This window comes from Anomalospiza imberbis, chromosome 2, assembly GCF_031753505.1.
Source record: "Anomalospiza imberbis isolate Cuckoo-Finch-1a 21T00152 chromosome 2, ASM3175350v1, whole genome shotgun sequence".
In the NCBI taxonomy this organism is placed as follows: domain Eukaryota; kingdom Metazoa; phylum Chordata; class Aves; order Passeriformes; family Viduidae; genus Anomalospiza; species Anomalospiza imberbis.
The window spans coordinates 73,685,967-73,758,055 of record NC_089682.1 but is presented as its reverse complement, the minus strand read 5'-3'; the positions used below and the strand labels follow the sequence as shown (position 1 = coordinate 73,758,055).

The following is a 72,089-nucleotide window of genomic DNA, read 5'->3' as shown; positions in this document are numbered from 1 at the left end:
TTCACTCTTAAAGCAGAGACTCCTAAGAAGAGATCATCTCCCTCTACACTATGCAAGATTCATGTTTTACAATACATTTACACTGTGCTGTTGCTGGTATCAGCAAACAGTCCAGTGGCAACTCCTAGGACAAGTCCAGGAGAAATCCCTCTAAGATGTGCCAGGTCTCACATGAGAATGAGGAAAACAAAGACAGACAAAAGGACAGTTAGAAGGATGCTTCTCAGTTGAAATGTACTCATATCTCCAGGTACTCCATCGTTCTCTTTATGCGTCCTTCCAAACAGGCATCACTCCTCCCCTTTTACCTCTGCATATTTTCCCTGGTCTCTGTCCTCAGGTTCATCTCCATCTTCTCAAGTAATTGTATTCAATTTAACACAAGCTCCCTCCTTACCACTCAGCCACCTTCCAGGTTCTCCATGACCCTCTGTCCCATAATTTCATCCTTCATGGTTTCATCTGTGGTATCCAATTACCAGTCTGCTGCCACAGCTGGGACAAGGCAATTAGAAGCCATAAAATTATTATAACTCCCAAGATCTGGCTGAATCTGCAGTGCCTCAGACCACATCAAACACTGATACATTTGAATTCACAAGCATGTGATCCCAAGAGAGACAATATCCCAGTAACTGGGCCCAACAACCACCTAAAGGGCAAACAACACCAAAACAAATGACAGATGCAGAAGCCAAAAAAAAACAGTTCAGTCCTTGGCAGGACTTAGCAAGAGGCTTCACAGTCCTTGCATCTAGATTTGAAGCACAATTCTCTTAAAATTCAGAGATTGTCTGCAATTCCAGCCCATCTTTATTAGGCAAAGTTAAATGGATAGAAAAGGGAAACAGCAAACTTGCATCCATTCGCTGGAAAAGCCATGGGAGCAAAGAGCAAGCAGGTAAACATGCATTAGTAGGATGGCCAAATTTAGGAGTCCTTAACAAGTGAGGCATGAAAGCAGTAACATATGTTTTTCTGCTCCATAAACCCCAGGGACTTCAGGTTTTTCTATGGCAAACAGAGACTTTGCTTGCAGATAAGAGTTCCTATAATCACAGGCAGTCAGACATGGCTGCTGCTTTCCCACTGCTTGGCAGAGAGTGAGGAAAAGCATGGGAAATAGCCTGGGGGGATGAGAGAGGAAAGAGAAGGAGAGAAAAATCAGGAAACATATTCAGCCACACAGCCTGAATGCTGAAAGCACTGTAAAGAGGAACCTGCTTGAGAGGCCAGTGCTTATGCGAGAATTAAAATCTTGTGTCTTTTTGGGTGCTGGGGCTGGAGCATTCATCTTCCAAGGGGCAAAGGTATAGCAGCCAAATCTGGCATTGCCCTATAGCTTTTTCCCTTGGGGCCTCTTTGAGCATTTCTTTCCTTTCCCCTACACCGAGCTATCTCCCACACCATACCTAACAACGCAGGGGGTTGTAAGGCACTGTCGGCGAGGCGGCAGGAGCGGCGGCCGAGGTACGGCCGGGGGCGAGGTGGGGATGCTCAGGTCAGGCTGTCCAAGGGGGAACACCCGAGCAACAGCAGCAGGAGCGCAGAGCCCCCGTAGCACCGGGAAGCTCACGGCGGCGGAGCGGGCCAGGAGCGGGCGGAGCCGGGAGAACCGCGGCGGTTTCAAACCGGCCCGGGCAGCGCCAGCGGCGGGGCCGGCGAGCGGGGAGCGGCGCGGGGCTGGCCCGGAGCCGGCCCGGGGCTGGCGCGGGGCGTCTCTCGTGGGCAGCGGCCGTCCCACGACCGTCCCTGCGGCTGTCCCACGGCCGTCCCACGACCGTCCCTGCGGCTGTCCCACGGCCGTCCCACGACCGTCCCTGCGGCTGTCCCACGGCCGTCCCTGCGGCTGTCCCAGCGGCCGTCCCATGGCCGTCCCACGGCCTTCCCAGCGGCTGTCCCACGGCAGTCCCACGGCTGTCACAGCGGCTGTCCCTCGGCCGTCCCAGCGGCTGTCCCAGAGGCTGTCCCACGGCCTTCCCACGTCTGTCCCAGCGGCCGGCGCAGGGAAGGCGCTGAGGCTCTCCAGCACCGGCAGCAGGTCCGTTGCCACAGATGCCTCGAGATGAGACGACCAAGAGGGGACCTGACCTCTAAGTGCCTGCGGGAAGGGTGACAAGAGGATGGAGCCAGGCTCCTCTCAAGAAACTGGTGCACACGAAGCTCCACCTGCGCAGGAGAAAGAACATTTTTACTGTGCAGGTGACCAAGCACTGGAACAGGTTGCCCAGAGAGGTTGCGGGCAACCCACATTGGAGATACTCCACATCCCATTGGAGATACTCAAGAACCACCCGGTCCTGTGCAATGTGCTCTAGGGTGATGCTGTTTGAGCTGTGAGGTTGGACCAGATGACCCACTGAGGTCCCTTCCAGCCTGGTGTGTTTGATTCCATGATTCTGTGGTTGCAGGCTCTTTCCAGATCTTACAAATAGATTTTCCAGTTCGCTGCAGGAAGACAGTTGGGGGAAAAATTACATGGGCAGCAGGAGTCACATGAGGAACAAGGAGATGGTCATTTCTCACCCCCTGAGCATGGCCAGCTTCTCCTAGGAATCTTGCTGGTGTAGAAAGACAGCAGAAAGGACTGATGCCCACTCTGCCCATTCCACTGTTTCCAAAGGGTTTGGAGAGAAAGTGAACCCCATGCCAGGACTGGGAGATTCTTTGAACCTGAGCTGAGCCTATCCAGTATCTGCAGCTACTTAGCCTGGAAATTCCTGCCACCACTCTTTAGGGCATCACTTCCTGGCCTTTCCTCTGGGATTCTTTCACAACATCACACCAACAGAATCAACGGAATAAAACCTCCTGGCAAGCTGCTGGTTCATCACTGTCACCATAAGCTGCACACAGACCTTGCCACTAGCCAGAAAAGGCCAACAAAGAGCATCCCTTAAACCTGCATTTCTACCCTACTCTCTGCCCAAGGCTCTTGATCACAGACTAGGATCCATTTTATTTGACTATCTGGGAATCTTCTGTTTCTTTTCAGGAAATTAATGAGGCGTAACCCAGGAAAGGAAAAAAACATCAAATAAAATAAAGATAGTCATAACCTCCCTGTGATAAAGAATATAATCTATATCCTCTCCCTGACAGATGATAATTATAATTTGTCAGTACAACGTTCTGCAGTTTCTTGGTAAACCCTGGTCTGGGCTCTCAGGGAGTGATACAGCCGGGGACAAACACGTGCAAGGCATGTCTCATGCATTGCTTATCTGTTGGCTTCTGAGGTGGAAGAGCACAGCCATTAGCAGAAAGAAACAACAGGGCTTAACATGGGAAACAACCAACAGATGTGGATGTGGAAGGGGTTAACAAGGAGTTACAGCTCCGGCGACTGCAGGGACAAGGTTTCTCCATTCCATTTGTTGTGTATACCTAACAGGCAGTGGCTGTGGCTTCCAAAGACATGGAGAGATTTCCACCAAGGTTCATGACCTACCTTTTGGAACATCCCACCACATTTTGAACAGACAAAAATAAACAAGCCCATTTCAAATAAATACTGCCAAAATCCTGTATCTATTACACAGGGTCTTACCCCATCACAGAGGACATCCAGCAGGAGCTGTGCTGGGAATGGGCGGTGTGCCCTGCTCAGCCATAAGTGCCTCAGCTGTGGGTACATGGTTTAAGGCAAGATCTTCTCAGGCAACCAGTCAGTCTTCTAAGGTCAATTTGAGAAGCCCTTGAGGAACGTCCATGGCTAAGAATGAGTGATACGGGTTTGGAAACACTGCTGCATCCCCAAATTTCTAATCATACCCGTACATGGTGAAGCAAGCCTCACTCCAAGGTGAGATCTATTCACCTTGAAACAAAACCTGACATGAGCCATGAGAATTTAGCATACAAAAGGCATCTTAATCCCTGGTTTTATTCCAGAGTGATCACCGTAGGAAGTAAAGCTGTAAAGTTGAAATACATTTTTGCACAAGGCCCGTTTTTCCTCTCCCAAAACCCTCCCCCCAGGACTGTTAGAGTCTCTATTTCTTCAAGGTGCCTCTCTCAAGAGTCTCACAAGATCAGAGGACTGCAGCACCTCTCCTGTGAAGACAAGCTGAGAGACTTGGGACAGTTACTGACTAAACTGAAAAAGGGTATGTTTAGATTAGGTATTAGGAAGAAATTCTTCACTGTGAGGGTGGTGAGGCATTGGTACATGTTTCTCAGAGAAGCTGTGGCTGCTCCATCCCTGGAAGTGTCCAAGGCCAGGCTGGATGGGGCCCTGAGCGACCTGATGTGGTGGAAGGTGTCTCTGCCCATGGCAGAGAGTTTGGAATGAGATGAACTTAAGTTTCCTTTCAACCCAAACCATTTTATGAGTCTATGTTTGGAGCATGTTTGTCCCCAATGTCCAGTCTCCAGAGATGGCTCATTATTCACAACCACTTGCAGAATCCTTGTTTAACCATACTTATCATGATTAGAAATTACAGCTTCTTTTCTTCATTTTCAAAGCACTTTGCAGGCTACATTAACAAATGTGTGCCAGGAAATTATTGGCCAAGCCTTAGAGCATTTACAATGGGTTTTATACAAATGCTTTCAGCTTCACATGGAAACAGGCAAGGGGAAATCATCATGCTTGTAAAAGTGTCTCAAAGTGCTACAATAGATTTTCCCTCTCGCCTGTTAGGAGCAAAATGAATGTTTTGAATAAAGCTGAATAGTTACTTAAAAAAAAAAAAAACAAAGAAAGAAAAAGAAGACGTGGAGAAAGGTTTTTTACAAATGCCATGTCATTGGCTGGACTCAGGCATAATCTGATCCAAGTGTTCTTGGGTACATGGGCACTTTTCCAGCATTGCAGAAATGAGCATGACGGACAGGTATCTTTGGCTCTGTTGATGCCAGACACCTCAGCAGAGTCTTTCCTCTGTTTTTGACCCTAATCAGCCTTCATATACCTCATATATAACACATTATCTTGGGTTATACAGCAGCTCTTATCTCAGTCTTGGGCTCCCACCCCAAAAGGACAGAGCCCTTTGGGGAAGCTGGCACCCTGCCCCTTGGCAATACAGGTAAGCAGAGGCAGAAAATAGCCCCAAAAGGGACTGGGAACAGCTACCTTCCATCTGCGATCACACAGAGACCTTCCATCCCCCAGCCAGATGCTGGTCCCAGATGGCAGCAGGGAGATGTCCACATCTGGGTGTCACTTTGCTCACCCAAAGAGGGAATCAGGAGCGTTGCTGAGGTTATACCTCCCCAAGTCAAGCCTGAAAACAGAGACTCAACATGACCAGTTTGGGGTGAGATGCTGCTCCCCACACTTCAGCGTGGTCAACAGCAGAAGGGAAGAGTTTTGTTCTCACTGTGCCTGTGGTCACACAGTGTCACCAGCAGCAATGTGTGCAGTTGTTCTCAGCTAGCCCCGTGCAGCACGTGGGCACAGCCCCGGGCCCTGCCCCTGGGTGGCCCACAGCTTTCTAAGAAGTCACTCTCCCACCATTGAAAAGCCACTGTGGGGAGGCAAAAAGTGCTTCCATGCCTCAAAGCCTGCCTGGGTGGGAGGAGGAGGAGGAATAAATCCCTTGGGAAAAAAAATTAAAAAGAGCTCAGAAAGGAGGGAAATATTTCTTTGAAGATATAAATCCTACTTTGTGCATTTCAGCATGCCCTGGCTTGGGTCCCTCTCTGCTCCTGGGAATTCCTAAGCAGCTCTTTGTGCCCTGCTGTTAAGGGGAGACAAGGAGATTGGGACACAGCGTGGGGGACCCTCTCCAGCCCCACAGCCCCAGCGAGGGCTGTGCATTGCCCCAAGCACCATCTCCGGGGAAAGACCTCATCCCTGAGCCAAGAGGGGAGAAGAAAAGAGGTTTCTAGATTGCGTACCTCTGGTCAGCAGCTCTGCAGAGCTATTCAGCCTGGACAAAGGACAGGGGCCCTGGACAGCCACTGTGCTGAAGACTCCAGCGCTGGCCCTCCCCCAGGCTGTGGGTGTTGAAGTTCAAGTCTTGGAGCAAAACACCCTGCAAGAAGGGGAGGAAAAGGGAGGAAAGAATGCTTTCCATGTCACCAGAGTCTATCCATTTAGTGATTGACAGTATCCAAATGCATGAAAGCTAGCCAGCTTTTGCATTATAAGAATGTGGTGCTGCTGTTCTCAGAGAAAAATCCTTTTCAGCTAATTAAACATTACCACTATTCTGCATAAGCTAACTCAGAAAATCCTGAACTCATTTCAGAGCAACAGGATATTCTGATACACAAATCCCCTGACCTAACCTCCAACTACGGATCCAGCTGAGTCATCACTCAGAGCCTCAGTTTCCCAGTTCAGGGTTGTGCCAACAGTACCACAAGATCAGCAGGTGAGGATTGTATGGCTCATTTGAGTTTCATCCATCTGCTGGTGTGAGACATGGAGTTTGCATAGCAAAACAAGAAGATTAGTACAGACAACCCATCGGCAGAGCCTTGATGGACCTCCTCAGGGCCAAGGATGCACAGAACAGTCAGATCTGCTGGATCAGCACTCAGCACTCACATCCCAGCGTCCTGGAGGAAATAAATTATTTCTTTAGCTGAGAGCTTGGGGAGGGTATTTCATTCTTCCCTTGGTCTTCCTGGACAACTGGTTAGAATCACAGAATCATTAGGATTGAAAAGTCCCCTAACATCAACTCCAACCATTAACCCAACACTGTCAAGCCTACCAAGTAAATCATGTCCTCAAATGCTACATATACACATTTTTCCAGGTGACTCCACCACTTTCTTGGCCAATCTGTTCCAATGCTTGAGCACCCCTTCAGTGAAGAATTTTTTCCTTTAATCTAAACCTCCCATGGTGCAACTTGAGGCCATTTTCTCTCATCTTGTTACCTAGGAGAAGAGACAGATGCCCACCTGGCACAGCCTCCTTTCAGCTGGTTGTAGAGAGTATTAAGGTGCCCCCTCAGTCTCCTGTTCTTGAGGCTGAACATTCCTAGCTCCCTCTGCTGCTCCTCATCAGACTTGTGCTCCATCTCCTCTGTGTTTGAGCAGTCACCCTGATCGCCCAGAACAGCCAGCAAAAAGAAATGGGCACAATTCAGCTCATGCAAGGGCGCATGTCTAAATAGGCCAGATGAATGGCCTCACACACATCCAGAGTGCCAGGGCATGAGCCCAGCCCAAAACGAGAGGGCATTCATCGCTTAAACCCAGCAAGCCCTGCCAGTCCACCTTCAAGGAACTTCTGCTTCCTGGCATGGAGAGGACAAGGTCACAGCTGCCAGAGGGTTGTCATCCTGTTGCCATACAAAGGGACAGCTACACAAATTCTCTGTGTGAGGTGACATGAAGCAGTCACAGGGACCACAGGTGGGCCCATGGGTAGGACCACATGTAAGGCACCAACAGACTGATTGAGGGCAGTAGTACTTAACCCTACAGTGCCTCATTCTCACAGAAGGGCAAAAAACTCACTCCCCCATCTCCCCAAACAGCATTCACCATGAATTGCAAAGGAATATAGAACAAGTCCAGCCTGGTAACAGGTTGCCAACTGGCAGCAGGGAGGGAAGGAAGAGGTCACAGCAGCAAAGCACTAAGATGAAGGCTGGAAAATCTGAGGGATGGGGAAGATAAAAGGGTTGGTGTCATTCAACTGTATTTCTTGCAAGGATTGGGTTGTGCTCAATGAAAAATTTCTTAAAAGCTTTGCAGGGAAAGAGAGCACTCAGGACAGAGGCACCATGACCCCACAGAACCTTTCTGACGGCTTTGAGGCATGAATCAATTAAAGCAATCACAGAGCAAAGGTTAATCAGTAGCAAGTACATCTTAAGAAATAAGTAGTCCTTTAAAAAGCAACTGCTTTTGGCAATTTCCCCCTCCCCGTTTTCTAAAGTGTCTTTTATTTCTCCAGCTCTGGACACCTTCCAAAGTAAGGTCAGTGCTTAAGAGCAGCTGCCGAAAGGACCAGACTGAGTCAGTGGCGGCAGCCAGGGCTGCCGGAGCAGAGGAGACCGGACCCCTAATTGTCACAGAGGCTCAGTGCTGTAGAAGTGTCTCAGGGGTTGAAAACCTTCCAGGGCCTTCCAGCCTAACTGGAGCAGATGGAAGCTGGAGAAACAAGGAATTGCTCACAGTTGCATTGGAGAACAGAGGAAAAGAAGCAGGAGAGCAAGGCAGGGACTGACTCTAAAGCATTTCTGCACAAGCAGTGAGACTCCAGCCTGAGACTGCAGCAGGCCTACAGCAATGCTTCAAGCTGCTCCTGGCCCATGCCCTGCTTGCAGATACGTGCTTCTTTCTTCTTGCACCTAAAACTGGAGCTGACGTCAAAACAGCCCCCCCAGACAGCAGCCACAGCCTCATTCACACATGTACTCATCCCCCCAGCCCTGCCCTCTTTCCCTGCCTGGTGCTATTCTTGTGCTCCCTGCTGCTATTATAGCACACCACCACCACAGCTAACCTCTTACCCTGCCACCTTTCCTTGCAAGTGTTGATGAAAGAAAAGAGCTGGCACACTGTGGTGGCCCCAAGAGCTTCCTTTGGCACCAGACCAGCAGAGGATGAGTCCCAGGACAGGTTTTCTCAGCTCTCTCTTGCTACAGCATCATGTGCACTCACATAGGCTACAACTGCTCAGCCACCAGAAAGGACCTGGGCCATGAGCATGGAGAGTCCATCCTGACCCTGACAGCAGGTTTGCATCGTGCTTTACACAACATCTTCCCTGTAGACACCACGAAGACTGGCAAGGCAAACAATGACAGGAGAAAAGGATCAACATGAGACCAGTACACAGGCATGTTCATAAAATCAATGCATCACAGAATGGCTTGGGTTGAAAGGGCCGTCGAGATCAGCTGGTTCTAACCCTCTGCCATGGGCAGGGACATCTGACTGTTGAAGCCTCTGAAATATCACTGTTTCTACTTCCCTCCTCTTTTCCTGGAGAGAGAAAAAATGCAGCAAATGCCAATGTCCTGCTGGTGGGGAGAATAACAAGGAACATGACCAAAGATACCCTCTGTTTATTGGGATTTTATAAAATGCCAAGCCCTGAGCCACCAAAAAGCAGCCAGCTGTGACTCCTGCCTGAATGCTGCTGGGAGAGCAGTGTCCAGCACATGAAGAACAGGATGAGGACAAGATGTTAAAGAGAGGAGCACCTGCAGGCTGGTTGCTCAGCTCCTTCACACCATGTGTCTGTAGCTGGAGCAGAGAGTGCAGTGTGGAGCCAAGCCTGTGCACCCTCAGGACTCGTCCTGCTATGAAGGCACGGCCCAGGGTGCATCACAGGTCATGTCTCCAAGCTGCTTTACCCACACCAGCTCTTTTATTTCCTTTCAGTAAGACCTGTAACACAAAGGATCTTCTTCCAACTATTTATGCTGTCTGCTCACCCAAAACACAGCCCATGACCCTTGTTTGCTGCACACCACAGATGTCTCTCGGGCAGTTCTACAGGCCCACACATAGTAGGTCACTCCAGGATGAAACCTCTTCCTAGAAGATGTCCTGAGACATGGAGTCAGGTTTGGACCAAAGCCAGGCTGCTGCTGCACATGTGCATGGTGTTGCAGGAATGACCACTGCAGAGCTCCCTGCAGCCTGTCCCCCATGAAAAGCCACCAAGCTGGGGCTTTGCCAATGGGCAGGATGTGCTCCACACTGGAGCACGTGGGTCTCAGCTGGTAAGTGGTAACTTCTTAAAGTGTCTGCACACAACCAGAAAGGTTTGTCTGAAGTAGGGCCTCTGGGTTTGCAAAGAAAAGAAGGTCATATTGTCAAAGGGCCACAAACTTCTAGAAAAAAAAAAAAAACAAACAAACAAACAAAAAAAACCCAAACAAAAAACCAACTTTCTCTTTTATTTTAGCTGATACTTTATCACACTAAGCAGAGCTGTATGGTAACAACTTGCTCAGAAGTACATTGTGAGCTGCAGGCATTCTCACAAAAAAGCTGACACAACTAAATTTAAAGAACTGTGTTTCCATCACCAGAAATTATACATAAAGACACTGTTTGCTCACCTCCTTGGTCCAATGTCATGGCGTAAGGAAGTCCCAGGACTGGTCATGAGAACAAGCTTTGTGTTTGTAGTCTCTGCAAGGATTTCAAATTGCCCTGAAAATCTTGCACAACTTTTAGACATTTCAATAGTAAAGCTATAAAGGAAGTGACAGCTTTGTCTCCTTTCACATTCAGAACAATTTTTAATTAAAATCCAGCTGGTCTCATGATATATTATGCATTTTCTTGTTGTTAAATGCAGCTTAAAGTCTTTAAGGAAGAATCTGTAGGAAATTATTTCTGTTCTCTCTTGTCCTTCCACCTGGTATCATCTCTCAGAACTTACCAGGAGAGCTGCTGCATTGTGAGGTCAGGATTCCAAGAGAAAGTGTAGAAGTGAAGAGAAGGTGGTATACACTATGGGCTGGACTTCTAGCTAACCAAAGTTTGCACTTTGCAACTTAAAGTTGTCCCAGTGCCAGCTCCCAGGTTCACATCTGCTGAGCGACTGATACTGAATTAAAATTCACTCTTTCTTAGAAGTGAAAATTCCTCTGTTTCATTGCTAATTGTGGTTATGCCTACAAACAATGGGGAAGCATTCGGACAACAACAGCAGCCTAAAGCCAGGGTCAAATCCTGTTTCAGCTGCAAACCGAGCTGCTCTCCAAACAGTTGCCCATCAGAGCCCCCAGGGTGACTGCAGCATCAGGGCAGATGGCGGATTGTAGCGTTGCTTCCAGCCTGTCTAACCAAGTCGTGATTATTTACAGCTGTTCCCAGATGTTACCCTTTCACGGGTTATTTGTTCCTAAGTCAAGCTCCCCGTTCACACGCTAGGCAAGCTCAGGGGAAGAAAGAGAGAGGCTCCTTTCTCCCTTTTACTATGGAAACAGCCCTTTATCCCAAGGATTGCAAATGCTCCGCCGCCGTTTCCCTCCCGCCACTGCCCCAGCTACAGCGACCCCAGGAGCCACCCGCCGCTCACGTCTCATCCCGGCTCCCGTTTATCCGCTCAACAGGTCACAGCCAACTCATCCAGCACGGACCCCGGGTGAAGCAGGACTGCTGAGCACCTTCTCCTCCCCAGCAAAGCCCCCTGCTCACAGATCACCCCTTTGCCTCCCTTTTTGTTATCGTTTCTCCCTGTTCTCCGGCTCTCTGGGCTTCGTTTCTCTCTTCAGCCCAGGCGGGAGCCGGGTCAATCGCCCGCTGTCGCATCCCAACCAACACACTCAAACATCCGCAGATAACAAACGAAAAGTGAAAAACATCTCGCCACCTCGGTGCTAACTTTCAAGGCAAGCAGGGGAGAGGAGGCAGGGGTGAAGTCCAGCAGGCAGGAGCATCTTCGAGAGTTAGGAGGGAGGAGGTAACTCACCGCGCCGTGACGCAAATGGAGGGGCTATTTTTGCTTTCCGCTGCACTTGGGTTGCCGTGTCCCCTGCTTGTGACACTCCGGGACGCGAATGGTGGCACCGCTGTGTGACACCCGGTACTAGAGGCTGCTGGAGCCGTCCCTCCCACGGGAGGAGGGGCCAGGAGAGGCTTAATAAATTCAGTCCCCAAGGCTAGAGAAATTAAAGTATCACCACGGGGCGCAGACAGCTGCTCATGGCATGGCTCTGGGAGACACCCGGGACTTGGGGACAAACCTGGGATTGATTCATTTATCCCTTGCCCACCCAGAATAAGAGAGGTTGGTGTTCACATCCCACCTTGGCAGAATTAAGTGTCAAAAGGATGGGGTTTGAGGAAATATCCCAAAGGAGATCTGTGAAAGATGTATCATCGTTGACTCTCAGAATTAAAACTCCCAAACTTCCTCCATGAAAATATTTTCCACGACTGCAAGCCCCAGGCAGGAATTCAGTGCACCAGATTTCTGAGCAACCCTGGGTGCAAAACTGATTATTTTACTTCAGTTTTTGCATGGTTTTGGGCTTTAATATCTAAATCCTATTAGAGTTATAACTTCCTTTGAAGGGGGAGAGGGGACAGGTCTGTACAACAAAAGCAGGTTGGATTTTGTAACCTCCAATGCAAACTGGGCTTTCAGAGAGGCAAAATCCCATAATAAAGTTTCTCAGGATAGGAAGCTGCACAACCTCATGCAACTCCTCCTGCTCCATCAAAGCTCTTCACTGCAATAGAAGCTAAACAAACATCCCCTCCAGCCCTGGAGGGTTCTCTGAAACACCACTGCGGTTTTTCCATCCCTGTAGTTTCCCACATTGGGATTTTTCTTGTTAGATGTAAAGACAGAACAGGGGGTCCCTCAAAAGCAAAATCAGCAAACTACCCTTGGAAACAGAGAGGGCAAGAATGAGCAGAAAGGATGGTGCAGCACTTTTTGTGCCGTCCACTTTACAAAGAGAAACTTTTCATTAGAAGATGAGCTATAGAGATGACAGACTGGTTCACTCCAAAACTTAACGATGAGCAGAAGGCATAGAAGAGTTCCACTTTAAAACAGCCTTGCTAATCCTTCCTTAGCACTTGGTCCTAAAATAACATCACTCTTCCTGTGGAATTGGGAGAATTGGAATTAAATAAATGCAGGAACCACAAGACATGAAGGTAGAAGCAGGTGGTTCTGTTGCTGGTGGTTCTCCAGCTAACACTTAGCTGTCTGGAGTAAAAATGTATGGGACTGTGTGTGAGCCTCCAGAAAAATTAGTTGCTTTATGGTCTAATTCCTGGAAATCTGATAAATAGGGCAGGAAAGGGTGAGATTAGGAAGACTGGTGGCACTAATGAGATTTAGGAAGTAGCAGCTTTTCCAGGTACCCTGCAATTTTAATCTCCTGAGTTGATCCACTGGATTTTTCTCCTTATGTATTTGGGTCGTGTTGAGCACAGCTTTGTCACGGGGCCACACTAAAGTCCTGAAGGTCCAAGAAAAGAGGAAGCATGGCATGGGGGTAGCCTGGAAGACTTAAGGAGTAGTGGAAAGCACAGAGAGCCAGAGCATTTTGCTCTGCCTTTGAAGACAGTAATAAGGTAGGCAATTCCCCAGAAATAAGTTCTGAAGGGCCTTCACCATCATCCCTATTCAGGCTGCCATTCTTCCAGCTCCACAGTGTGGATGAACCCCAAGGGTTACATGAAGATAAAGGGACAGGGCTGAGCAACATCATCAGCCCAAAAAAACCTCCTTCAGTGGAGGTAAGAACCTGAAAAATAAAAAAGCTTATTAAAAGCACTACCATAGTCTTACCTCCTAACAAGCAAAAAACTCCCAAATATCTCTATTCTCTGCCCTAAAATATTCCTGTGGTTTTGCTTTCTTCCAGGTATAAAGAGGCAAAGCATTCAGCATCAGTTTGTTCTCCAAGCACCTGGCAAAGGACTGATCAGCTGGGCAGACACTGCTCTGGCTTCTGTATCTTCAGCTCAGAGTTCACCACCTTATCTGAAGCACAAAATCCTCACCCAGTGTTCCATTCATTGTCCTAGACTTGCCAGAAACTGGGAATAAAGGCAAGCAAGGGTCTGCTGGAGCCGTGCCACCAGCAAGTCCAGCCTTGGAGATGATGAGTCCATAAAGGAAATATCTGCAAGGGACTGGTGCTGTACAAACCCTCTCCAAGGGGAGAACAGGGCAGGTCAGCCTTGAACCCAGTGAGTTTTGCCTCTGTGTCAAGAGGAGACAAACGCAGGGCAAAAATGGCACAAACAGGAAGTGGGGATGGTGCTCCTGCCCAGCTGACAGCCACATCATGAAGGATTTTGCTGGGAAATGAACAAATGTTCATTTGTTCTACCCTACCCTCCTACCCTAAGTCCTCCCCACCTTGGGACATTCGTCCTCTCACAACACACTGCCTTGGCAGCATGAGGGGCCAGTGTGTGTCCCCATCATGTCCCCCATCCCACACAGCACGTTTGCCCAAGGAACAGCTCAACTTTCAGAGCAGGGACTCATGCAGGTAACGATGTCCCCACAAGATTTATGATAGAAATTGCACAGTTTATGGCAGTTCCAGGAAAGATGAGGAAGGTGAGGGGAAAAGGAAGTGGTCTGAATTGATCCAAGCTTCAGACCCACAGCTGGGAGAGAGCAGCATCTGCTTTTTTCAAGTAGTATCCCAGCAAAAAGCAGAATGTCAGTCCCTGGAGGCACACAGGATGGGCTGAGGGGGAGGAAAGGGATCCTGGCCAGCTTCAAGCCCCATCACAAGAGAGCAGAGGCTCCTCCAGCCCCTCAATGTACAGTATGTCCAAGAATAAAGATGTTCACAGTCAGCTTCACATCAAGCCCAAGAGGATGAGGCTGAGGGGGAAGGGGTGGGCTGGGAGGTCCTCTTGCCATCTCCCAGCCTGAACCCTTTGACACACATACCAACACAAAACAAACAAGGAGAGCATCAGCTCCCCCAAAGTGTTGGTGTGGGGAGACTCAGGGTAAAGTAGAGGCACAGTGAAAATGGGGAGCAGCAGGTTTTGCAGGATGCTGACAAGCCTCTGTGGAAACCTGGGCCTGGCCCTGCTCCTGCATCCTGGGACATGTACTTCACTAACACATCTCAGGGTGCTTGGGTTGATCAGGGTTGTTTCCAAATGCACTTGCTCCCAAGAAATGCTGCTGTCCCTTCCCAAGGTCGCCAGTGGCTGTGGATAATGGTGCAAAGTCCAACCAGTTGAGTCCAAGATGTGGCAGTTTCTTCTGGAGTATGCAACCCACCAAATACAAAACATACACCAAGAGCCAAAATATAAACTCAAGAAATCACCTCATGCATGCCAAATTTCCAGGCAAGTCCTCCCAAATCCTGGGGCTCAACAAGAGGCTCTGAGCACCGTTTCTGGGAAAGCCACATCCCTCAGGTGGGCAGGAAGGGAACCAGGCAGATACACCAAGAGCCTGACTGTGAGGAACCAGCTCCCCAGCAGAAATACAGGCTGTGTTGAGTGGATGGAGGGAGCTTTTACATCGTCATCAAAGCAGCTGGTGGGGACAAACTCTGCCTCTCACAACTGTTGCTGCAGCAGCTCTGCTGCCCGCTCTCCCACGCCAGGGCTGGCGGCTGCTGGAGCTGGTGCAGCCTTGTCTAAAGGGAGAAAGGGACAGTCCTCACTCTTCTTCCATAGTTTGTGGCTGTCCTTTAAGAGACAGCATCATTTTGTCCAGAAATCAGGGGATTGTGGCACACCCAGGAGGATACAGCTTGAGGTACCCTGAGAGGCCAAGGGACTTCCAGAGGGGAAAATCACGCAAAGATCAGTGAAGAAGAGAAGGGTGTCATAAAACATCCCTTGGCCAAAATTTTCTGTGCCTAAGAAATGTAATGTGGCAAATGGTGAGAGAGGATCATGACAGAACTCAGGAGTGAAGCACTTCAGAGTTCTGTTTTTGAGCACACAGGCAGCTGTTCTGTGTTGCCTCTTCCTCCTCTTTGGTTGGTGAACCTGGAGGTCTGTGTTAGACCCTGCCCTGATGGTTCCTCTCTCAAGTGATGGGGACACTCTTCTTCTCCTCAGTGGGGATGTTGCAGCAACATCCCCCACTATCCCAGGGTAGTAAACCACTCTCCAGGGAATTGAGCAGTCGAAGAGTTTTGTGGGGACTCAGAGTTTCTGTCCCATTTTGGGCTAGCAAAGATGGTTCCCACCACTCAGGCTCTTAAAACTGTGGCACTTGTCATCACCAGGATAAGTCCAGAGAACTCAATGGGTGCTTCTTACCCTTCACATGGTGGATGGCATGGGCAAGGAGACACAGACTGGCCAGTGGGACCCACCATCTATGAGACCTCCCTTTTCCAGCACACAAGCACCAGTGGTGGCATTGCCTAAAGCTCCTGCAGCCCTTGGGAGCACCCAGACCACTGTCTCTGTGCAAGGGGACCTGAACTGGCTGGTGCCTGCTCTGGGGACACTGCCATCTTTCTGTGCCCCAGCATTACCATTGATCTCATGCTGGTCCTTCCTGAGTTGGGACCTACCTGGTGGATTCTTAGTGGTGCAAAAGAGATGGGACAATTTCCAACTACCCTGGGTTGGGCTGTTCCCAAAGTCTGGGGGGCTTCAGAGTGACTGCAAAACACAAAGTCCTTGAGTGAGAAGTGGGGTTAGAGGCTGATGTGGTTAGAAAATGTGAGGAATAGAAAAAAAGCAGTGGATGCTTTCTAACTATTCTTCCTGTTAATGCAGCCATGAGGCTGGGGAATGAAGAGGAGTGGGACTGAGGGAACAGTTTTCCCTCCAGTTCACTGCCCCCTATGCCAGTTGTGACTCACTCCCCTCTCCACCTCTGAGCATTTCAACTCTCCACTGGTGAGAAGAGAGAGAACTCTTACCTGCCCGCTGCCCTCCAGGGCATGATACTGGCACACCTGAGCCCTGGACAACATTACAGCTGCACACATGGACAGCACGACCCTGACCTTGACTGCCAGAAGAGCTGTTAACCCCAAATTTACACAGGTTAGTGGTTTTAGGGTGCAAGGTGTGGGATGAGGGATGAGCCAGGCGTCACTTCACCCCGACCGCATCCACAGGGGAGGAGCCTCTGCCCAGCAGCCTCTCTCAACCCTGCCAGCCTTTGTGGCATAGAGCCCCTTCTCCTTTACCAGGCTTGACCAGTCTGTCAGAGCAGGTCTGGCCCAGCAGAAAGTCCCACCAGACCTAGAGGAGGCACAAGGGAGTCGGTGAGCATTAGGGACCCGTGCTGGGATGGGAGCAGAGGGCTAACACACAACCCATGGGGGAAGACATTTGCCTGACAAGGCTGCCGCAACCTAAAAATGTGAGAGGAACAAAGCCGGACGTGGGGTGATCACAAGGGAACAGATAGAGCAGGACACCAGATTCCACGTCAGTATGATCTCCTTATCCATGCCTGTGTGCCCCGGCTGCCTTCAGCGTATCTCCTCCAAAAGAAACACAAAAAGTTCCTTTTTGCGTTGCTCTACAAAACGAACACGAAAGGAAAGCAGCTGCCGGGAGAGGGCATCACAGCCCCAGGAATGAGAAAGGATCAGGCAAGCCCAGCCAGCTCCCTGCTTACCGTGTTCAAGTTACAGATCCTTCTCAAAGATGAGCTTGAGAACCAAAACTTGAAAGTCTTCCGGATGCTGCTAGAAAATGAGGGGACCCAGTCAAAGCATCCTCTGCTCGAGGAGCTGCAGTGTCCCTGCAGCATGTGATAAAGAACACCTCTTCTCTATTGCACCTGCCAGTGTATTGCTTCTCCTACCACTTATTCCCCCATTTCACTCCTAAATAAACTAATATCATGCAGTTGCACAGAGAATAACTGCTCCCGCTAGGATTTAGCTGCCAGTTTGCTGTGTCTGGCTTAGACTTGAAGTTGTGTTTTCCCCAAAGCTTTTTGCTGTCTTTCCTCCCCTGCTCCCCCTTCCAAAGATCAGCTGATGTAACACAAGGTATCATCAGCTTGCGTCCATCTCCAGAATTATTTGACTCCCCAGCTATTAAGCTATGAAATAAGCCTTCAATAATTATTTGCTTTTAAATTTGATTATGAATTTACCTTTAAGAAAAGCTGCCTTAAGCTCTGAAGAGTCTTCAGACAAGCTATACTTCACTAAGATCAACATCAACCATTTCTTAAAACCTTGCCATCATTCATTGTCCAACACTTCCCATGCCCCATCCACTGCTGGGCAACTCCAACAAGTTTGTCTCAAGAGAAGAAGCCTCCAAGAAAGAAAGTAAGTTTTCCCCAGAAATCATGGATAATGGTAGCTAGTTAGAATACACTATGCCCCCATCCACGGGGTAGGGGGTAGAGCCACCAGACACCAATCCAGTAGTATTTTTTAAGGGCACTCTGGGGGGACATACATTACCTTGAGCAAAGTTTTCCTGGTACCCTGCTTTGTGAAGCATTGGAGGAAGGGTGGTTATTCAGCCTGGAGAAGAAAAGACTGTGGAGACCATAGAGCACCTTCTGGTACCTAAAAGGCCTAGAAGAGAGCTGGAGAGGGCCTTTGGTCAAAGGCATGGAACGACAGGGCAATGGGAAATGGCTTCAAAATAAAATAGTTTTAGATTGGATATTAGGAAGAAATTTTTCACTGTGAGTGTGGTGAGACACTGGCACAGATTGTCCAGTGAAGCTGTGGATGCCCCATCCCTGGAAGCATTCTAGGCTAGGTTGGATGGGGCTTTGAGTAACCTGGATCTACTGGAAGGTGCCCCTGCCCATGGCAGGAGGGTTGGAACTAAAGGATCTTTTAGGTCATTCCAACCCCAGCCATTCTATGATTCTATGAAGGAGAGGTGGTGTTGGCCCAGTCAGATTTCTTTTCTCTAATGGGACAAGAACATCCAACATGGGATGTTACCACAGCATGGCAAGGAGAATCACCCCAAATCCCTGCCAGTGGAGCTGCAACATTCCTCTTGCTCAAACAATGGGGCCCCCATCTTTGTAAAACACAACTTGATGAGTATCTCCTCTGGCTTTCCTGAAAAAGACCTGGAGAAGCAATGGATGGAAAGCACTATTCAGCTCCAGCATCTGTTCTAGGCAGAGGGGATTTTATGGAGTCACACTGATTTCCTTATTCTAGTTGGTCAAGTCCCCCATTCAAGGTGTTCCCTTGTCTCTCAGTGACTTCTCTAAAACCTGGCTCAGCCCCTAGCTGACTCATGGGAGCATGTCAGAGCTTCTCACTGCTCCCCACCCCCACATTCCACAGAAACCTCTCAGCACCAAGCTGGGCTTCTCAGACTTCAGAGTAAAACACCCAGGTCAGATGATACCCAGGCAGTATGATGAACTCCTGTTCTTCTCATCAGCCTTATCGTACCAACCCCTAAAAGAAAAAGTGATGTTGGGAAGATAAGTGCACATACCCATCTCAAACTCACCCCCAATTTCCTCCTCCACACCAGGAGTCTCAGACACCAAACTTCACCTGCAGGGAAAACAAGCATCTAAGCTTCCTTCTCTTCTTCATTGAGCTGTGCTCTAGATCCTGCTCCCAGTCTGCTTTCCAGAATATTAACTATGTCCAAACAAGTTAAAATAAGTGGTGAAAGTCACACTTGCTGCAAGTTTTTACTGTAGTCACTTTGCTCAATCAAATAAGATCTGATTAATCTAAAATCAGTCAGAGAAACACAACCCCTCCTTCAAGCACCCCCGTTCATTTCTACTATCACTGCAAGGATCATTGAAACAGCAAGTCAAGCAGAACCAAATAATTAATCAAGGTTTTATATAAGGTTTCAACTTTTATTTTTAAAATGGCTGAGCTGACCTGGCACATTAAACAAACCCAGCAGTACAGTACAGGAGTTATGCCAAGGCAGCATGGGGAGAAGTACATTACTCAGCAGATTTTAGAACTGCAACAGCCTCCATATTTCCAGGTGGGACACGACACAAAGACATCTACCAACAGCAGAGAGCTGCAGTCAGAAATCAGTAAGTGCAGAGCAAAAAGCCTTCTTTATAAACACGAGACCGAAGCTGGGTGGCTGCTGACATGATCCCAAAGCAGAGCTGATCTCAAAAAGACAAGACACTGATGCTACAAGGCAGGAGGGAACGAACTACTTGTCATCCACAGAAGCCTGTGTTAAATTAGTTTCTTCTGTTTCACACATTCAGGAAATCTGGCCTCTCTTCAGTTCCTTGGCACATCAAGGCCATCTCCTCCGTTCTAGCTCCACTTTTCCTTTTCAGCTGAATTTTGTCATTTTTTGTGAACCTCCTGGATTAGCTCCAGCTCTTAAGCACAAGCTGTGACTCAGAGCCATATTGCTGCTCCACTCTCCACTTTCAGCACCTTTTCCCTTCTCAGGCTCCTTTCTGCTCTCCTCTTTCAGAGACATTGCTGCCTTGAGATGCAGCAGGCTGCTGTGGCACTCCCTGAATTTCCTCAGCAACTGTGCAATTGAAGTTTTAACCTTTGCTTCATCCTACCCTTTGGACCAACTCTGTCTCTCTCCCACCACTCGCTGTAGGCTCCATTCTGGCAGCAAGTTTCTGTCCAGCTCCCATCTGCATTGCAGTTTTGTTGCTGTTGGCCATTCCCTGTCAAAGCTAGCAGCTGCTTCTCTAAGGTCCCACCTTTGCCACCGTGAGTTGTCATTAGCAAAAAACTGAGATCCTACAGCATTCATTGTACATATGCTCCATCCACTTGGCTTATGACCCCAAAATACATTTACAGGCTCTCTATTACAGCTAAAATAAGAAGCCATTATAAAGTCTTAATGTTTTATGGGGGAAAGATGAGCAGATAATCAGTTCACCTTTAACAATTTTAACATTGAAGATGTTGTCATTCACCAGACAAATGGACTATGCTCTTAATTAGAAGTTTGAAACTATGCTTCAAACAACTGTTATTCTTGGACACTGGTCAGAACCAATTTTGCTGTCAGCCAAGAAGGGTGGGTTTTAAGAAAGCAAGCACCTACTACAGACCATTACAATCCTTTCTTGCACAGTATTCTGCTGCAAACATGCCCTACTTCCACCAACCTGTGGCGTTTTGAGATAGATGGATCAGGATACTTACAGACATCTCAGCTAAACTAAGCTGAGTCAGATTTTTATACACCTCACAATCCTGACCAGGCACTTCTCATTCTCAGCACTTTTTCAAAACCAACCCCCTGAAAAGGGGCATCAAACTGGCAACAAAACACTGCAGCAACTCCAGCTGCTTTGCAAAACAGTGGTGTCGATGTGGTGTCTACCCACCAAACCTCTTCTCAAGCCTTAGCCAGATTGTTTAAGTCAAGTAAGTGTCTCCATGGAAACTTCCCTTCTCAAGGAGCCTCCTTTGCTGGAGAAATCCCTGCACCCCTTTTGTTTAAAAGAGGAAGGCAGTTTGGTAGGAGCATAATGCCTGCCTAGAGAAGTGCCAGTAGCAACAATTCAGTCAGATTTATGCTCCTTAAAAACACATCCATTCAATGAAGACATTTCAGGGATGGCTAAAGGTGTGCTACTGCTGCTGTAACCAGCTAGTTCTGCTGTGCCCTCCATCCCTGTCCTGGCTCTTCACTCTCAGCCTCACAGAATATCCTGAGTTAGAAGGGATCCACAAGGATCATTGAGTCCAACTCCTGGCCCTGAGCAGAACAACTCCAAGAATCACACCATGTGCCTGAGAGTGTTGTCCAAATAACCTGCCTTCTTCCAACGTGGTCTCCATACCTCTTTCACACACAAACTCTTTGACAGAAGTCAAATTGTTTATAAAACCTTTAAACCCTAAAAAACCCTAATAGCTAAGGTAATACAAAGAATCAATGCCCATTCTTGAAACACAGGAAAAGTCTTATTGAAGATACCAATTGATACTCAAATAAGACAACTCTCTGTGTTTAAGAAAAGAAGATGAGTTCTATCCTCTCCCTCCACCAAGCCCTTTGTAAACTGTAGGATACAAAATTATTTCTGATATAAGATTGCTTGAGATCCCCCAAAAAGGAAATCAGCTTTCTGAAAGGACAGTCAAAACAACTGAATATTTAATGTTCTAATATGGAAGAGAGAACTTTAATATTAGCAGGCAAATTAATAATTAAGGGCTGTGATTAAAAATGGTTTCAACTCAGGCATAAGAAAAAGTTAGGGAGAAAAAAAGGCACCAAAGAAGCCATCAAGTTGTAGTCACTTTCAAGTAACAGCAGGGACAAGATGTTCTTGGAAAACAACCGCTGGAGATTAAAATTTAAGTCAGAAAGTCACTATTTAAGAGCCCTCTCTAGACAGGAGTGTGCCGTAGACAGGAAGGGGCTCTTCAAAAGCTAACGGAGGTGCTGGTGCCGGGTGACTCACACACAAAAGGAGAGGAGAGGAAAGGATGCATTTCAGAACAACTAGAACAAAATAAGCCCATTCTCTTAAGATTAGGCTAATTACAATTTTTAGAAAATATCTTTAAAGATTTTCTGAGAACATAAAAACACAATGTATCTGGTAACTAAAAACTGGGTCTAGGCACACTGTAGCAATCATCTCCTTTTCCCACCCACCCATCACAGTGGGTGAAAACAGCCTGGGACAAGATGACACACAAGCATGGGCACAGTCTTGCAACTTTTCCCAGCAGAAAGAAAGACTTTTGGCAACATCCCTCTCCAGCAGCCAACAGAAACCAGGCATGACTGAGTCCATGTGGAAGTCAATGAGACAGAAGCACATTGTAAGATGAGGGATAAACAGTCACTGTTGATCCATTTTCATTATGCAATAGGGGATCCAGAAGAGCAACTTAAAACACATTATAATAACCTTTTCTGTCTTGTTTGGGGAAGTTTAGCAGAAATCTTGCTGCAGGAAAATAAAATCCTGTGCATGCTTACAGATAGGGCATATCTGCATTAAGGTTCTCATCTCAATGAGACGCAGAGAAGGGAGTGGGGAAGGGAATCAAAGAAAAGTCAGAGACATTAAACACATTGTGGATCAAATTGAACCCTGCACTGTCTGAAAAGTAGTCAACTGTCAAATCAGCCAGTCAAATGAGATTTCAGATCAAGAGAGATCTAGCCACTAATTGTATTCCTCCCACATATGCCATCCTGAGTCTTCCAGAGGGAATACAAAGTCCTTTTCAAAGGGAATTATTCAAACATAGTGGCCTTCCATTCCAGAATCTTCATATAAGCTCCAAGCAGACAAGCTCATCAACAGATCATATCCCTTTCCAGGCTGGCAGCTCTACTGTTTTGCCCAAGGAATTCATCCTTGGTTTCAAGCTTTGTGAGAGGAAACTTAACAATACTGGGAGAAGAAGTACACATACACAGAGGGCGAGAGGCTGCAAACCAGGGGAATAGACTTCACCCCTCAGCCTTTTGTCAAACAGTGACTGCCCTGGAGCACAAAGGATAGGAGAAGGCCCCTGAGAAGCAAAAGAACTCACAAAGTACCTACACCCAGTAAAGCTACTGTAATAGCTGTCATGGACCGTGGGGCCACATCAGAAAAATATGTTTAATTAAAGCCCAGGTCCAGGGAGGAAAGGGCTGAGCCAGCAGCAGGTCTCAGCATGAAGTAATGAATTTCTGTCCAACATAAAGATGAGAGGTTACTCCAGAACAGGTTTAAACTCACCCCTTTGTGACCAAAGCAGTACAGAGAAAGCAGCTCCCACAGTTACAATACACCTTTTTTGTATCATTTTCACTATGTGTAAAGTGGCCCTTGGGAGCCACTTACTATCCCAAAGGACTGCAGAAGAAGAGGTAAAAAACAAGGTTAAATTACTTCATCCAACACATCCAAGTACCTGGTGACCATGCGAGCAATGACAGACTTGTCTGGTGACAGTGAATTCTCCAGCTCTCCTCTATCACAGAGTTAAGAAACACAGCAGTCATTTATTAGCAATCAGTACACAGTTTAACATAAGCCCAGTGTTTACAACCAGTCCCTCTTCTAGTAGTTCCAGGTTTCCTGTTGTTTTACAGACTATTGGCAACCCAAGGAATCAGTAGCATAAAGAAACCATCATTTCAAAAAAATTGTGTCCCCACATCTCCACAGAGAAAGCAGCATCCATTATCAGTTTGTTTTCCACTGGACTTGCTCTAAGAAACAAGAGTTTTCAACATAATTTGCCGACAAATCTTGTCTTTACAATAGTAACTGCTCTGTTTGTTAATCACACAGGGCAGCATCTCTAAAAAGCCTCACAGCACTGATAAAATAACCCTAAAAGAGCTCTCTGTCATTTTTTCCCTGTGATTTGTTTCCTAGAACAATAAAAATTATTTGAGATTTGTTTAACTAGTAGAGTTGCCACTAAAGGGGGAAGGAGGGAGTAGGGGGCAGTTCACACCATTTGGCAAAAAGATTGTCCATGAATTAAGTTCTTCAATGGCTGCAGGAAGCACACAGAGGCTTTATCCATGCTTCCTCGAAGCATCCAGCAGTGCTGCAGGAGGGATGCACCTTCACCCCCTCGTTCACCTCTCAGCTGACAGCTGTTCACATTGCTGCTGCCTGCTTCCTTCCCTCCTCGAGTCATCCAAAGCACAGAGCAGCCTCCACGGTGTAACAGCAGCTTGGCAGAAGCAGGCAAAGTGCAGCCAGCAAAAGATTTAATTTATTAAGATAAACATGGTGTAAGGCTCCACATTATTTTTAAAAATAAACACCATAAGAAATATGAAAACAAACTGGCTTCACTACATGTAGGTCAGGATGCTCTCAGAAAGATCTTCTCATCCATACAAAATGTTCTTCCCCTCTCGTCCCCATCACAAGGATGGAAGGACAGTTCACCATGGAAGATCAGCTATGTCCCATTGTGTGCCCTTCCACATACAGTGAACGATGCCTCTGCCACCCTTCAGGGCAAGTCAAAGTTTTAAGAACACCCCTGTGAAGAAGGAGCAGAAGGGGAGAAGGGCAAGTAATTCAGTCTCTGAAATGAACATCTAAAAGTCTTGATGTGATGACTGTGTTGACTTCACCACTTTAATGGTTGTTCTTGGCTGCCTCTTTAGCTGCAATAATCAGAGGAGTTAGACTGGATAGAGGCTTTGCAATTTTCAAGAACTGGTGCTAGGACAAAACAAAAAGAAAAATGGTTAGATTTTTCAGAACATGCCCCAGAAGTGGCTATTCTAAGCATTTTCACCTAAACCCATATGAAACCTAAGAACCTACTCTAGTCTCTGAACACATGAATCCAGAAACTCTGGATTCTATGACAAAATTTTGGGGATTGCCTGAAGTGATGTAGAGATTTGAACCCAACACATGCTAAATTATCCAATGTTTGCATATGTTCAAGATCAAACAAAACTCAGCAAATTATCCTGTGGATTTATAAAGCTGTAAAATCTATAGTGAAATCCAGTGTGAAAAGAAGGTGTACTAAAATCAACCCATGTGTTTCAGACACAAGAGAGAGGGCTCCATGCAGGAATCACCTCTCATTTCCCTGTTCCCCAATGTCACAGGTCTGGAGAAAGCACTGCCTTGGCCTTCTACCAGATATCAGAAATTTGCAAAGCAGCTGAAATTTGGGAGAGTAGCAAAGAGCTTGCAACACAGCACCATCCAGTCTCCTATATAGGTGCTCTTCTTTAAATAAAACAATATTGATTATCAAAACAGCTCTCAGGTGAGAGTAAAGGGCAAGTCCACAAGCTGTTCTGAAAACAAAAAGCAAAAATAAAGCACAAGACTTCTGAGCATCGGAAAGGATCAATCAACCAAGGCAACATGCTTCAGAGATGGAAAAAAATAAAAAGTAAAAATTCAGAGGGCACAAGGTAGTTAAAAACAGGCTGAAGTGCTATAGTCAGAATGTTCTCCTGCTCCGAGGAACAGAACATTAACTTCTTTCTGATATTTTAGGACTGAAAAGTCCAGAAGAAAAAATGATCTTTCAGCTACTACCATACTGGCAGACATTTATGCTTCATTATAGTTACAGAAGGCAGCAACACATCCAAGTCTGAGCCCACTACACAAATTAGTGGAGAGAAAGGTAAACAAAACGGAAACTGTCAGATACTTAAGGTCTGAGTGTTCCTGATCACAGCTCTATTTTATAAAGACTTATATATTCTACCCTCATGGCAAATTTGACAGAAAGAACGCACAAAACACTCCTCTCATCCATGTTGATAAAAATCCTGGCAGCTTGGTCCTCAATTTTCACTGTGAGTTCAGACTAAGACACCAGGTTTACAGTGAAATATCTGATTATAGGGTGGTGAGGCACCGGCACAGGTTGCCCAGAGAAGCTGTGGATACCCCATCCCTGGAACTATTCAAGACCAGCTTATATGGTGTTTTGAGAAGCCTGATCTACTAGAAGGTGTTTCTGCCCATGGCTGGGGAAGTGGAACCAGAGGATCTTTAAGGTCCCTCCCAATCCAAGCCGTTCTCTAATCAAGATATCTCACAAGCTTTGTCCCTTCACCTCTGTAAGGAGTAATATCAGGCAAAATGTAGTAGAAGTGAACTGCTCCAGTTAATTGAAGCCATGAACACTTCAAAGAACTTTGTGATCCCTCCTCCCAAAAGAAGACAGCCAGAATATCTGATAGCTAGAAGCCTTCCTGCTGTCCAAATTGGAACAAGCACGACAAGACAACACAGACAGATGTCATGGCCAGCCACATGAAGAAACCACGGGAATCAGAGGGCTCAGCATCTGGCAGGCCTGGGACACAGCTATTATTTGAGTCTGGACGCAGAACACGCTGCACAGCAGCTGCCAGTAGCCAGTACTGAAAAAGGAGCAGTCTGTTATCTCTTTATTATAGATTTTTCTTTGAGGGCTGTGGTTTTCAGTTGCTTTTTTCCCCTGAGAGGTTACCTTACCTTGTGCTTTCAGCTGATGCAGTATTTAAGACCTCAAACAAGATCTCATCCCTAAGCCCGGCCTCACTCAGGATTGTGTGATTATATTGTTCCGGTCTTGCTCCCCACCACCTACCTGTAGCAGCTCTTTTGCAGAACCTCTCTTTTCCACGTCCATTTCAAGACAGCGATTTAAGAAGTCTCGGAATATGGGTGAAAGCTTTTCTGGATTCTGCAGTTCTGGAGTCCCATTAGTAGCAATGAGATACAGGGCCTGAGACAAAACCAAGCACCCGGGAAACAGGAGGTTATGAAGATTAGATTCCATCTCTGGATTAGAGACACCCGTTTCTCCTCTCCCTCCCCACAGTTCAATAGGGAGGAAAAAACCCCACCTTATCAGGGTCACTAATCAATGGCTACATTTCAGCAAACAGAATAGCTGCCAGCCCTATTTTTTTGTGGATGAGATCCAATCCTTTATTGTTTTACCCTTGTAATCTGGGTTTGGATCCTGCAGCCCTCTTAAGAGATTACAAGGACAAAAACAACATTCCAGACCCTGTTTACATAGGGAAGTTAACTGGCACAATTTTATCATTACTCCTGTAATGACTATATCCTCATGGGAAGGTAACCCTGACTAAATAGATTTTTTTTCTACTGGTACTCTGCCTGAGTGCACAAGGCCTAAAACACCAACACTATAAAGATGCAGCTGGCTCCTTACAAAGAATGTCCAGCAGACCCTTGGGCATCTTTCCGGAAGGAAAAAAGCAGTTTTGCTGCTGCTTGGGGATAAAGCACTCATATACATCCTCCTCTGAGAGTCAAGAGACTGAAAATTCATCCATTTCAGGATTTCATGTGAGAAACTTCCTGGATTAATTTTCAAGAGAAGCAGAAATCTGTCAGAGACTTGTTAATATACAGGCTTTTTGAGCACATCACTCAACATGTCCCATGGGAGCAGTCTGATAGCCTGTGAATTGGCATAAATTGAGTTAAATGAAGCCAAAGTATTGTTACTTTAACTCAGCACTGTTTTATTCCTTATAGTCTTCTTGGCTGCTATACTTTTGTCCCAAAAATCCTCTCCATTGCAAGAGATGGGAAAAAAAAAGTTAAACAGAATTTTTGTAGATACCTCCAACCCATGTAACTGGGGAAAAAGCCATAAACCTAGCTTATATTAAGAGCAGTGATGTCCCTACATCCTGACAGCATATCTCCTTTTGTTAATAATTAAACAAAGGAAAGACATCAGGAAGCTTAAGCCCTGTCTAAAGTCTTATTACACTTTGAATTTTACTTGGAGCATGCAAGGAGGAAGAATTTGCCCGTAGGAAAAAATTCCTACTAGAATAGAATTGAATATAATCACAGAAACATAGAATGGTTTGGGTGGAAAGGCACTTTAAAGACCACCTCGTTCCAATACCCCTGCCATAGGCAGGGAACCTTCCACTACACCAGGTTGCTCAGAGGAGAATTCTATCATTCACAGGGTAGAAAGTTTGAAGACATGACTGCTTTGTTGCCTTAAGGTAGAACTTCTGCCTCTATTAGCATGCCAGAAAGTGGGAAATTATGAGTGTGCATGATCTAACTCATAGAAGAATCCACACCTCTGCTACCCAGAGCAAACCATGGCTTTTAACTCAGACTATCTCAGTCTTCTCACTATGACATCTAAGAAGGCCACAGCATCGTTTGAGTTAGACGGGGCTGGAGGTGACAAAACCACACCGGAGGATTCAGATGAGCTCAGTTCCACCAGCAGCTTAGTGAAGACCTGAGGAGAAAAGCACTCGCTTACTCTCAGAGGGTTCTCATTGAGGTAGGGTGGCTCTCCTTCGATCATCTCAATGGCCATGATCCCCAAAGACCAGATATCCACTTTGGGCCCGTAAGCTTTCCGTGTCACCACTTCCGGGGCCATCCAGTACGGCGTGCCCACCATGGTGCTGCGCTTGCTCTGCTCAGGAGTGATCTGGGCACAGAAGCCAAAGTCAGCTGGAAAATTAAAATAGGGTGGAGAGAAAAGACATAGGGGTCAGCAAGTTTGTCCAAAAACAATTCTTACTGACAACAGAGCTACAGTACACTTCACCCTGCTGCACTGTCTGGGGTGCTGCTGCTGCAGCTGTGACAGGAGGAGTGGTTTTGTGGCTAACACAGAGGATGGTGTTTAGAGCTAAGTTTCTAAACCTGGCTCTCTAGGGCCATGAGGATTCTAGAGCTGCTGACTTGTCTGTGTGAAAGACGGAGATCAGGAAATAACCACACACAGAAGTTAAGACACTCACCTGTGTTGCAGCATTACACAGATGTTACACACTACGTAATATATGGCCTAAAGACCATTCCTGGGTATGGGAAAACAGGGATTAATGCAAGTCTGATCTAGATACACCCCCCAGACCACAGGCTGTACTGTCTGGTGATATTTTTGGTCCATGGGTATTACTTCCCCTGTAGACATATCATCCTTCAAGCAGCATTTATTTTATAGAGCAAAGAGTGTTCAGAATAAATTTAAAGTACCTAAATTCATATTGATTATTTTCTTTGAACAGAAAGGTGGAGGGTCGTCACATAAAGATTGCTGAACCCTATGTTTTATTTGTATTTGGCTCACCAAAAGAAAACAATCTGCTCTTGTGAGCCCAGCAGAATCAACACAGCAAGTTGCACCACCCATCCTGACCTCCTGTGGCATCACAGGTCTAATTTTAGGGAGAATTATGACAATTAAACTGATTCCTAGCTAAGTTTTCATCAAGGGTAAATACCAGGAAAGGACATATAGTTCATAAACAGGGCAAATTTCCAGCAGAGCCAACAAGCATCTCAGATCCAGAAGGTTACTGCATCATATCCACAGGGATTTCTCTAACTTTAAACTACAGTCTGGTACCAGCACACTGTGCTCAAAGAATTTATTCCATAAGAATAGAGCACTTTGGCCCCCATCAGTTATTCATTGCTAAAGCTCCTGAGACCTGGCTCTATCAAAGTTCAGCTTTAGTTTAAAAAGCAATTATGTGCAGAAAACCCCACCTTCTTACTCAGCATATCTTTACTCTGTGAATTTTGAGTCATATCTGCTGTCGCTGCCGACAAAAATAGATTTACTTATGCTGGTTGGGTGCAAGCCAACAGAACTGAGAGGAAGAAAAAGGGAGTACCATTCTGTTAAAACTATAGGTGGAAAATCATAATTCACTGGTTTCTAGGGTTATCTCTGCATGGACAATGACAAGCACAACAGCTACCTTAGCACCCGATGGGCAGAACACTCTCAAGATTTTCATTACTAGTGATACCACAAGGAGGAAACAACATTTAGGCTCCAGTCTGGGTTGGCATTGTAAGATTAAATGATTTCTAGTTACACAATTTTCAATTCTCCCTCCACTTCCCCTGCCCCTTGAGTACCTGCAGTATTTTCCAGACTTAAGAGGTTGTTCATAAATAAAGACTTCTAGCCTTACACCTTCCAACCCAGCTTTCTGGACTGGAGTAGCATTAAAATACTGTTATTCTAGTTCACATAAACAGATGGCCCAAAGCTACGCAAAGCCCAAGCCTCACCTCAAGTCTGGTATCAGTTCACAAGGATTTGTGTTTGCCAATCTCCATTAAAACAAATGCCACAGAAATATCTACAGTACCATTTCTACAGCCTGTTCCTCATGACAGCATCAAGCATCTCAAATACCCATCTCCCTAAAATGCCTGGCCCAGAGCAGATAACTGGCATGGGTTGATAAGTCATCAGCAGTAACGTTCCCTGCATACTTAGTTTGACAGAGCCATCCATTCCCAGCAGGATGTTGTCACTCTTGATGTCCCTGTGAATAACTTGGTTTGAATGGAGGAATTCCAGGGCTTGGAGACACTGAAAAATAATTGAGATATTCTTACTGTGCATGAAATGGTTCACCAGTCACAATTAGCCAACTAAAGGACTCAAACAGACTGCATTTTTGGTAGTAAAGGCACAGTGTGTTAGGACCTTTCATATCTTCAGTATGTGCAGGGCCACAGAGAGATGTCACACTGGGATCAGCAGGTCCTAGGAAGACAAGTTAGTCCCAAAAGACTTGAAGAACGGACAAAACCTAGAGGATCCCACCCCAATTTCCCACTCTAGTTCCTGCCTCTGGGGTGAAACATGAGGCTTGCATTAGAATTGTATGCTGCATCCTCACAGGTGAAATCCATCCTCTAAAAGAATGACTGTCACATTACAGAAGCTGGAAACATTTCCATGGAGTCTGTGACAGAATGTGGAAAGTCTGTGTCCCATTCCCAATCAGAGCTCCCTCTGAGTGCTGCCTCACCTCCCGGCACACGGCGGCGATCTGTCCCTCGTCCATGCAGGTCTCCGTCACGACATCGGTTAGGGAGCCTCCTGCCAAGTACTCCATCACCACCCAGAGCTCTTCTCCTACAAGGTAACTGAAGAGCCCAGGCTAGGTTTTAAAACCAGAATGCACAGGGTTTTAAAGCTCTCTTACAAGGGCAATACAAACAAGAGCTGCAATTAACAGTATTGGGGAACCACGTGCTCCTGGTACTTTCTGTGCGTGGGAGCATCTGATCACAACCTGAATGACCAAAGAGAAGGGTCAGTGCAGAATGATGAGGAGAGATGTAGTGGGAGAGCTGGCTACAAGTTTCCTGACCATAAAAGCAAGGCTGAATTTTTCTGCCATGGAAAGGATGCAGACCAAGATGGAGACCTGATCTTACAACTTCTCCCACTTCTCCCACTGCTGGGAGAGAAGGCAAAGAGCTACTACTCAAGGATGGGGTCCAAGCATGCAACCCAGATATTTGGCACACAGAAACAGCTTCTGAGGGCTCTTGCACCAGAAGAGGTGGCTGGGGGCTGTTTCATTACTCCTGGCATCCAGCTGTCCTAAGCAACTGACTGCTTTGCCTCAGCCCAGGGACGGTTCTGGGTGACACAAAAGTTGGCTACCCATAATCAATCACGAGAAAGCACTTCTTTTTTAAGCATCGTGTGCTTGAAAACCACCTCAATCTTTTCCACATTATCAAACTGGTCCGTGATTTGGTCTGAAGATTTCAGAACCATTCATAAAAGCAAAGGAGTACACCTTATTGAATGAAACAGCAATTCTAAAGACTTAAAATAAAAAACGAAGCTCCTAAAAGGTAGGTTTTTTCTAAAAAAGGCTCACAGGAAGATGGGGAGGAGATAGCTGAGATGAAAGTAGCTTTTCTCAGTCACTTGGGATATTCCTTTCTGCTGAGTGTGTGTGTGTACCCATGTTTAAAAGTGAAAGACAGGAGATGAAGACTTCAGCAATAACTCATTAAAAACAAACAGAAAATAATAATAATAAAAAAAAAAACAAAACAAAAAAGAAACCAAAGAAAAAACAAACAAATAAAAAAAACCCCACCAACTATTTCTGCCCCTTTTTGGACCCATCAACACAAACTTCCATGACCAATAAATACATCAGGATGACACATTCCTCAAGGAAGGAATCATCAGTATGAAAACCCACCTTTTCAGCCTATTCTGGCATTTTTCAAGTGAGTGGACAAATGAGTCAAAAGTGAGAGGGCAGAGAATGTAATTAAAAGCTTCATCTGGCAGTAGAGTTCATCAAGGACACATTTGATTTGCTACAAAACTCTGATCCTAGTGAAGAATGGTTTTGGAAGAAGCCAAATGCAAAAGCTGGGATAGGTACTAGGGAACAACTAGGTAGAAAGCAACAGTAAAGGAGAAAGAAGTCATTAAGCTTTGCATGGAAAGTAGACAGAGATGAGTCAGACATCACAGGAGTGAGCAAGGTGTGGTATTGGCCCCCAGAGGACACACTGACAACACTCAGCTGATGAAAAAAATCCCCCTAAATAGTAATCTTGGTCTGAGCTACACCTGGATGACAGTAGTGTTACAGTTATGGACAGCTTTTAATTCCAGAGACAAAGTGGGTGTCTTGGTTTGCTGATGCTGAGGACTATGTAGGGAGGTGCCATCTGCAGATTCTTTCAGGATACAAAGTCCAAGGGCACAGGGCTGTGCTCCTGCAGCAGAGAGGTCTCAAACTCCACTATGGAACAGAAGCTGATGCACTGGCATTTTTTCTTCCCAGCATTACAGACTCCAGCAACAGCAGTACCACCTGCAGAGCAGCCCCTCTGAGTGAGAGAGGAGCAGCAAGACTGCTTTCAGAAGCACTGCTGCTAATTCTGTGGGTCATTTACCTGCTATTGGGCTCTGAAAGCCCAACTCCATCCACAGTTTTCCTTCCTGCCCCTATGCCATAGCTACTTCTTCACTTCTGCCAAATCAGGCTCTCTGCAGATTTTATCAGCACCCTCTCAACACATCACCCACTATGGACATCACAAGGTTTCCCTTCACTGCCAGCAGCAGCCCAAATCCACTCTCTGCAGCCCAGATCCACTCTCTGCAGTCCAAATGCACTTGCCTGTATGTATGAGGGCAGAATGGGCTCTTTGCATGACAATCTCAGGTTCCACATGCTGGGAGCAAGCTGGTATCTCTCTGCAGCCAAAATAGATGGAGTGAGCCAAGAACCACACTGTGAAACCAAAGCTAAGCCATGAGCAGCCACAAACATGTGCCAAGATCCTGGCAACTCAATAATTGATAAATTTGACATAACAGACATGGAGGGGAACTTAACAGTGTCTCCCTGCCAGCTGTCACCAAAGGAATGTCATTCCAGGGTGGTACTGTCTCAGGGATCTTTCCACTCTCTTGCCAGTCTTAGTCACTGAGCTGCCCACTGTTGGCATGACTCAAACCCCTCTCTCAGCAGCTCTAGAGACACTACCAGGAAGTCCATACACCTACACGCTGCTCTGATGCGACATCAGGGACAGCATGGTGTAACATATTGTCACCCACCCAATGGTTTTATTGGCAGTAAGAAAAACCTAATGAAAATGTGCGAGGAAGAAGGAGATGGTCTACAGCTTTCTCTTCATCCATCTGCAAGAGCAGGTAATGTCTGATCCCATAAGGTGTTCCTCAGCCTTCACTTAGATACCTTAGGAAGCTGTTCACCAAGCCCTTTCTATCACAAATCACACTCTTTATTGATAAAACTGATACAATTTGGAGTTGCTCAGAAATGCAAGTTCATTCATTACAGAATTTTGCACCGGTAACATGCCTCCAACACACAAACATGAATGTATCCTGGAAAGAAACCAGTGTGTTCTTGTAGCATGACTGTCTTACATGTCCAGCTTTATTCATTGACCACCCATCCTTACTTAATTTTGGGGTTGGGGTAAACGAGGCTACCACTTATTTGGGGGTTTATTAAGTTGAGGAGTTGTTCAGAACAAAACTAAAGGGCAGGAGTTTGCTTTGCCTAGCGTTGGGCATCTGATGCCCATGTTTAGATGGCTGAGTTTAGAAGCAGGGTTCTGAGGGGCTGTTTCAGGCAGCAGAAAAGAACTGGCACCTCCAGCAGCTAATTCAGCACAAGTGGCTGTTTGTCTGTACAGAAGACTAGTGTCACTGTCCTCAGAGCCAGATGCTTCTAAATCCATCTTCTAAGTACAGCTGAATTAGGCCATGTCACTATCTTGAATACCACAGCACACCTTTGTGCAACACTGGCCACTACGACTGCAGCAGAAAAGCTGCTTAACCACAAGCAAGTAGGCCATGCAGTTAACAGAGGACAAAGCACAGGAAACCCTTGCATAAGGGCAGGAGCTGAGAGAGCTGGTTTATGCCAATGACTACCCTGCAGCTCCCATTAGGGACTCAGAAGGGGAGACTGTACCAGAACCACAAAGCAGAAAGCAGGCCCCGCAGTGAGCAGCACATCCTTCCTCCACTTCCTTCAGCAGGAGGCAGAAGCCAGTAAGTGGCATCCAAATATCAGCTTCATTCAGCACTTGGGAAGCACAGGCACATTTAGGCTGGGTAAGAGGGGCACAGCTCCCCAGCAACAGAATCCTACAGTTGCAGAGCTGAAGTGGCATAACAGGCACAAGAACCCTCATGTTCCTCCCAGTTGCTCTTCTGTCCATGTGCAGCACTCAAACAAAAGCTAATCCCTCTGAAAAAGATTAGTGAAAGTGGAGGACAAAAGCAGCAGCTTTTGTTGCTGAAAGTTTGAACAAGACAGCAGGACATGGAGCTATCCTGCAGCTGGGATGCGCTGGCTAGACAAGGCAAGTGAATGTACACAGCAATACTCTCTAATGGGAAGAGCCTGTCTCTCAAACAATTTTGTCAAAACAAAGCCTCTAATGAGCCAGAGGAAAATTACAGTTCTAGCCCAGATGCAATTCTTAACCACTTGTTTCATTTTACACTGGTAACATTCTTCTCTCTCTAGGAAGAGGGTGTGTGCCCAGCATCAGATCCCTGCACACACACCTCTGTCATAAAAATTTATGGAGCAGACTTTCTGTCTCCTCAACAAAGTAGCTCTTTACAGCTATGTATGGGACACAGCACCACAAAAATTCTTCAAATCAACTGCTGCAGTTCGTAAGTACCACCTCTTTTGACTAAGACATTAAAAGCCTGAAAAAGAAACATATTAAAGAAACAGCTGATTAGATTTTGATATACACACAGAGCAAAAAAGTGTGCAAACCCTTTCTCAAATTTCCAGAGATTTTAGGTCACATCCCTTTGTCGTATCTTCCAGAAAACCCAAGCTGCTGAGATTAAAGTCTGCAGCCCACCTTATCCTTATCCAAGCAGTCTTTACCCTTACAATAAGACAAACCTGTGGTTCATCAGAACTGCTACATTCAGATTTTGAGTGCAGCAAACTGAAAATCTTGCAGCAGCTCAAATGGAACTAGCTATAGTTTTAACAAGTGAGTGACACAGGATTGACACAATGCAGCACTGTGATGTTGAAGGTGAATTCAAGCCACCATTAAATGCTTTTTGCCTGCTGGGTTTTCAGCATCACAGAATGATAGAATTAGAATGCTTTGGGTTCAAAGAGACCTTAAAGACCACCTAGTTCTACACCCCTGCCATGGGCAGGGACACCTTCCATTACACCAGTCTGCTCAGAGTCCCACTCAGCCTGGCTTTGAACACTGCCAGGGCAGCTGTATCTTCTCTGGGCAGCTGTGTCAGTGCCTCACCACCTTCACAGTAAAGAATTTCTTCATTATACACAACCTAAATCTACCCTCTTATCTGAAAACTGTTCCATCTTGTTCTATCACTATTTGCCTTAAAATTCACTTTCTCTCTCTTCTTAAAAGTCCCCTAAAGTACTGCAAAGTACTGCAAAGCTGTGTTGAGGTCTCCCCAGACTTCAGGTTATGTGTCACATGTCATTCACCCTCACTGCTGTTACATTACTGTGCAAAAACCTCAGTGGAAAGTCACAGGGACAGCACTACATCTAACCCTGGAAGCAGTCTGCTCCTCTGGCAGCAGAACACCAGCATTGCTCAGTGAAAAAAAAAATGAAGAGGAAAGCAAATAGAAATATTACATTTCAAACTGTTTCTATTTCTCCTTTAGTAACAGGAAGGAAATAAGCAGGAAGTTTGTTGCATCAAATTTGGCAAAGGAGAGAGATGAAAAATGTAGTTCTGACAGGACTTTAGTTGCCAGCATCTCTGAGGAGAGCCTAGACATCCCATTAACACTGGTTCAGATACCTGTTTCTTCCCATTCTGGAGAGACTGCCAGGCCACCCACACTCCCACAATGGTTTAAGCAGTGCAAGGTTGTCCTACACTTGCATTAAGCTGAGCCTGGAACTTAAGGGTGTCTTAAGACACCCTTAAGAAAGTGTTTTCCAGTGCCCCTTTGTGAGCCCTTCAAACACTGACATACCTGTCCAAGTAGTTGACAATGTTGGAGTTTTTGTTTTCCCTCATCACAAGGATCTCATTAATAATCAGTTCTTTTTTGGGCTGCTGTTGCAAATTCATCTGTTTGATTGCAACCTGCAGGAAAAAGAGATCAAATAAAGCATTACTGCAGGAGTCCCCAGAAACCAGTCGATTTAGTCCCACATCCACACACAGGAGGAAAAACACCCTTAGATCATGATGTCACTTTTTCATCATTAGCTACTGAATCACCATTCCATAACTCTGCAGGTTCCTGCAGCCAGTCCATTTCTACATATGCTGGATGATACTTAATGAAAAAAAGAACGAGGGGAATTTCCATTTTCATACTGGACCTTAATGTCACAGCTGGATAGCTGTTCTATCTACAGTTTCTTGGTAATAAAGAAGAGATCCCCTTGCTCTGGATACCCTTCACTGGTATGTCATTTTTTTTTCTTTCTGAAAGGATTCTAATTAATTTTATTTTAAATTTGATGTTTCTGAAAATGTTTTGGTGTTTTTTCCCTGCTCCCATGCAAATTTCAGCTTCTAGAAATCTGAAGTAAGGTGGGTAAATAACACAACCATGCTTGGTACTTCAAGGTAGTAACTCTTATTTCTTTTGTCACAACAATACCTGGGGGAGAGAAGCACCAATGTTTAAATAAAGGGCTGAAAATAATGAATGACTCTCCAAATGAATTGGAGTCAGCTTTATGTCCAGTCATGCCTGAAGGGCAACAGGGATGGATATGTCAGCTGCAGCCCTTTGGTTTAGTAGCTTTCTTCCTGTTTTAGGATATCTGCTCTGCATGTATGTATGCAAAGAGCAGGAAGGTTATAACATGTTTGTAACTCTTGTACCCAAGTTTCCACACTACCAGTACTTCATGACAGCCCCCAGCCCTCAGAGGCTCTTTCATATCAGTAAACCTACTGAGCACAGCTGGAGGCAGAGATAACTTATAGAGGTTACAACTCAACTGTCTTTGGTACAATATTTAGGCAAAGGGAAAGAAGTGAAACACCCTTACAAAACTGCTACATGCAGAGAAAGAGGCCTGGGTGAATGGACTGGAGCCAGCAACTACAGTAACTCACAAAAACAAGGATTAAAAAAAAAAAGTCACAGAGTGCCAGTATAGATGGATACAATTAGCATTTTGATAGTATATAGCAGGGAAGACTATACAAAAATCCCAACACATGAGAAGGCAAGAGCAGACAGACCTGCTGCTTTTCCACAGTATTCATGAGGGCTGTAGTTCAAGAAGACAAAAACAAAAACCCCAGGCTGCTCTTTGTACAAGACCAGAGAGAAGAATGAAAGATGAAGAAGAAAGGGAAGGCATTTTATGCAGGTAAAGAAATTCCCAGTGTTTCCCTGCACTGAGCTCCTGAGTTCAGTGCACTTCATAGAAAGGAACAAGCAACAGCATGACAAAGTTACAGTGATCCCAAATGCCGATTTAAAAATTCGGAATCTGATCACACTAATGTAATAGGAATGATTTAAAAATTTTCACATGGGAGTCACCTAAGGAGTCCAGAAAGACAGCAGAAAACCATCAAAGGACTACCCCCTCCCATAAAATTTCTTATTGCTTCAAAATAAATATTAAGAATCTTTCCTTAAAGTCTGCAATTAAAGTGTATTAATTCTTCAGGAACTGAAAAAGGAGGTGAAGGAATTTCAGCAAAAAGTATAGTCATGAAATTTACTGGTGAATAACTCTTACATTGTACAAATGCAAAGTAGACACACATTGTTGCAGACTCCCATAAATATATCTGGAATAACACAAACTTTTATCTTTTAAAAAATCCTCCATCTAGAAATAAAGGTTTACACAGATGTTGCATATCCATCACTACTAGTTTATTATGCAGGCAGAAAGTATGGCACTTTTTAATATTTGTGAGGGGAAAAAAGAAAAGACAGGCATTCCTTGTCTCACAATTCAAGGACAGAAAGTAAGTGGGCAAAGGGTGGGACAGGAACTATTTCTATGCAAGTTAAGTCCTGTAAGTGTAGGAAGCAAAGAAGCAGAGGGCAAATAAAAGAGTTTGTATGGACACAGGCAGCAATCTTGGGGAAGAAGAGAGAAACTTTTACTGAGGAACTGCCCAGTCCAAACATTTGCTTCTAGCCTTTGCAATCACAGAAAGAATCTTCATAAATATGAAATTATTTAGTAATCAAAACTTTTGAAGTCATTTTTTCCAGTTCTCTGCTCAGACCACTCAACCATGTCTCATTAGTAAGTAAATAAAGACCTCATTAAAAATAAGATGTCACAAATCCCTGAAAGACAGTCTTTATTTTGTAGCATCAACTTGAATTTTTGGGACACAATCCAAAATCCACTGCGGTGGTACTCTGGCAGCACTTACCTCCTGTCCTGTAGCTACATCTATTGCTGTGTAAACTGTACCTGAGGCTCTAAAAAAAGAGAAAAATAAACTATTTATTACTGTCTCAAAGTAAAAGTGAGAGCTTAACGCATGCCCCTTCCCACTTGGCTCTCTGAAGTGCTCTCAATCCCATTCCTTTACATGCAATAATTCCAGTGGTAAACATCATCTGAAATATTTCTGAGACAAGGCTGTTGTTGAGGCAGAAGCCAGAGGACTTCTGGGGAGAAAAGTTCCTAATAAGGGACACAATGGTTGTCCAAACCCTTGCTGCTAAACCAGCAAACTGTAGGACTGTGAGTTTATTCCATTTCAAGTGGCAGGACCACACTACCCTGGCTTGCAGAATGCCCAATATGATAACAGAGCAACAGGATCAGCTGAATAAACAAATGGGGCATTTGTAGTGAGGAAAATAGGAGTTTGAGCCTCAGCACATGGATCTGACTGCAGATCTGTGTTTTGCCTCAGTAAAGTCTCTCCTACAATCTCTACTTGCTCCCTACCTTGCTTAGAGGAGCACAGCACATACCCTGAGGAGAGCTGATTCAGAAGCAAGTCTGTAAATTGAAGATGGCCTTGCAGTTCTTTCCCTGCTTGTAGCTGTATTTATCAACCTGATCATCTAATGGCATAATTTCTTATATTACAACACACTTCCATAAAAACCATAAATCCCTGTGACTTTGCCAAAAACAGGAAAATATTTGGGGGATGTGTAGCCTAGCAAAACAATGAAAACCAAAAACAAAAAGAGGAAAACAAATAAACCACCAAACAAAATAAACTTTCCAAAGTATCCCCAACAGCCTTTCCAGCAAGCTAATTTAGCCTGGTTTTGGTGACTTCTTCTTAGCATAAGGAAATGAAAGGTTTAGGACAGAGAAGAAGCATATACTAACCCCTGTCCAATCTTCTCAAAATTTGTGTACTTCTTTTTTGGATCGCCCACACTCACGATACTTCCTAAAAAAAACAATAAACAAGAGGATTTTCTTCCAGTCCTTTTTTAATATAGCTACAAGAGCTAGCTGTAAGAACAGCTCCATCGACCACAGTAGGGTCTGCCTCATGAACCACTCATCAGAAATCCAGAGGCACACAGACACCAAGGAAGTCCTCAGTTATTTACACACATCCCAGGTGCAGCGTGACCCTGTATCAGGAACTTCCCTCCAGAAATGATGGGACACACACATGAAGAACATTTAACCTTCACTGGCAGTCATAACTAGGTGCAGGATAGAGATATACAGGCCTGACACACGCAACAGCAATTATTTGTTGGAAACCTGCTACTTAAAGTCACTCCCAGCTTTAACACCCTCGATGATCTAAATGCCCCTGCACTGCAATGTCTCTGAATTTGGAGGCTGGGCTATCATCTTGGAGGCAACAGTCTGTTATAAAACTAGTTAAAGACTTCCCTACACCATGTCAATTAGTAGCAGGAAAAAAAAGTATTTATGGTGTTTTCATACCAGCCCAGCCACAACCATTTACTGACCCAGTGACTGGGCTGCAAGACTCAGAGAAGAAGGTAGAGAGATCCTCCAGAGCCAAAACTCCCCTGCCTGTCCTGGGCAATGCTCAGCTGCTCTTCCAGGAACCAGACAGTCACCACAGGCTTTAGCAGCAGTTACCAGCATCCCTCTGGTTTTGGAGAGCAACCTGAGTCCACCTCAGCTCATTCTCCCAAAACCAAAAGAAAGTCTATCATTGCCTCCCTCAAAGGGAAAAGCACTTTGCCTGGTGTTCCACAGCACAGGGCTGCAAGTGGCTGCAAACTTAAACTGATTTTGATAACTCCGCTGCAGCAGGCAGGAATTACACCCTTTTTAGGGTGAAGGAACCAGAGCCAGCAATTTCTAGAGCTCAGCTGGGAGCCAGTCTCCTCTCTAACAGCACCCGGGTGGCTAATAGGATCAAGGGATGCATCCGAGTTGGTGTTTGCAAGTCACCGAAGCTGCCAACATATGGTGCTGCTCTCACAGGGTCTGTGAGCCTGAACAGATGTGTACTGGCAAAGAAATTGCTCGTGGTCATTAAGCCAAGAAATCCAGTAGCAAGCAGAGCAAGAGCAGGCTATTTTCAGACAGCACTGAAGAGCAGCCAAACCCAGAGGATTTAGGACAGACAGAGGTAGAAGTAGGGAATATCACCCATGTTTGGAGAGGAGGGCAGGAAGAGAAATCTGGCTTTACAAAACCCACTCTACAATTACAGAAGCAATGCTGTCTGCTCTGAGGACTGCTATTTCTGGACAAATGTTCAGAAATTTTCCCTCAAAGCCTAACACAGGATAGAAGCTCAGTCTGCAAATGCTTCCCCAAGGCAAGGACTGGACAGAATGCTGTGGTGACAAGTGGCAGTTGCCAGTTTTGCCCTGTTTAATGCTGATAACTCTAAAATGGTGGGTTATTTCCTACCTTCCAAAGAGTCAGGTGAGGATTCAGTGTTTGCACCAATGCTGTGTTTCTGCTGAGAGGTAGGGATTGAGCAGCCTCCTTTTAACCTTTGCATGCATTTAGCATATCTTTTGTATGTGTAAATATATTTTTGATTTATGATTTTAATCATTTTAGTTACATGTCAAACTAAAATGTCAAAAGGCTTGGCTGCTTGGCTGCACAAGTACAGCTCCATTGCCTCCAGTGGAAAGACATTTTTACTTAGATTAAGACTAAAGATTAAAACTTCATAACATTTTTCTGACTAGCCCACATATAGAAGCTGACACCTGGAGCAAGCAAGGTGTCAGAAGGTACATCTGCTTCTCAACACTCCCAAAAGTAGCACTTGCACTTCTCTGCATGACTGGGGTGGGCGTATTTTTATTAGAATAGCACTTTTTTCCTGCCACAGTTGCTGCTCACCCTGCCTGGTCACAAAAATGTCTTGAATCCTTAATGATACAAAAATCTTGCTAATTGAGTGAGTGAATCTGGTGTTTTGAAACAATGGGTGTGAGTTTTCCAACAGCAAGCAGTCCCAATTAATAAGCCATCAAGTCAATTTAGGCTTTATTTAGAGAAATTAGTTACTCAGATACCATTTTAATATTTTTTTTAAAAATTAAAGTTATATCCTCAGATTAAGTCTTCATCTAACTACCAGACTCCTATTCCTAAAATACTGACAAATATACCCTCAAACCTAAGAGGCCAGCCTTATCATAGAGGTGGTAACAAAATGTAAGTCAACTGACAAGCAAGGCATGCAGGTAATTAATAGAGGATTAGTAGTTCAAAGAATTAGAAATACTCTAATAAAACCTGGTCCAGGCTGAGGATAGCAATCAATTGCATCAAATAGCTGGATCAGCTGCTGGATATGCCACAGCATAACCCAAAACCACCAGGCAGCAGAGGAGCACTTGCACTGAAGGCAGGAACTGTTAAAGACATGAGGACACATCTGAAAGAGTTGATGAATTTTTCTCAGAAAGAAACCCCACCAATTTGGCTACCCACAAAAATGTTAAAGCACTTAAAAATAACCAAGTCACTTTACACCATGATACTGTGGAAGGCAAATTTGGGGATGCATTAATTTTCTCTCCATCTTTTAGACACCTCATGTCTAACATCGCAATATAATCATTTATGCTTCAGAGCTACAGAATAAGATGTGGAACGATCTCAGACTTCATAGTTAAATAGATCTTATTTATTCAGGGCTTGCTTTGCAGAGCCTGAGGATCTACAGCTCCCTGGGGACTTCAGCCAGTATCAGAGGTGCTCAGCTGAAATTCAAGCTCATCCCTTACATCTGCCCCCAGTTCTGTGTTGTGACCGTGTGCCCATGTCTTTGGTAAGGGATCGCAAAACGGGGAAAGATTTCAGCTTATTGACATTCTGAGAAACCAACTCTGCAGGAGTTTAACTTTTTTAAAGAAGAAGGACATACTTAATTTTTCCAGTATCTCTTCATCTGACATTTTTGGCTTTTTCTTTTGCTTCTCCGTGTTCCTGACCAGCATGTCGGGTGCTGTTGTGCTGTTTTCCGAGGGAGAAGAAATAGGAGAGGTGGCCACATCTCTGGTAGGCGGAGGAAGAGGGTCTATCACAGAGCGGGTGTATATCTAATTTTGTTGGGAAAAACACACAAGTCAGGTGAAGATTTAAACACTTCTATTCATCTTGTTACTGCTGCTGCCAGGGATACATTTCTATAGCTGCTTTGTTAGCAACTAACAAAGTTGCTAATCACTAATCAAGGACTCGTGCCCCCCCACAACTGGGCAGGTGACAACACTAAGGTACTCTGCCAGAAGGAATGGCTCCCACTACCTCGCTCCTGCTCCCAAGAAGGGCTCAGCATCAAGCCATGCAGAGGGACAAGGAGTCACAGGCAAGGTCTGACTGTGATTGCAGCAGCGCAGGCTGAACAAAGAATTTCTGCTCACAGATTTGGTGTGTTCAGGTCGTGGAGCTATCACAGGGGGTGGAGCAGCATCATCTTCATCGTCCTCATCTTCAGACACTGAGGGCACTGCAGGGGTCTCAGAGATAGCCTTCACATTCTGCAAGAAGTTGCACAAATAGCAAAAACCAAAACCCAATCACACAAAATCACAAACACATTATAATCAAATTATAAACAGTCACATTATAAACAAAATCACAAACATTAGATTAAGATCCCAAGACAGACTGCACTGAAGCAAGCGCAGAAAAACAATACTCAGAACAAGTTGGTGAGTTATAGTGTCTGAAATATTCAAAACCCAAGGTTCCTGGGTCTTCATGGGAAATGGATGTGCAGTCCAACACTGCCTGACACACCTCTTCATCTGCCTGAGTGACAGCAATCCTCTTTCCAAGGACTTGAGAAGACCTGGGCTCTTTCACTGCTTTCTCAACATCCACACAGCTGACCAGCAAGTTTTGGGACACACAAGTTTAGAAATATCTGTCCCTATTTATACTGTCTCTTATGGTTTTTTGCTTGCTTCAAACCCTGACCATTCAGTATGAAGATTTCAGACTTTAAATGCTAGAATTTATATCAAACTCTTAATGGTTTCTCCAAAAGTTAGGAGGTCAAGTTAACATCACCTCTGGTATGGTGATAGAGAACTAATTAATTAATGTGAGATTTTGGAAGCAGAATCTGGCAAAATATTTTCAAATATATTTTTGAATTACTTCCCAACATAAATATTTATGGAAAAAATATGAACACGTATTTTGTTTAAAAACAGCTTTATTAGCGGTTTAAAAAAAATCTGGAATTTTCTGCAATACTGTGATTAGGAATGAAAGTCACTTTTAAATGTATCCATGTGAAACTGGATTACAAGTTCATTCCATCCTTTACACTACCAAATTTATTCTGAAATATTTGTAAGGTCCTCAACCCACTAGACCAGTTCTGTTTGTGCATCATCACCTCCCTAAGAGTGGTGGGGGGAAAAATATTAAAATCCTCAGAAAGAGGGGGAAAGCAACACAGTATTTTACTGAGCCTAAAATATTTGAAGTCATCATCATCCTGACAAATTATTGTCAAAATGCACTTGACATAACACAAAAACCTAGTTTGTCAAAAACAAGAAGGAAAAACTATGTACTGGGGATTTCCTGAATACCCCCAAAATGAAAGGTTAGCCTGAGGGAGGGCATTGGGTATCTCAGTAGACTGGTAACTACTGCTTTTGTCAGGATTTACTTAAAAATCCAACCTCAGATATTGAAACTTCTGGACTGACATACAATGTCGTGTAAAAATGAACAATGGCAGAAACATTTTTCTTTTCTTTTTTACAGAGTCCTAAATGATCAGATCTGAATAAGCTGCCTTTGTAAAGGAGCAGAACAAGCAAATTCTAGGTAATGACATGGCCATGAGAAACAAGAGCTGAGGGAATTGTGGGGTTTTATGAATCATTTTTAATTGAAAGTTTTGTTTCTTCCACCTCACAGGCACACACAGAAATGTATCATGTCTCCTAACAAAGCAAATAGGAGTGGTGCCTGCCCTGGCAAGGACTGAGTACAGGGCAAGCACAGAGGAGGAGAACCTTTTATTTCCTGTTCTGCTAGAGATTAGTCTGGTTAATCAACATTAGCTTTAGTAAATCAGACATTGCAGGTTAGTAAATAAACTTTGTTATAAAACAGATGTTTATAGAGAAATAAAACCTGACAGCAGAGTGGTGATCAAATTCTAGGTGTAGAAAAAGACCAACTTCTATGAAAACAGAGCTACTTCTACTAATTAATTCACCAATTTCCAATCACTAATTCACTATTCACTAAAAATTCTACTTCCATCTGCTTTATTCCCCACCAGTTGAAAAAAAAAGTGAAAGGAGCATGCCTGTTTCTATAAACATGTGCTCACTACACAAATATACATAGTTCAGATTTTAAAACACTAAGCAAACTACAAGTTTACATGTAATTAACTAGCTTTTGCATGTTTTTTAATCCCCAAACTAGAGACAGAATGTGAGGCTTACCAATGTATTAGATGAATTGTAATCCTCAGCTGATTTATCTGAAAGACAGATAATAATGCTGTTATAAATTAGTTATAAATGCAGCAGTGGGGAGAGGAGGAAGGGACAAGCTCTCTTTAGAAAAGGCAGGAAAAAAGGCTGCTCCCAAACTTAGCTCCCTAACTCCAGCTTCCCAGAACCAGCTGAACCCTGGAAGATATAGGAACAGAGGGTAAATAAATGCAGACAAATGCAGGTGTCACAAATCCCTGCAGCAGGAGGGTAGAATTGCCCAGAGCAAAACCTGAATGAATATTATCCTCCATCCACGTACACAAAATATTATCAATGGACTAAGTCCCCAGCAGAGGCACTGTAGCTGACTCCTGACTGCAAAATGTTCCGTTTCAGCCACCTAAACTTCCTGGAATAGCACAGAGGACCCTACAAGTCAACTGATGGACTTCTCACTTGACTATCCAGGCACATATGGGGAATATTTGTGGTTTTATCACTGCTTGGAGCCTTCCTAATTAGTACCAGATCTGGTTCTATCCCCCTAAAACAACCAAAGTAGGGGTTAATATTTAGAAAGTGAAGGAGTTGCAGTTGAAAGGAAAAGGAGTGGTGGTTGCAGATGTCCTTCAGAGGGCAGATAACCCACAGAAAGAGGCACAAAACCTTGGCAGTTTAGATTTTTAGAGGAACCCAGCCAGCAATTTGCAAGCACCCAGGCAGCTGAGGCATATTCCTCAACCATGGCACATGGGAGCAGAGAGACTCTCACCCCAAGTACACAAAAAACAACATCCACACCCACCCTGCCAACTGAAACTGGTGCAAAATTTAGCTGCCTGTTTTCTCCAGGGACTTTCATCAGGAGGAACCCAGCCCCAGCAGTCTGGGATCTGCCTTCCAGATGCTGGCTGTGAGCACCAGAAAAAGTATGTGTTTGGGAGGCTCAGCCAGTTGACTGACCTCCTCTTTTGCAGCTATGCTGGGCATCCAGATTAACAGAACAGCATTTTAAAGGAAGAAGGGTGCTTGAGCAGCCAGAAAATCTCATTCACATGATCCTTGAAAAGAGAGACCTACTTGTCAATTAAACAAAAGAAGCCCCACATGCCCTGACCACGGAGAGTTGGACAAGGAAGCCACATGAGACCATCACCATGTACCTGTGAAGCTCATGTACTTCTGGCTGTTGGAGATCTTCTTGGAGTTGTAAAACTCCAACACGTCCAGCACCGCCTGGGGGTTCTTCTTCTGCTCTGACTTGGTGATGTTGGAAGTCTGCAGCAGACGTGCCCATTGCTCTGGCATTCCCTGTGGGAAGAGGCACCTTGGTAACACACAGCTGGTCTAATGTGCACAAAACATAAGCCCACTGCCACAGTTCTGCCCCAGCTTCTGGAGATACACAGTATTGTAAGGGAAATAGGGAGAAAAGAGGACAGAAGAGGAGAGGAAAGAAAAAGAAGTGGTGAATGTGTACCTCCCTAGCCACTGCCTGTGTTACAATTCACACTTGGGCATGTAAATGTCACTCTGCTCTTGGGTCTTTGGGTGACTCCCAGGTCTTTTGCAGACCAAAATGCAAAAACCAGAAAGGAGAAGAACAAATAGCTGTAGTCTGGGAAAAGCCTCAAGAAAAAATCAAAACAAAACAAAAAAATCCTTTATGCACAGGTATTCACATACTTACATATACACAAGAAAGACTATAGAAGTTAACATACACTGCACAGCCTCCAGCACAATCGACATGCAACACTGATTTGGGTCTTCTGGTAGCACTAGAGTAACAGTAACAGCAGTGTGGTGCCCTCTGTAACCAGAGCTGGGAAAGCAGAGGTGTTAACTTCACATCTGAAGTTCAGAATTTCACTATAGGGGCAACATTTCAGCCAGAAAATAAACACACCTGGAAAACAGTCAGACGTGTGCCTTTCCTCACCAGCAGGGATAACAGTTTGTATGGACAAAGTGGCAGAGACTGGGATCCATGAGCAATGAAGTTATCCTCCCTGTTCAAAAGGATGGCTGGATACATCCCTCAGGTAGTGCCTCACTAGTACAGGTGGGGTAACCTGGGCAAGTCTAGAGGCTGCCATACAAAACACGTGTGCACATGATTCAGGGTAGGGGAATAAAGTCCCTGAAAAAGCAGCATACTACAGACAGGTAGAAACACCTTGTTCACAAATAACTTCTGCTGCTAGGAAATACTATCTCATCCAAAATAAGAGTGAAAATACAATGATGACGATGATGATGATGAAATACAACTGGCTTTACAGTATTGTGTACGTCAATAAACAAAAAAACCCATCACACACAAAAGCATCTGACATTTAGCCTTAGGGCAGCACATACATGTTCTGTCCTAAGTAGTTGCACCCAGCTGTGTGCCTCCTAAAGGAAACCTCTCAGAGCCCCATCTGGAGGACACGGACTATGCTTTTTCAGCTCTAGAGGGGGAAAGGCAGGAAAGAGAAGGGAAGGGAGGAGAGATATACCATGTTTAGCTGACCACAGCAGCCAAAAAGCCAGGAAAGGAAAAGTTTGCTGGCAGCCTGAGCTCCTGGGATGTGCCAAGTTTGACAGTCTCTCAGCATGAATTAGTGGGTAACCTCTGCAGATGTGTTTCAAATGAGATCAAACTAGACGATGGTAATAGCCCTTCCAGCATTAGTGTATAAAAGATTAATGGGCCCTGGCTCCTCCCAACAATAAGCTAAACCACACAGTTCTCTTTTCCTCCAGCTTCACTTACTGTGAATTCTCCCGTGACTGCATCAAACCCCACATGAATTGTGTGTTCAAAGTCTGAAGGGAGGGAGATCTCCGGCCGCTCTTTCTCTTTCTTCTTATTGGCTGCAAGAGACAATAACAACAACAATAATAAAAATCCATACATGCATCAAGAATTAAAATCTCCCCAATAGCTTCTAATTCACCTACACAATCACCCCCTCTCCCATTTTTGCTAGCCATAGGATTTTGATCTGAAGCAGAAAAACAGCAAGTTTAAAAACTTTCTTTCCACACTTAAGAGCATCAATAGTGAGTGGACACAGAAATAAAAGTCCATTAGCATAGGACAAGCATAAAAGAAGGAAACTGATATTTTCAGTATGTAAAGTATCAACTAGTATACCTAGACTCAACAGCATGAGAGCTATTTATCTGAAATATCCACTCAAACTTACACAGGTCAGAGTCAAAAGCTCTACAGTGGCAGTAAGTGGAAGCCAGTCAGTTTTGAACACATATTTTTATTTGATTTTTTAAGCAACTTAAAAAAAAACTAACAAAACAATATTATGGGTTTTTAAATATACACTTGCCTCTGATACAAAAGCCAGGGACAAAATTAACTACAAATACTGCCTAGAAATTTCTTCCTACATCCTATTTCCTCAAAAGTTTGTGAAGAAATCTAAATATAATGTGGGATTCTGCTATAAAATCTTGTGAGCAAAAGCACATCTGCTTTTTTTTTTTGCTCACAAAATTAACTAAAGATGGTATAATAACCAGCTTTGAAGACGAGTGAGATAGCAGAATCTGGCAGGTGAGAAGCACAAGTCATAAAGAAACAGGCAAGGAAATATATCAAAGCAGATGCACCCTACAAATTTTAAACTGAGGTCTTCAAACAAGATTATCATTATGCACTGGATTAAGTTCATCCATATTCATTATCTATTAAAGATTCCACCTTCCTTTTAGCATTTATTGTATTCAAGAAATTGCGATTAGTTTAAGGAAGAACCACATTCTAGTCAGCTTTGCTGCTGCTTGCAGTTATAAAATCAGCAGAGCCAGGAGAAGGTGAGTAAACCACTCACATTTCCCAGCTGTTCCCCTTTTTTATCCAAAGCCAAACAGAAATTGTTTTGTGGCTGACATTCCCCAGTGCACTTTTGGCAACATGAATGCCAAACCCCAGGTATTTGAGAAGCCTGCAAGGCTAACACTCAGTGTAGCAATTCTTTAGGACACTGCTGTGGTTGGTTGTGTAGAGAGGCTCAGGGCTGGCCCCAGAGGACTGAATCCCATTTCCTTCAGTGCCAGCTCTGGCACTGTTCTCTGTATCATTACAGAACTACAGTTGTACAGAGTAATTTTGGAGAAAGGAAAGGATCAGATGCTCCATTTGGGACACAAAGATGGAACAGATTGTTTTGATCCTTCTTTCAAACAAAGGGAATGAGTGAAGCTGAGTCACAGAGGAGCAACAGAGTTGCCAAGGGGAAAAGAGCAATGCTGGAGGAGCCATCATTGAGAACGAAGTGAGGAGGAGACAGGAGCAGCTGCTGGTTAGCAGATGGTGAGCATCTGCAGCACAGAGGCTGCTGCACGCACTAGCGCCGTATGGAAAGCGAGAGGCAAAGAGATGCAGGGAGTGCCATCAGAGCCACCATATTCCATAGGTCTGCCTGCGGGATCAGTCCACTCTTCCAAGCCAAAGACTGAGGTGCCAACACAGCCTAGAAGCCCATTGCTCAGGTGAGGAAGAAGAGGACACCTCTACCAGCACCACTGTGCAAGAGCTCCGCACGGACTATGAACACCCACACATGGCCCAGGGCAGCTGCCACAGCAGAATTGAACATAGTCCTAAAAAAGCTTAAGGGCATTAAGTTGTTATTCAGAAGTCTTAGGTGTTTTTTGTTTTTTTTATTTCCACACTCAGGCAGATCTGACAGATCTAGAAGCCTAAACATTATTAAACCATTAATAATACAACTGCCTTTGTAAGCAGATATTTATGTCATAGCAGGGGGTATAAGGGAAAAAGAACTAAAGAGAAAGGCACTCCCAGTCTTGCTAAACACTCAAGTCTCTTTAAAGTGATTGCATTATATCCTTGCAATGAGCTAAAAAGACCTGAAGAATCTTAATTTAAAAAAAATACAAAAGAGAAATAATATAATATATTTAAGATGACCTACCTACCATCACCAAAGGCTTTATTCCCACAAACACCTCTTCACCTTCTCATTCACAGCCTTCCACGTTCAATGACATTACAAGAGCCTCCCATAAATTTTCCTTACAATGTTCTGGCAACTTGAGCTGCAACTGTGAAGCATGATGTCTGACCATGCAGTGAGGCCATCCTGAAGCACACTGAGATGAGAATGGTCTTCACCACTGCTAACATGGAGTAAAGTGCTCCCAGTCACCATGGAAAGGGCTCCTGGTTGCTGCACACTGTTACCTTGTGGGTAAAACCTTGCCTCTGTTCGAAGCTGCAACTGAGCTCAGCAAAGTTCAAAGGAGATAAATGTGCCCCATTCAAGCCAGACTGACACCCTCAGTTAGGCACTGATGAGTCCTTTGAGCCCAGGAAAATTCAAAATATTCACAAGTTCTGCTGAGAGCAACAAGTCACACAAACTCTGCATCCTATTGGGCAGGACCCACTCAATATTAAGCCAACAGGTTTTTTAAATACCGGGTTTGTGGTTTAGGCTTGGACAGAGGAAATGAGGACTACAAATTACATCCTAAATTTTGCAGGCAGAGCATGACACCTCCAGAGCTGCCTGGAGGGGTATAGCTCAATGCAAGTGTTCAAACATGCATGAGGCCCTGGATTTATGCCACATGTGTCCTTTACTCAACACCTCTGCCCATGCACAGGGTTAGCACAGATTTGCTCAAAATTACTTTCCTCTAACTGAATGGAAACCAAGCTCCTTTTTAGTTTAGCCAAACTAAAAAAATAACACTCAAATTATTTCAGGCACAAACCAAAGAGAAGTGCTGTGAACACTGAAGAATTTCCCTACATTTAAGCAGCATGACACAATAGGAATTTAGCTGTCATCATGAGACTAGAAGAAGTTTTCATAAGATGGAAATTAACCAATTTTAAGTGAAGGTGACAGTGTTAAAGGAATTTTTTGCTCAACAGGAATTAAGAGGACTGCAGCAACCATTCTCATTTGGGCAGGTGTTTTGCAACAGAAGGCTCTGCTGGGCTTGGCTAAACAAAAATTTCCAATGTCTTGAAGCATCTGCCATGTTGGCCAATCTTCAGTAAACATGGGCAGCTTTGGATCAGTCGCAGTCTGTCTGCTGATTTTCCCCAAACCTTCATTTTTCTCCTTGTTCGTAGTTCTCCTTCACAATCCAACTCAAACTAGCATTTCAGGTTCTACTTCTTTTACTCCTTTACAAGTTTCAGGTGATTTCTTTGATCTCTGGAACAGTTCATCCTAGAGATTTAAAAATGCCTCTCCTTTAAGTAAGTCAACACAAAAATCCTGCAGCTTTTTTAGAATTCATACTCACAATGGCAAGTTCTAACCCAGACCCAGCAGACTTTTATTTCTGGATTGCAGGTCCAAAACCCACATTTGTAAAACAATCAAAAGTTGCCAAAAGTATCAGATAAGGATAATAATAATAATGAATGCCACATTCAATTTGTAGAAAATTACCTACCACATTGCTTATTTAAATTAGTGAAACTATAATTTCAATTAGTCTTTTCACTAATAAAAATTAGGAGGCAGCCTCCCTCCTGAAGGCCATGGAGTTGAAGATATTTAGTCATGACTTTAGTTACCCAGTGCTTAGAAACCATTGCAATACAGAAAGAGCTGATGCATTACGAAGAGGAACTCCAAAAAAATAGGTCAGATATAAAAAGAAACCAGCACATATTAGGGGATGGAGATTTTTTTTTTGGCATCACTTCAAAAGATTCATAGGAGAGAGGTTTTTTTAAATATCCTCATCCTAAAAATTAGAATTTCATGTACAGTTCACAGTTCCTATCTCTTTTTCCATCTGTTACAGTCCTTTGAACATGAAAAACTCCTTCAGTTCACAAGAAATAGGCAAGAATTTTCAGTGACAGATTGTTCTTAAAAGCAAGTGGACAATGCCTGACCCAGACATTAGAACAGAGTAAATGGCCATGAGGCAATATATATGTCAGTTCTAGTAGGAGATATCATGTTAGTCTTGTATAACTCAAATTATTTGCAGTTTAAAACTACAAAACAAGCAAAAGACCTCCCTCTGCTCTCCACCAATTGCCAATGCCAGCTTTATTGGCCAGCTTGTAATTGGCAAAAAACCTTATGATTTTCAAGACCATTATGGACAATGGTCTGGGAAGTAACAGAGCTAGTCCCAGAGTTAGTCCAGGTTTTCAGGGACACTGTTCTCATAATTTATGGGAAAAGCAAAACAAATTTAAAAAAAAAACACCTGCAAGAAAGGGGGCCTAAAAGAGACCCGAAAAGGGATTTTTACACGGGCATGGAGTGATAAAACAAGAGCGAATGAATGAAAAACAAGAGAGGAAATATTTAAATTAGATATTAGGAAGAAATTCCTCACTGTGAGGGTGGTGAGGCACAGGCATAGGTTGCCCAGAGAAGCTGTGGCTGCCCCATCCTTGGAAGTGTTCAAGGCCAGCCTGGATGAGGCTCTGAGGAACCTGGTCTGGTGGAAGATATCACCAGCTATAACAAGAAAGTTGGAACAAGATGATCCTAAAGGTCCCTTCCAACTCAAATAATTCTACTATTCTATGATCTTATGAAAAAAAGTGAGATGGATTCAAAGTTACAGTAAAAAACATTAGAAAAAACATATCTACAGACTGTATCTTATGTACCCCGAAACCACCAAGACAGATGTGCAGGAAACAAACACACAATGTTTTCTAAAACCTCAACCATCACTAAGCATTGAGTGCTTGACTATGTTCAAGCAGAGCAACATTCAGACAGAAGGTTTATTAGAAGAGATAAAATACTGTACTTTTATCTCCTGGCAAAATAGATCGGTAAAATCGATCCTTCCTCTTCTTTTCTTCTGGATTGGGAGGCAGAGGTTTTGAGCCATGGTTTAAAGTCCCAGGATCTTTGCTTCCTGAACCAATCATAGTGCTGGTATTTCTCATTGGAGGAGCAGGTGGTTTGTCTTCTGTTTCAACGCCATTGTTAGACATCTTCAGTTGGGCAGGCTGTTACTGGGAATTGGTAAAGAAAACAAGTTAGAAGCCAAAATGACTTATTTATTGTAGACTAGAACCACAAACTACCAAGTAAATCACAAGCAGGTATTTGCAGATGGATCTGCAATCTCAGCCCCAACCATTAACCCAGCACTGTTGTGTACACCATTAACCATATGCCCATATGCCCAAGTGCCACATCCACTGGTTTTTTGAATACTTCCAGGGATAATGATAGCAACACAAACCCAGTATAAAATTTTGTGTCAGCACAACAAATTCTACTCAAAATCCTTTTATTTTTCTGTTAATAAGACTATTACTCAAGCCTTTGCATTATAGACCACTGAGAAAAGCCTGTTTCAGGATACAACAAATTCTCAAGCAAACCATGGAGCAGAAGTGCAGGGTGAGAAGGTAAATATGATGTAGTGAAGAGTAAGGACACCTGAGAGGAGCCAACAAGTTGCTGAGTTTGTAATACTTCTCAGATTCATGCTAATTCTCCTAAAAAACTATGTCAAAATGTTTGCATCAGTCTCCAGCACAGCACAACATGGAGACTGAAGTTTGTACTCAGAGTTTTGTACTGCTCAGGAGCTGCTCAGGATCCTTTGCTAAAAAGCTGCTGAGTGGGTTCAGAGGCAGAGGTGGCCATAAAGCCCTGAGCTGTACCCACTCAGATGCCAGAGCCCTTGATTGTGCCCAGCCAGCCCTGGCCTTCGTGCAGTAACTGCACACTTCAGGAGCAACCCCAGCTGCCAGGAAGTTGATTGCATTTTGTTCTGTTGGGAGGGTCAAATGAAACTAGATCCCTAACACACACTTAAATCCATAAGTAAATAATCCCTGCTGTGCAGATTTAAAGACGGAAGCTTGGGAACAGGGTAATAGATTATTCTGCAACAACTAACTTGTTCCACCCAAATGAGATCAGCATTACTCCAGGCACAGCCTGGCTGCAGCAAGATCCTTCTGGAAACTAGAATTCATCTGCGCTATGTTTTCTTTCAAAAGTAAGTTGGGAGTTAACTGCTGAATAAAGACCAAAGTGGGAACAATTTCTGTTTGTGGGGGAAAAAGCAATTCAACAGCTTTACCAATTTCACAGGCAGTAAGGGAAGTTGTTTCACTCAGGGAGAATTACAGGGTGGCAGAAAGTCAGAAACTGTTTGCTCTCTGCAAGTAAGAAGTTTAATTACAAAGCTCAGATCACTGCTGACTGCCAGGGAGCCACTTTCCACAGGCTGGAGTCAGTGTGACAGTGAGTCACACTGAACAAATCTCACCACCACACCACAGTCTTATGGCCACACAGCACCCAGCCAGCCTTCAAAGTCTTCTTTAGCCAAGCTACTGATCCTCAGTGTAACTGGCAGCTTTGGACCCAGAGCGCACTGCTCTCACTGCTGTGGGGAACTAAGGCAGGCAAACACTGCCCACGGAAGTCACTCAGCAGCAATGTGCCAGATTTTGCCAAGAGCAGAGTTTCCCTGTCTTCTGCCAAGCCATGGCTGGCCTGCAGCTCCACCTTTGCTTCCACTTGATTGATTCCCAGTTTCTTCACAGTTGCCCTTAAATGGGAGGGCTGGCAGTGGCGCACAGCCTGTAAAGCTTTGGGCAAGTCTTCACACACAGGGAACTTTGTAAAAGGTCTGACCCTAGCCCCATTCTCCTTCCAATACAGCTATGCAATGGAAGATTAAATGACAGACTAGCATCTGGGGATTGATTTTAACGGTGGGACAGCTTTGGCATTTGGGAGGGGTGGGGGAGAAATTATCTGTGCACTTGTCTGGGCGTGTCCTCGCATGTGCCCTGTGCATGTCCTACCATTCACACTCCATCCTCATGCCATTCTCGGGTATAAAACAGAACAGAACTAAGGGACAGCTGGAGTGCCAGCCATGAAGTGGTTGGTGCAAACGAATACTCTCCCTGCCTAAGCAGAGGAAAAAAAGTCTAAGCTAAAACCCAACTGATAATTTTGGCAGCCGCTGCTGCACACATATCTTGTGAAACATGAAGATACTGAGGCCTTCCTGATGGGCTTTGCACATCACAGTGTCAGTGGCTGGAACTGAACTGGCACAACTAAACCATTTGAAACCATAAGCAGCAGTGTCCCATAAGAGATGCATTCTCTGCTTTGATCTTATTTAACTACAAAAAAGCAAATTGCCGGGAAGGTGCCAGGAATATACTGCAAACAGGGAAGCAGAAGGAAAAGGAATGTTAGCAGCCCTGTGCCTGCCAAACAGACCTCCCCAGAGTAGCACCACATTTGCTGCTCTAACACCCTGATTTACCCCCGCAGGGGTTTGAATAAAGGTGCATCCAAAGATTCCCCCATCAGCCAGACTTCTGGGAGCTGCAGGCATGGCTGGGATGAAGACTGACTCACTTCTGGGTCCCTCTCCCACTGAGCAGAGGTCAGTATACCTGCTGTCAGAAACATAAAACTAAGCAGGGGACAGAGCAAAGTTTACTAAGTTGGGGAATGGATGCAACATCAGACCAAAACAGAGCAGTATGTGGCTCCATACTGGAGGAAAAAAAAGTGAGAAGAAGAATTAAAAAAAACCCCAGATTACAGGCAGAGGCTGGCCTAGTGTTGGAAGAAAGAAAAAGACCATAAGGAAAAACCTCAAAAAAAAAAAAAAAAAGAGTATAAGAAAAATCTCTGGATGTCAAGCATCCTTCCTCTCAGTTCCACCAGTGCAAAACCTCAGGGACATCTGCTCTCAGTTTCTTCAGTATAAGAAAGTTTTTCAAATCCCTCAATCAGAAAGGATAGCACACAAGTGAATTACTGTTTTACCGCAGGGATAGAAACTGGCAGTACAAGCTCTTGTTTATCTTACATTATTCCCTGAAAGAGCAAGCAACTGCTGAGAAATTACATAGTTTTACAAGCAATATTGTTTCACACCTATTTGATAACTGCACCTTTGCTGTAGGCAAAGCCTATAGTACACCCTCTCATTTTCTCTCCATCACTTAAGTTCATAGACCTTTCTGTTCATCAAAGTCTTATTTTGGAGTTATATGAGCTGTTTGAAAATGGGGGGGTAAGAGAAATCCCTTGATCCACAAAACTAAGAGACTCAGATTCCACAAAAATTATCCCCTGTAATAGCTGCACTAGAGGGTTCCCAAAAGCCTTGTGCCACTATATATTAAAAGGGAAAACCAAAAACTTGCTTAAGTGAATCCTCCCACTGCAATACAGAGGTCACATGCAACATCATTATACTTTCAACTTCTATTGGCTTCGAAGTAGGCAGATGAAACCCTGTCCTGACAGAATTATACAAGTCAGAGCTGAGAGACCAGAGCCATGGAGTGGTTACAGAGGTAGCCATCTCCCTCACTGCAGCCCAACTGGCTGTGCAAATTCTCTTCTTCCTAAAATAATCTCCTGCCAATTCACATGTAAGCAGGCTTTAAACAACCCCCCTCATGTGGGCGCTGCTCAAATTCAGAGCACCAGGCAATCGCTTTCCCAGCCGGCAGAACATCAGCGCTAGGCCACTGAAATGAGTCACTCAGCTCAGCACAATCCATTCCAACAGGAATGCAAAGCATCACTGCACTGAGTTATTTCCTTCTTCACACCAGCACGACTCTGCCTTGAGAAATCCATCTTAGGTTTCCACGGTGTGATTAAGTGAACAGTGGAAGCAATGAAACAGCACCATGAACTTTTCAACCAGAGTCAGATGAGGGAATACATTTTAGCTGCAGACACAATTATTCTCAACTACCATATATATTAAAATACTAGCACTCAAACCAAACTCCTTAGACACCACTAGGAAGGCATAGCTGTAATGTAGGACTATTGTTTCTGCAGACATTTGAGAGTACTGAAAGTTTGAGTTGTTTCAGCACACAGTAATCATGAAAAGTTTTATTGCATACTGCAATCTGTGACTGCTGTAGTCAAGTTATGGTTGCCTTCAATGCACCCCTGTCCCTTCCTATCAACTTTTGCAGCCCATTAGCTACATATCATTGCCCCAGACAACAGAGTCCAACAGCAAACCTGAAAAATGCTCCTACAAAACCTACAAAACACTTATGCAGACAGGAAAAAGACAGAACAAGCAGAAGTACTGAACACAAGATAGCACCCACAGGTGCCAAGAGTGGCATCCAAGAACTCAGAGTACATTCACACATGCAAAGATCCATGCAGGTCTGCTGATCTTTGTTAAGAAGATATCTTTGTTATGAAGATATAACACAAAAGACAATCATGGAATCATTAAGTTTGAAAAAGACCCTAAGATCATCAAGTCTGAGCATTAACTCAGCATCACTGTGTTAACCACTAAATCACACTCTCAAGTGCCACATCTACATGCCTTGGAAATCATGAAGTTTATGTGTAAACCACAGGCATAAACAGCCTCCTGAGATATTCGCCTCACACAGTGGGACCCAAAAGTAGGTGGGACATTCTGACCCTACTGTAACACAGACACAAGCAGAAAAAAGAGAGAACAAAGACCTTCTATGTATGTCATTTTTCCTTCCACTTAACTTAAGCCATCATTTCAAACCTGCTGCTCCACACTGAACTCTAAGTTTCTATCAAACTGCTTGTGTTCTTTTTGCATTCCTTAGCAAGACAGACAGATGACTGATTGCTAAAACAGAAAGCAATTAAAAAGTCAGAAAGGCTGAAACCTACGCTACAGTAGATGCCATACAGATAACTACGTCCAATGCATACTAATTGCAGGAGTCAACATGAAAACTCATAAAAGAGACATCTATAATTCATGCAGTCTGGCAAGAGAGTAGCTGTAAGTTACTCACTACAACTTAGAGATGAATAAACTATATTAAACAAGACAGAGAGGAGGAAGATGCTCAGCAACTGCTCTTTCCTCTCTGCCTACTATCAGAAGGAAATTTCACATTTTTCCAAGACACTAGTATTCTGTTGTTGGCAGGGTGAGAAAAGGGTGTCTTGCCCACAAACAAAAAAAAAGAGAGTCTTAACCTTTAATTGAATTGATGCTGATCAGAACAAGTGTTTTACCTCGACACCAGTATCCCTCCATCCTTCCACCCCATGGCTAGAAATCACTTGTGTGCACACACACACAGTTAAAATCTCCTCCTTCCCCCTCACACTGCCCAGGTGAGAAAGAGCACAGGCTGTACCCTGCTCTGTTCAAACACATTGCAAGCAGCAGATTCCCTCCCTGTGTGTCACGCTTCCATGCAAATCCCAGCAGAAAAAGTAACATCAGAGTTTACCAGCTGGGTTTCCACCCAGGATGAAAAGACAGTCATTCGTTTTTTATTACTTTACGTGGGACTAAGTCTCAAACACCAGTCTCACGCTGAAGGAAAGGCACCCCACGCCTTCCACCTGAAAAAGAGGCAAGAGGTGTCTTCTTCCTCCACCCAACAGCAGATGGGACCTGGAACACACGCTGTCACAAAAAAGGCAGCTGCAACACACACACTCCGAGGGAGGAAAGACCGATCACCGCATTTAGAGGTGATTAAAAAAAACCCTCAGAAACCCTAGCATGGAGCTGTCTCCCCAACCACTCACTGCACATCTGAGCACTGTGTACATGTGCCAGTTAAACCACAAAAGCCAAGGACCAGCAAAGCACCAGCCCAGACCCTGCATTTACATGTAATCTACAACAAAAATAAAAAATAACAACAAATAAACAAACAACACAAAAACCCCAACAGACTAAACAATGGGTTTGCATAAAGTTCAAATAAATGATTACAAAACAGCAATGTTTGCTGATGTCTTTTTAGAACTTACCTGTTAGATCCCTGCAGGTGCTGCCAACACCTAAAGATGCAGATGAAATTGCTAAATTAAATGAAAGAATAATCTCTCAACATCAGTATACACGTAGAAGAGAATGCATCCATTGCTACAGCACGAGTGGGTGGGTGGGTGTGAGGAGGGGGAAGGGAGACACTCTCATGGCAGATGGCCAACTACCAGTTGTAGACTTGCTCCACTGCCAGCATTATTTCCATAGTGCCAGACAAAAAGGATGGCTGACCACTTACAACTCAAAAGGAAAAGCTGGACTATTCCATGGCTTGGAATTTTAAAAGCCAAAAGTCTGGATGGTCCTTTAAAAAAAAAAAAAAGCCTTTAATTCAACCCTAGCAGTTTGGGCTAAAGGCAAGGTGGGATTCCCTAGCCCAGATTTTGCAGGAGGACATGGACATGACTGCAGTGGGCAGGAGAGCTGCAAAATCTCTCCCAGGGCAGATATCCATGCTAACCCATCCTACCGCACAGATACGCTTCTAAAGAAGAACAGACTAATTATAACCACTCGATTCCTAGCAACAGAGTTCTCCCTTCATTCAAGTTAAGGAAGCTTCTTTCTGTTTTGCTTGAAAGAATCAAGGCCCAATGTTCATCAGCTTCCACGGTGTGGGCCCATGCATGACCACTGTGACAGTAACCCAGACACACTGAGGGTTTTAGAAGCGCGCTGAGGCAGGTCAAGCCCTTTTCACCACATTAGGCTTGAATCCAAAACCACAGAGAGGCAATGCCAGCTTAAATTGCTGTGTTTAGACTTGGCTTCAGCTGTTGCACAAATAAATGGCCGTGTCAAACAATAACCACTTCACAATCAATGCCAGCTATGCCCAAGTACCTGGAACACGTGAGGAACTCCCCTTACTTGCACTCCAGTACTCCAGCTTGGAGAACTGCAGAGATCAGCTCTGCCTGATCCCATCCCTGGGCAGCAGCCTCCTCATCTTGACTGAACATTTTCTCACTCCAAACAACGCTTTTAAACAGCCCAAGAGAAATAAATTGCATCCATATTGAAGGAGAAAAAAAAATAAATAAAATCCAAGCTGCAACAGAAAGAACCAAGTGTATCGTTTTTAAAAGTCCTCAGCCCACAAATCATCCTCCTGGTTTCCTCACCTCCAGAAGAGCTGCCTCCCCTCCCCCAGCTACATGCCTGAACAAGCAAGTTCGCTGTTGCAGATGTCAGGACAGGCTCCCTTTTCCAGCACAGCACAGAGCAGCCTTGGCTCCGGTTCCGCTTTTGCTCACAGGAGGGCAGGGCTTCAACCACACAAGTCCATGTAGGCGCTGGAGTCGGAGCTTGCTAAGCAGGGTGGGAAAAATAAAGGCCTCTTATGTTAAAGCATATCCAAAGCCCATATTAAGCAGGTTTCCTGGAGGAAATCTGTGCTCCAGAGGAAATGACTAGATGCAGCATAAAGAGAATATATTAATGCACACAGTTAAACCCACCCCCACTACTTTTGCCTAAGTTACTTGGCTCAGAGTCCTAACTACACATTAGCAGTAACAGCAACTGAGAGCAGCCGAATCATTAATCATTATTTCATTCAAAAGTTTCCAAAGCAGGAAGATGCACATAGAACACAGGGCTCAGAATTAAGCCCTGCTATCTCCTATTGTGGAATAATTCCCAGTACAATGTATACACACTTTAAATATACGTCAGCATTTGCAAAAACTGCACCTTTTTAAATCCAGAAATCTGTCATTTAGCAATGGGGGTGGGGGTAAGAAATATATAAGAAAATTAGAACACTGTCAGATCAAGTCAACAACATCCCATAGGCACAGAGGACACTGCAATGCAGTGGCTAGCAAAAAGCCACAGTACATAAATAGATGAAAGTTTACATTAACCTGTAAAAGCTGAGTTTTTACTCAGGTGAAGAAACACTGAGAGACAGAGACCTGCAAGAAGGAAACCAATATTCTTAAAAGCAAAACTCATTCAACTGCTTTGTTGCTGGGAAAGTAAAGAGCAAGAAGACAACCCAATTATTGTTAGTGAATGAAACCACCCAAGACCCTCAATTAGACTGAGGGGAAAATGCCACAACAGTTCAGTGCTAATTGGAAATGCAAACATTTATCATCAGAGTAGTTCTTGCTCCTGTGTATAGCTCCATTGTGTTCATTGCAGCTAATGACAGTATGAAGCCCAGTGCTCCGTAGTATTTATGTAATGAATGGCAAAGCTGTCACATTCCCTTAATTACTAGCCAGGATTTTCATACTGGCAGTAGATTTCAATTAAATAAAATCACAAAGCTTGGTTCAGTTTCATGTTACTTTGTTAAAAGTTTTGGTTCTTCAAAGCTGAGAAAAGAGGGGAGAATGAATAGTTCTCCAAAGACAGGATAAGCTCTGCATCAAATATGAGGTTTTTGTAGACAAACTGAATTTAGAGACAAGCACCATCAAATACCCAGCGCTGCAAGAGCTAATTTAATATCAGTGAAGACAATCAAATTGAGAACTGCACATAAATCTGCTTCAGGTTAACAATGATTCAAGTGCAATACATGAAATGCTTTATGAGCAGTTCACTTACAAGGCAAAATGAAAAAGCCTAAGGTGGCTTACAGTTTCTCCCCTAATTAAACTGTCACAGTAGTCTTCTTTGCTGCAAGAACATCACCTCTGTGTTTATAATTATATGCCATCTAGCAAAACTCCCTATTCTACCTGCTTTATGATTCTAGAACATATAGGAGGAGCCACAGTGGCAAGGTCTCACATCCCTAGACTTCCTTACTTGTACCAAATGCACCACAGAGCACTAACAAGTCCATTAAGAATCATCATCGTTTAATTTAATGAGCAGCAGTTTGTTTTTAGGAAGCATCATCAAACCTTTTATCACACCATTTACTCAGATTCCAATCATACTTACTGTATGCCAGTAGAGAAAAGAAAGCTCTATAGGACTGGCACAAAGGAACTGCTGTTTCTGCAATATATTAAAACCAAGTCTGCATTAGCGCTCAGTTAAATAAAGCCCATGAGCCAAGTGAACTATTTTTACTCCACTGAACAAAAGGAAATATAACAACATCATTTATTACAGTGGCAGGCCCATTTTAAAGCACTATGTAATTAGGAGTAGGAGTTAATTGCAAAGCTAGATATAGCAGGCAAGGTTTTCCTCAACATCTTTGAGCAAGGCTTTTCTGGGGCACAGATCTTCTTGCCCTCTGTACTTGCTACAGTGACCTAAGCAGCTTTCAGTTGGATACATGGATCTTCACTGCTACCTATTTAAAACTCATTCTTTCTCAAGAAGCAGCAGCACTGCAGCCATAAAACTCAACCCAGAGGAGACTGACTGAGCTCCCATTCACAGCCCTGTCAGCATCTGAAGCAAGTGACTTGCTAATTTCCATCCAATTCTCAGTGGACGAGCATCTACATCATACAATTAGTGACAATATGAACTGCACATTCAGCAGAATTGGGATTTCACTGATGGATGGATTATGATGGATTGCCAGTATGCATGTTTTATTCATCTCAAGACTGCTTTGTCAGGTTGTTGTTTGTCCTCTGTATAGTTAAAATGCTAAAAATCTTTTTATGGTCACTACTGGGCAGACAAGAAGCTCAATAGACAATGTTGTACTTTTGCTAAGTGGTAGATAAAACTCAACTGATTTCCAAAATGAAGACAACAACCAAAGACAGATGCTCTAGGAAGCTGTATGAGTTAAGGCATTTTGTTCAGTACAGCATTCCCTCCCATTGCTTTAAGTCACCTTGCTCAAGTCCTACAGCTACTTGCTCCTAAGGCCACCAGCAAAAAAAAAAAAATAGGAGAGCACAGCATGCAGCAAGTCCAGGTGCAGTTTTCTCATCATCCTCCCCTAATTTCAGCAATTAAGAGTCAAGAATGTTTGCAGCAGGCTGTCAGAGATATGGTACCTACCCACAACCCAAAGCTCTCTCAGTGTTTTGGCCACACAAACCCAGCACCCACCTCAGGTTACCTGACCACACTCCCTCTCTCCTATCCAAGGCGAGAGTATAAAAGGCTACTTTAAATTCTGAAACCAGCACACCATAATTTCACCTCTCACCTCTACAATACCATGTCTGTTTGTTAAAAAACTCAAGATACAAACAGGGCAGTCAGTATTGGAAACAGCTATTGCACGGCTCTCAAGAAACCCCAGGTTTGATCCCTGAGCGTACCCAGGAGCAATGCATGGGGAGGCACTTCCCAAACCAATTTTTCCCCCTTCACTTTATGCCATTTACACTTGTCTCAAGGCAAGTGCTGCCTTCCTCTTTACTAGCAATTTATACTCATATTGTGGCAACACCTGCACTAACTCCATCTTTGCTGTTCTTATGCTCATTGCAGAGGGATTCAGTGAAGTAAGATACATTTGCTGTGGAGATCCTCCAAATCAATCCACAACAGAGCATGACCCCAGAAGAGCTTAAGTGAACTGTCTCCTTTGCAAGTATGAGGTTGCTTCTTCCACTCTTTCCAGTTGTTTGTTTTGGCCCACGTTTTCACAGAATCATAGAAAAGGCTTGGGTTGGAAGGGCCCTTAAAAATCAACTAAGTCCAGCCCCTCTGCCATGTGCAGCAATTCCTCCCAGCAGATCAGGCTGCTTAGGTCCCCATCCAACTTTTTGTTCCATTCCTGGTTATTCTTGTACTGCTGGTATTTGCAGGTGCTGATTCACAGCCTCCCAACATACGCATGTTTGGCTGCTTTTATTTTTAAGAAAAATTTCTTCAGGCTGGGAATAACTCTTTGTTTTCCTGGGAACACTCTTCAATGTACATCTAGTTTTATCTGAGGAGCTTAAATATTATACGTTGGCAAAAGTTTTGTCAGTCTCTGCTAATCTATTAAAATATTATAAAACAGACATCTAAACTTGTGGCCTTCTACTTTGTAAAGTCCCTTTTAGCTTTAAAAATAGAAGTTGGATTTGAGCCTAATACATATTTTTTTAACTTACAGCATGGTTTGAATTTACATCCCACACAGGTGAAACTTCCCAAAGGGTTTCAATTTGTAAAGATAATTAAAAATCTGCAAAAAGATAATGCTTTATTTCTGACAAAATTTAACCAGGATATCTTAAATAGAAGTAGTTAAATCCCAAATAATGACTTTCTTAAAATGGGCTCAAAAAAAGTAGTCTTAAGCAAATAAGCCTGTAATTCTGTCATTTTAGTATCTTGTGCTGTCAGCAGACAGCTTCCATCTTAGATCTGAGATGATGTATTGTCTCCAGCCCCTGCTACTCTGGCTCCCAACCTTTTCTTCCCCACAGAGCATCTGGACTCTGGGTATTTCCCTGAAGATTCATAAACTGCTTCTTCCTCAAAGGCTGAGATTATTGGCATTTTTCTCAGGCTACATTTCTATCCATTTAAAAGACCTGTCAGGACGGAGAAATAAATACATACCAAAAAATAACAATTAATCAGTCTCTCTGTCAAGACATCGCAGGTAAAGGGAAGACCTAAGTTTTGGCTAATGCCTTTAAAGACCACTTTCTATTTTTCATGCCTGTAAATCATTTACATAGCATTCCACACCCTCTTTTAATGCCAGTATCCCAAGGGAGAAGGTGGATTAGAAAATTGGTATCTTTAATTTAGGAGGCAATTAGACCAACAACAACAAACTAGAGCCATATGTATGCTCAAAACAATCCATTTAGAATTCTATTTTAATTAGAAATAAATAAAACAATCCCATTGTGCCAAGAATTACTTTAGGCATCGCTCCAATCTAGCACATCTTTTTCTTTAGTATTTTAGTTCTACACAGAGAAAGTGATTGAAGTAACACTGTAGACTACCTGAATGGTCCTTTCTGTACAGCAAATTCCTCTTCCAGTTAGAGAGCTTGGGAAGATACAGAAATAAATGTTCCAATGTCAGTCAGCCACTTGGTAAGCCACTTAATGAAAGAAATGTGCTAAAATAAAAGTAGTCTACGTCTCAGGCCACTGTGACCAGCAGTGAAGAAGGGGATTTTCCACTTAAGCTCTACTCTGGTGAGACCCCCACCTGGAGTGCTGCATCCAGCTATGGGGACCTCAGTGTTAGAGGGACGTGGACCTGCTGGAACAAAACTACAAGAGACCAGAAAGATGCTTAGAGGGCCAGAGCACCTCTGCTACGCAGACAGATTAAGAGAACTAGGATTGTTCAGCCTGGAGAAGGAAAGGCTCCACAGATTTTAGAGCACCTTCCAGTACCTAAAGGGGCTGCAGTAGAGCTGGAGAGGGACTTTACACCAGGGCATGGAGTTACAGGACAAGTTACAGTTAAGACAGAGGGCAGGTTTAGATCAGATACTAGGAAGAAATTCTTTCCTGTAAGGGTGATGAGGCACAGAAACAGCCTGCCCAAGAAGCTATGGATATCAGATCCTCAGAAGTCTTCAAGGCCAGGTTGGATGGGGCTTTGAGCAACCTGGCATGGTGGACGGCAGTCCCCATGGCAAGGGGTTGAAACTGGATGATCATTAGGGTCCCTTGCAACACAAACTGTTCTAGGAGTCTGTGAAATCGAGTTTCCCCAGTCTTCATCACACTACCTGCAAACCTCACCTCAAAGGGCACCTAAATCCTCATATTTCTTCCTTTTGCCTCCTTTGTCAAAAAGTAACATGCACCTCTGCTACAGCTGCACAATCTACATTGTCTTGTTTTTAAAAAACCGAGAAAATAAATATTTCCAATAGCATCTTTCATTTCTGGATTTGCCCTTACATGGTCTGTGGGGCCCTACTGCACAACAAGCATTTTATCCACAGCAGAGACCAGCAGCACATATGCCAGGGCCAGTCACCCGCCTGCATCACTGAACTGGGGAAGGGGGGTGAAAGAGCAGGGCAGACGTCTGTCCTACAGAAGAGAGTGTGGATGTACGAACATGTATATCCACACACATTTATGTGTGTATATAACTTGCACCCCCCAAGTTAACTCGCTTATTTTGTTTACTCCCAGACAGTGAGTATGCATCATGTGATATGACCATTTATAAAACATAGTTATCCTCAAGTGACTAAAAAGTACTAAAAAGAAAAACAGTTGTGGAACATTATAAAGTACCACAGACTGCTCTAAATTAATATAATTTGGTATGGTGCATTGCCCAGTTATTTCTGTAAGCATTCATACACCGGATCTTGTTTTTATTAACTGGAATCTATATTAAATTATAAAATAAATAAACTTATTCCCCAGAGGCATGTAAACAAGGCTTTTGCCCAGATCCATGTTTGCCCTAATGCACATCAACCACTACTACCCACAATACTGAAATATACTTGGGAATTAAATGAGAAAAGAAAAACGAAGACACTTCTTGAGACCATTTACTCTTCCAAGACACATGTGGGAGGGAGGGCCCAGCAGCTTAGCAAAGGTTAACCTCACCAATTCCCTCCAGGCTTGTGCTGAAGAAAGAAGAGATTCAAGGTCTTGCAATTCCAGATATATAAATCCTCCACTGCAGAAATTTTATTCTACCAGATCAACACACAGAAGACAGTGGTGGGTCCCCAGACATCATCTTCACCACTCCTTATCCTGCAGAGCCTTCCAGTCTGCCAAACTCAACCTTTTAATGCCTCTGGCTTCTTGGGAAATAGAGAAGATGTTGTCAACGGACACAAGTAATAACTTCCTGAACAACCTGGGCTATTGTCACATTATTTATTTTTAGCATTTGAGTGTAGAAGTCCAAGGAACTGATGGGCAGAACCAGGTTTTGCTCATCTTGGTGTTTTGTTCTAAGACAACTTCATTGCAAAGCCCTCTTGCCTCTCCAAATATCATTGGGAAATAAGGCAGGATGGTTTCAGGGTGGTGAATGTGTACATGATGATGAAAATCTGGGCAGGTTTTCCTTATTACAGGCTTTCCACAGCCTTAAACTTTGAGAAAGTCTGCTTGAAGAGACAAAAGTGTACTTCTTGCTGCCAGGACTAGTGGGTAGACACAGAGTAGTCTCCCTGAATGTGTAACAGAGGTGGGCAAATGACCCTTTGTTGTGGTTTGGCATGGAAGTGAATTTTTTCAGGAAATTGGGTCAAACTAATCTGTGGTCAGGTTTGGATATTGGCACCTGGAGTGACCACTGAAGATAGGGATACGCCTCTGAGAACACAGGGGGTTAAAAGCAGGAACTCCCAAGAGCTCGCTCTTTGGTTCCGGTCAGAGTGCTGTGCAGACCTCTCCTGCCCAGCCACGGGCTGGGCGGGGGAGGGAAAGCCAAGCGGCCTGGTCTAGGTGAGCAGAGGAGGCTGAAGGACTGGAACCAAGCCAGCTCCTGTGGACAGAAGGGTGGAGAGAAGCAGAGATGTCTTTGTCGTCTCTCCCCCAGAGGGAAGAGACAGAGAGTCCGGACGGCACCTGTAACTTTGCCAGCGGAGGAGAGGGACGGGGTGGGGTGGGGAAGGTGCCCAGCCTTGGCCTTGGGAGTTGGCTTCTGGGCAGAGATTTCAGCTGTCAGCTGTCCATGGAGTCTGAACTTTTAACCCTTTCCTGGGAAATGAAGGCTTTGTAAAATATTACTCCTCCTCGATTTGAAGTAGAAGAGAGACAGTCTGGGATCTAAGATGTTGGAAGAAGGAATTTTTGAGTGGGAGGAGATGATGGAGTGGCTTTTGGCTGGACTTTTCTTGTTAGCCATAGACTGAACCAAATTCTCCTGACAGAGACTGCATCTTAGGGGGATGCGGTGGTGGGCCAAGAGACCTGTTTCAGTGACTACCAACAGAGGAGTGGAAAGAACAGAGGAAAGTTGAAGAGGGTGTGGAGAGGCCCTCTGTCTTCAGAGAAGAGAAGAAGAAGATCTCTGTTCTTGGACCTTCAGTCCCAGGGGGAAATGGGGGGACTGTAGTCCCGAGACGAGATGCTGAACTGTTGTTTTTCTTGGGTCCTTGGCAAAGCATCCTTAAAGAAACTCTATGAGCAGTCTGTCCATGCACGGTGGTGAGAGCACTGTGACATGGAAAGGAGAGTCACCATGGCAGATTTTCTCCGGGCGGTTGCCAGGTGTTGCATGGAAACACAAGGGTGGCAATTGTGTTTCCTGGGGGTCTGTGGCACAGGAGAGACTCCTGTCTCCCTTGATGGACTGAGTATTGATTATCTGAAGGGTGGCAACTTGATCAGGATCCTGGGTGGTGTCTCACTGTGGTTTGTTTGGAAATTAGGTGGGAGGAGGAGGAGTGTTTTGAAAGTTCTTCATCCTGGATTTAGTGCCTGTGTTTTATAGTAGTAGTAGTTAAATAAAGTTTTTTTTCCTTTGTTATTAAGCTTGGGCCTGCTCTGCTCTGTTCCTGATCACATCTCACAGCAATTATTTGGGAAAGTGCATTTTCATGGGGGCGCTGGCATTGCACCAGTGTCAAACCATGACACCCTTACACTCCAAAACAAAATCATTACAAAGCAGCAAGGTCTTAGACCTGAGAAATTCTTACAGGACACAGTCAGGAAGCCAGAGCAACTTGGCTTTGCATAGCTGCAGGATTGAGCACAGCCATCCAACGCCATATCACAGTCCTGCAGGATCAGGATCACCACTGGGCTGCAGCCTGGTGGTCACTAGAGCCAAAGCCCATCCCACCTTCACACACAAACCCAGCGTGGAATATTGCGTCATGAGTCCACAGGACCATATGGCAAGAGCACCTCTGAAGGAGGAATCAGAAAGCCATGAGAGTAGCAAGCTCTACCTCTCAAGAGGTAATATTTGCCCTGAACCTTTTCTGTACCATTAGTGCTTGCACTAATTACGCCAACCAACAGCAGCAGTCACTCTGATGGGAGGGCTGAACAAAAGCGACACAGTTGTCAAATCCATTCAAAGAACTAAAGCCTTAAAAGTTCGTCCTTTTGGGGGCAGAACAGAATCCATACAGCAAGATGCAGAGGACTGCAGCTTTTTTAGGGCAGAAAGTTTCAGAGAACAAGTACAGCTGACGCAGACGTTGAAAAACTAAGCGTGTTTGCCTGTTTCTCAGGGGGATTTAAACAGCAGGTGAGTGGGGCTGGTCTGTGGGACATGACCCCTTTTTATTTCAGCTATTTAGATGCAAATTGTTCCCCCTCCCTCACCCTCTCAACACCATCTGTTAGCCCAGAGGTTTAGACTGTGCCTAGGATGTAGGTTTTGGGGGAGGGGGATATAGATAAAGCACTGAGAGAATTTTGGTTGCTGCTTCTATATTCCTCTAAGTTACAGTTTTGGAGAGAAAAAGAAAAATGGCTTTGCTATACTATAAAATAACAGTATGATTTTCCCCTCATTCTACTGCACTTTTTTACTGACCCCATGGATTTCCTGCCCTAGAAAGCATTCCTTGTCCGGCTTTTGGCCAAAAAGCCACATTATAGAGTGACATTTATAGCAGGTTGCTATGGTGTTAGCAAAGGGCATGAGCTGGTATTGCATGAAGTATCAGAGATTCAAGGAATTAAAGTCCTAAATAATAATAATAATGAAGTCCTTTACTACAATGCACAGCATTTAACGTTCTGTTAGTGTTACTGAGGCTGCCTCATCTCTCTCTGACTTTCCCAAGTGAACAGCAATGTACTTTCTAGAACTGTTGAGAGATTTGATTCATTAAACACTTCACCCAGGGCTCTAAATTCTTTATAAAGGAAAGATTATGGGTGATAGCAGAGAGTTCACTTTCAGGAATTTTGAAGATGATACAGCATTGGAAGTGGTGGCTAACAGACCAGGTAGGCGTGCTGCCACTCAGAGGGATGTGGACAGGCTGCAGAAATGGGCCAACACCAACCTTTACAGTTTAGCAAAGGAAAATGCAAAGCCCTGCTGTTCAGAAACACAGACTGGGAGCCAACAGGCAGAAAGGAAGTAGAAAAAGCAGAGAAAGGCCCGAGATTCCTGGTGGACATCAAGTTGACCATGAGCCTCCAAACTACATTTGTAGCTAAGAAGTTCAACAGCATGTGGGCTGCATTAGGAAAAACAACTTCCAGTAGGCCAAAGGAAAGGATCCTTCCCCTCTGCTCAGGGCTGGTGAGACAAATCTGGAGTGCTGGGACAAGTCCTTACCTGCCCAGCACAACAGAGACATGGACATACTGCTGAAAGTCTAGCAAAGGTTCCACAAAAATAATTAAGGGACTGGAGTATCTAGCATATAAGGAGAGGATGAAGGAGCTGGGACTCTTCAGCCTGCAGCAGAAAAAGTTCAGAGGGGTCTTATCAATGTGCATAAATACCTGATGGAGGTGTAAAGAAGATGAAACCAGGCTCCTCTTGGTCGTATCCAGCAACAGGACAAGAGTCAGTGGGCACAAACTGAAATACAGGAAATTCCATTTAAATGTAAGAACAAACCCCACAACAAAACCATACTTTTTTCTGGGTGGGAATGATGGAAGATGGACACAAAACCACAGAACTCAGAAAACCACAGATTGCTCAGGAAGATAATGGGAATTTCTATGCTTGGGCATGCTCGAATCCCCACTGGACATGGCACTGAGCTGACTGTTTCAGCTGCCACCACATTAGGTGGGGAATTGGACTAGACTATCCACACAGAGGTTCCTGCCAACCTGCAATTCTGCAATTACAAGCCACACAAACTGACAGGGAGGCTTTAAGGGAGAGTGATACATATCATCATTCAAACTACTTGCCTGAAGCACTTTTTTACTCTTCAGTGTCCAAGGCCCCAGTTTAGTGATGAAGACAAATGGTTGTGACAACCCTGAGTAGAAAACCAGCAGAAGAGTTGGGACCAGTACCATAACACCCTCATTATGAATTTTAGTGTGTGGAGTACAGTTCCAGTACTCGGGAGATGCCAGCTCTTGTCCCAGTTCTCACAGACCTCATTTGTGATCTCAGAGGCACAAGAGGGGGAGAAAGCCAAAGAACAACTTCTGCTGCTCAGCCCTCCTCCTGTCAGTCAATCACCTCTTTAAAGGAAAGGCAATTCAGGTAGTTAGCACACAGCATGAGATTAATCCCTTCCAGGTGCTTCTGCAACTTCAGTTAGCACAAAAAACATTCTCATTCTCAGGAAGAGAAAAAAAAAAGGAAAAGAGAGCTGTGTACACAATCCTAATGGGGAACTCCGAGGTAAAGGGGGACATGGAAGGATTTGAAAACCCTTCTTCCGCCCTGGAATCCCAGTCATGGGACAGAAGAGCCCTCCTGAGCTTGAAATATGAATAGGCAGTGACCACCTAAGGGGAAATGGGCAAGAAAAACAATACAGAGTGTGCTTCACTTTAATGATGATGCTCCACTGAGGTGCAGGAAAGAAGCTCTTCAGCTGGGCAAACCTTCTGCCAGCCAAGGTTTGCACAGCAACGTTTTCCGAAGGGATTTGGGCCTTTTTCCTTCCTTACTGTTGAGATATTGTTTGATTTTTCTTAAGTGTTGCCAACACAAACACTACATCTTCCCTTTTTCTTGCATAGAGAGACAAAGCCAGAACAACTTATGATCTCAATCACTTGGTGATAGTCAGGAACTTCAGGTACCTACTTTCAGACTCTTGACTTCTAAAATACATTTAATTCAATTTTGCTGAAAAACCATATACTGACAAAAGGTGCAGGCATTTCGTAGAAACATTCTCCTAAAAAAATAAACATCAGTTATCAGAGCAAACAGAATTTCAATAAATTTGTGCTGGTATTTTGAAAGAATTTAAAGTTTTCAATTTAAAATACATGGGGTTATATATTCTCCATTCATGAAAAGTGGAGTTTTCAGAACATCAGTGTTTGCCCTACAGAATGAGTGTCTTCTTCATGCACTGCTCTAAATCACCGGCTAATTTCTGTTTCCAGATCTCTGGCATTTCACCAGCTCTACTAAGAATCTAAAGAACAGTTACTGGAAATGTTTTTGGTTAACCAACTTCTTGTTCACAAATCTTAGCAAGGGCCACAATCCTGCAGTTTGATCTCTAGTACAAGACAGAGGCATCAAGTCTCAGTCTCCTTGACTTTTAAAGGACAGAAAGGTCATCTGTAATAGCTGAGGGGTACTTGGCCTTAATGCCAGCAAGCCACCCACTGAAAAAAGTGGGAGTTTAGCCCAAATTAGGATTTCAGGATTTATCCCTGTAACACTTCCCACACAGTACTACCTGACAACTTCTGAAAACTGGCAAAATGTGAGGGACATGCCAACACCATCCCAGATGAGGTTCCCAAGAGTGTGTTTTGTAACAATTGAATTCAACCAACACCAGTCTGCATATGCACATATTCTCACAATTCCAAGGGGGTTTAGCATACTGATTTTAAAAGCACA

At 44.3% G+C, this 72,089-nt stretch overlaps 1 protein-coding gene across 1 annotated transcript; it reads right to left on the bottom strand.

The window, feature by feature from the left end:
- Window positions 1-19,149: 19,149 nt before the first annotated feature.
- PAK1 (p21 (RAC1) activated kinase 1) lies at window positions 19,150-52,944 on the bottom strand. Its single transcript, XM_068181721.1, has 14 exons — window positions 52,755-52,944; window positions 47,737-47,837; window positions 46,139-46,286; window positions 44,982-45,019; window positions 42,924-43,040; window positions 42,425-42,599; window positions 39,418-39,481; window positions 38,495-38,543; window positions 36,099-36,211; window positions 30,589-30,706; window positions 30,044-30,143; window positions 28,059-28,255; window positions 26,376-26,513; window positions 19,150-24,484 (listed from the first exon to the last, which is right to left on the bottom strand). The coding sequence occupies exons 1-14, from the start codon at window positions 52,942-52,944 to the stop codon at window positions 24,398-24,400; spliced, it is 1,635 nt and encodes a 544-aa protein (XP_068037822.1). The 3' UTR covers window positions 19,150-24,397.
- Window positions 52,945-72,089: the final 19,145 nt, after the last annotated feature.

Bases quoted from the DNA above. Each gene is read 5' to 3' on its own strand.
- PAK1 (XM_068181721.1), bottom strand. From the start codon at position 52,944: ATGTCTAACAATGGCGTTGAAACAGAAGACAAACCACCTGCTCCTCCA. The intron at 46,287-47,736 runs GTAAGTGAAGCT...CTCTTCCCACAG, and splicing joins CAGTCACGGGAGAATTCACA to GGAATGCCAGAGCAATGGGC. The intron at 36,212-38,494 runs GTAAGTGCTGCC...TTTTTCCTGCAG, and splicing joins ATGTAGCTACAGGACAGGAG to GTTGCAATCAAACAGATGAA.